Here is a 71,807-nt window from a genome sequence, read left to right as displayed (position 1 = left end):
CCAGCAAAAAGTGTAAAATCGCGCACTACAGCCAAAGTTTCTGTCCTGCACCGTACAAACCATCAAGCAAATGTAAACATCTTAAAGGCAAACCTTCGCACATTATTTTTATAATACAATGGAATTGTACAAGGGGATAATTATTTTTATTGAAAAGTTTCTGTAATCAAGATTCACAAAGTTTCCATGAGCATGAACAAAGTTCAATGCTAGCTCCCACTTCAACAATGCTTGTCTTTCTCACTTTCGCTTTCCTTTTTTGAAAAAGTTTTGGGTTCCCCTCTTTATGTTTGTTGTTTTTAAACTATATAAAAGCACTCAACAGAAATAAATGACTCTCTAAAACTTCTGGGTTGTCTCCCTGGCAGCGCTTTCTTTAAAGCCATTAAGCTAGGCATATAGTGTCAAGTAATGGATCCACCCGGATCCCAAGGTATATCAAAGCCAATTTTAATTAACAATGATTTGTAATTTAGTGGTGGGCACAAGGTAACATATATCATGTAATGACGAAGTCTTACTCTCTTCCTATGCATCGGCATGTCATAAAAGAACAATTCATGCACACATAGTAAAGGCCAATGCATAGTATAAACAGTTTCTTGCAATTTTATCGTGTTGGAAACATAAAGAGGCGGAGATGTAGTTCCTCTTTCATAATAATTGCAAGTAGGAGCAGCAAGCACGCGCATATTATATTCATCAAAATCATCATGTGCAATGGTATAAGGCAACCCATCAATATAATCCTTAATAAGGGTAAACTTCTCCGATATAGTGTAGTTGGGAGAATTCAAAAAGATAATAAGACTATCATGCGTGGGTGCAATAGCACCAATTTCATGTTTAACATAAGGAACTATAGCAAGTTCATCTCCATAAGCATAATTCATATTGGCATCTTGGCCACAAGCATAGCAAGCATCATCAAAAAGGGATATTTCAAAAGAATCAACGGGATCATAACAATCATCATAGCAATCATCCTCCGGTAAGCACGAAGGGAAATTAAACAATGTATGAGTTGAAGAGTTACTCTCATTAGAAGGTGGGCACGGGTAGCTAATCCGCTCTTCCTCCTTTTGTTCTTCGCTCTCCTCCTCATCTTTTTCATCCAATGAGCTCACAGTTTCATCAATTTCTTCTTCCATAGACTCCTGCAAAATAGTAGTCTCTTCTTGGACAGCGGAGACTTTCTCAATAAGCGCATTAATATAGGAATTATATTCATAATTGTCATGCAATATTTTAAGATAGCTAAATTTTCAGGCCTATAAACATCATCATCATAAGCTTCATGCTTTTCAAACAAAGATTCAATTTCATAAGCACCCTTGAAAGCAACAAATTCTTCTATTTGTTCCACATCATAGTAATCATATATACCATTAGCATAAGAAGCTAAGGTTTCATTATCATTAAATTCACATGAAAAGGGAAGGTGTGGAGCCTTCACCTTAGAGCAACAAGTATAATCATATCTCAAGCATAGTTGCCTAGCATACCAATTCAATATATGAATTTGATCCCATAATAGTTTCCCTTTTTGTGTCAAGCGGTAATCCCTAAAGTATTCACGTTGATCCAACGTTACTCCCATTACATAATTGAATGGGGTTTTCTCAGGATTATTAAAGTAGTACATAATATTATTCACATAACCACCATCGAGGGTTTTAGGAGGTTCCCCATCTCCATGAGTAGCAAGTACACCTAATTATTTTGGTATTTCGTGTTCCATATCCATAACTAAAGATAGAAAACAACTAAGAACAGCAAATAAAAATTACTTAGTGATAAAGCAAACAAGCACACACGAGAATATTCACCCCACGCTATTGCTCCCCGGCGACGGCGCCAGGAAAAGGTCTTGATAACCCACAAGTATAGGGGATCGCAACAGTTTTCGATAAGTAAGAGTGTCGAACCCAACGAGGAGCTAAATGTAGAGCAAATATTCCCTCAAGTTCTATCGACCACCGATACAACTCTACGCACGCTTGACGTTCGCTTTACCTAGAACAAGTATGAAACTAGAAGTACTTTGTAGGTGTTGTTTGATAGGTTTGCAAGATAATAAAGAGTACGTAAATAAAAAGTAGGGGCTGTTTAGATAAAGAAACAATAAAGTAAATATAGCGAGTGTGGAAAATTGGTGGTAGGAGTTGCGAAATTGCCCCTAAGCAATTGACTACTTTACTAGACCGATAGCAAGTATTATGTGGGAGAGGCCACTGCTAGCATGTCATCCCTGACTTGGAATTCTATGCACTTATGATTGGAACTATTAGCAAGCATCCGCAACTACTAATGTTCATTAAGGTAAAACCCAACCATAGCATTAAGGTATATTGGCCCCCCTTCAATCCCGTATGCATCAATTTCTATGCTAGGTTGAAGCTTCTGTAACTCTTGCCCTCCAATACATAGTCCTATCAACATACAACTAACCCTAGGGTGTGATCCACGCGTGCAATCCTATGATGGGCACCAAAGGACAGCAACATAACCACAAGCAAATTAAATCAATCATAGCAATTCATCAACCACCAATAGGACAACGAAAATCTACTCAAACATCATAGGATAGCAACACATCATTGGATAATAATATGAAGCATAAAGCACCATGTTCAAGTAGAGGGTACAGCAGGTTGCGAGAGAGTGGACCACTGTAGATAGAGGGGGAAGGTGATGGAGATGTTGGTCAAGATGGCGGAGGTGTTGGTGTAGATCGCGGTGATGATGATGGCCCCCGGTGGCACTCCGGTGCCACTAGAAGCGAGGGGGAGAGAGCCCCCCTCCTTCTTCTTCTTCCTTGACCTCCTCCTAGATGGGAGAAGGGTTTCCCATCTGGTCCATGGCCTCCATGGCACAGGATGGGCAAGAGCCCCTCCGAGATTGGATCTGTCTCTCTGTCTCTCTCTGTTTCTGCGTTCCCAGATTCTTCCCTTTCACTGTTTCTTATATTCCCGGATATCCGTAACTTCGATTGGGCTGAAATTTTAACATGACCTCTATCCGGAAATTAGCTTTCTTGCAGCGAAAGAAGGGCACCAACCGCCTTACGGGTGGCCCACGAGGGTCAGGGGCGCGCCCAGGGGGGCAGGCGCGCCCCCTGCCTCGTGGCCACCTTGGGCACCGTCTCGCGTGGATTTTTCTTCCCAAAAATCATATATATTCCAAAAAAATCTCCATCAATTTTTATCCCGTTTGTACTCCGTTTGATATGGATATTCTGCGAAACAAAAAACATGCAACAAACAGGAACTGGCACTGGGCACTGGATCAATATGTTAGTCCCAAAAATAGTATAAAAAGTTGCCAAAAGTATACGAAAGTTGTAGAATATTGGCATGGAACAATAAAAAGTTATAGATACGACGGAGACGTATCACTCGGTAGTAATTTGTTCACCCGCCGTAATATTTTCTATCTTGAGAGAACCCTCCAGTGAAACCTATGCCCCCGGGGTCTATTTTCCATCATATAAGTTTCCGATCTACAATTTTAGTTTCCGATTTACTTCCTTTGCAATCTTTTACTTGCCGATCTATAAACCAAAAATACCAAAAATATTTACTTTACCGTTTATCTATCTCTATCAGATCTCACTTTTGCAAGTAACCATGAAGGGATTGACAACCCCTTTATCGCGTTGGGTGCAAGATGTTGATTGTTTGTGCAGGTATTTGGTGACTTGTTCGTTGTCTCTTACTGGATTGATACCTTGGTTCTCAAACTGAGGAAAATACTTACTTTACTTTGCTACATCACCCTTTTCTCTTCAAGGGGAAAACCAACGCAAGCTCAAGAAGTAGCATGAAGAATTTCTGGTGCCGTTGCCGGGGAGATCTATGCCAAGTCAAGACATACCAACTACCCATCATAAACTCTCATCTCTTGCATTACATTATTTTCCATTCGCCTCTTGTTTTCCTCTCCCCCACTTCTAAAACAATTTTCGAAAAGATTTGCCTTTTCTTCGTCCCTCTTCCGTTCGTCTTCTTCGCTTGCTTTTTTGTGTGCTCGTGTGTTGGATTGCTTGCTTTGTCATGATGACTCAAGAGAATACCAAATTATGTGACTTCCACAAATGCATTGATAAGTGGTTTGCCTATCCTCAGCCTGGTAATCAAATCGGAGTGAGAGTTCCACCCATGGGTATATTTTAAATGCATATGTAGTAGGGGTCGTGAACCAGTTGGTACACAACTTGGTTTTGAAAGATATGTCACCAAAAGTAGTAGAGTTGGCCGTCTTTCATATCGAGCCATTGAAGATAGGCCATCTCCTAAAATGTGGAAGTTTGGTGCTTTAGAGACAGGGTCGGCACGCTTTGCTGGAAAGCAATAAGTGAACAAAACAAGGTAGGTCTACCCCTTAATAAACAAGAAGGCTTCCAGGAATTGGGAAGAACACGAGTTTGCAAAGCTGGTTGACAACATTGGAGGAGTGCTTTATCAACTTGACAAGAGGACAAGTGGAAGATTTTCTTACAAGGCAGCAAAGATGCGAATGTTTTTGAAATATTCATGGACATTGTAAGTTTCTCAAGAACCACCTACCAATTGAATGTTACACTATTTGTAGAAGTTTAGCCATGACATCATTAGGTGGATTTAAAAGAGAACATTTCAATCAATTTTTCATATTTTATTTCATAAAGTTAACCCACAATGGCATGTTAAAGGGGTAGAGCCAACTTGTTGGGATTAGGTTCAAGTCAACCAAATAAATTTTTGTATACCCCTTATAAAATTACAGTAGCTCAAGACTAAGCAAAGATTATAACCCATTGTCTATTAGAGTTGAACCGAGTAGTTGATATTCCTGGTTATGCACATGGTTAAAGTATGATGATATAATTGTTTTAACTAAAACTTTAGTGTTTATCATTAAAATATATCTTTCTAAAATAAACCCACACTTAATTTTGCTAATATTTCTTTTTTGGTTCATATGTTATGTGTGAGTATGTTTTATACTCATTTCACAGTAGAAGGGTCCCGGTCGCCTATCGCGCTATAGTTCTTGAAAGCATGCATATGAAAAAATCTTGATAAATATTTCTAGACTAGACTAATAGGTTATGTGTGACTTCAAAAGATCGAGCCCATCTGATGAGGACATCGCTACCGCAATTGCACCCACAATGATTGGCGCTACACATGTTCAAATCTTGAAAACCAGGGACCAATCACTAGAACTTGAGCATGCCAATTAAATTATCGGACACTTTTGTTTCTTAGAATTATTTCTAATCTTCATGAGAACATGGTGTTGCCTAAATTAGATATGCTTGTATTGCTCACAGCCTATCATGGACAAGATGAACGAGCTTTGGAGCATGATCAAACATGGGGATGAAGATGAGCGGACATCGAGCGACTATATTTTTGGTCAGGACCATGTAATTTCAAAATACAGGACCATGGATAGTTTTTAGAGTCCTTGTTAGTGGAGGAAACCAGCTTAGGGTAAATTTTGACCTCTCCCTCCAAGGGATGGATGAATTTCCACTTTGTCTCTCCATAAATACCGACTGAGTCCCAACTGCATTGTGGGGGCCTCAGCCATAACGGTAGCTAAATACTTACCTAAAAGCATATCCAACACGAGACCAATAATCTGGAGACCAAAAACTAGTTTTAGGGGTGGAAACAGAAGGTTTTTGGTCTCCAGGATTTTTTTTTGCTTTTTCCGGCAAACCAAACTAGAAGCCAAAAATTTGGACTTATTATTTTACCACACATTTTTGTGCATATGCTATGTTGTAAATAATGAAACTCATGCAAAATTAATCTGAAACAAATAAAACAGAAATAGTATGTAATTTTTACATATTTCATCAATCCACAACCCCAAATTCAACACAATTGTTCATCAAACATAACAGAAAGTGCATCAAACATAAAACAAAACATAGAAGTAGAATTAGTGGTCTAGTTGCCCATTTTAGATTCACCACTCCTTGATGAGGTCTTGTTGAAGTTCATGAGCATATTCATCTCGGTTTTCATGGTGAACTTGAAGAAAGTGTAGGATGAGGTATTCCATTCTACACGGATGCATCACCCTTCCCATGAAGTCATAGTAGGGTAATCCAAATCTTGGCCATGCTCATGCTCAAGAAAAATGTTTTGCAAGATCACGATGACAATCAAGATGTACCTAAGGATTTCTTCGTCCCAAAACTCTCCGATCCTCACACAAGAGCAAATTGGGCTTGCAAAATCCCAAACGCCCTCTTGACATCCTTCCTAGCAACTGCTCGAGGATTATGAAAACCAAGTTATTTCTTACCTTGGGATCTTGGAACTAGCTTCACAAAGGTTTCCCACTTTGGATATATCAATTTGCTAGGTAGTGACTCATGTTGTATGAGTGGCCATTTGCTTGAAACTCCACTAGTGGTGATTCCCCAATGGCTAACCATGCAACAAGTGGTGATCAGTGGAGCATATTGATGTCATTGCAAGCTCCAGGCATGTCAAAATCATGTCTCATGATTTGCCATAGCTTCAAGAATGATGGTGGCATCCTTCACATGGCCATTAAACTCTCCATGCCATGCTGCAGGGAAGTTCTTACTAGTAGAAAAAGGGCCATTTGTCCTGGTTCCTAGGGCCCATTTGTCCCAGTTGGGGAACCGGGACTAAAGGGTCGGTACTAAAGCCCTATACCTTTAGTCCCGGTTCTTACACCAACCGGGTCAAATGGGCCTCCACGTGGCCGCTGTGGCGAGCCCAGGCAGGAGGGCCTTTGGTCCCGGTTGGTAGCACCAACCGGGACCAAAAGGCATCCACATGTCAGCAGCTGGCAGGAGCTAAGGTTTTTGTTTTTTTGAAAGAGGGTGGTTTAGGGGTTTTTGGGGGGTTAATTTAGGGTGTTAGCTAGCTAATATATAGAAGTGTTCTCTCTTATCTCCGTGCTTGGTTTACCAACGCTATTGCTATGCCTAAACATGGCTTAGATTGAAGTGAAGGCAACATGTGTGGTGCATGTCGAAAGTAATACTAATATCCTAACTTGATCAAATTTGGATTAGTACTACTTTCGACATGCACCACATGTTTCCTTCACTTCAATCCAATCCATGTTCATTTCACCCAGTGATATATAAAAACTCTTCATGCTCGCATCATGCATCATCATAATAACAAGTCCTACTAATCATCATCATACAACTTCTACTCGTTATTAATAACAAGTCATACGATCATCATCCTCATAGTCATCGAACTAACCCAACTTAATTGTTCTTAGCACATGATCATCAGTATTAGGTAGGACCTAAATACCCTCTTTAAGGTAAAATAGCATAAAACAATATAGGCCCTGACTCTCTATTATGGAGAATGGAGATCATCCTGTCTCCAATTCTTGCGCTTCGCACAATGTTGCTTCCAAGTACCTCCTTACGACTGTCCATACATTTTTTCCATTCTGTGATTTTCATGTCTCCACTTCTTTTAGAAATCCGATATGGACAGGTGAGATTCATAGGATGACCTGGCCATATGTTCAAAACATCAAGGCGACCATTCTGATACATCAGATGAGGCACACAATCATTCAGGATTTTCTGTTGAAAAATATAGTAATAACTTCGTAGGTAGCAATGTAGTTAAGTTTTAAAAGAATTTATGCAAAAGATGCACGGATGTTGTAATAGTAAAAAAAATCTTACCATGGCATCTCCATGGATGTTACCGTAGTTCAACACGTGCACTAGTGGCACGTATTGACCATAATGCGGAGGAGTTTTATAGTAGATATTGTAATTCTCAAGATCAGTACAAAATGCGACCAGATGATTTTTCTCCTGATAAGTTAACTCAGAGCCATCAGTGTAGTAGGTTCTGTCTACCATGTTCCGCACATTGTTTGAACAATGAAAATAAGCTGTCAATGGAAATAAGCTGTCAACTATTTTGAAATGAACAATATAAATTAGTTAATAACTATGTTTGACAAACTCGCATAGCGGTAGAATTGGAAGTGTATCAACAAGGACCCAAATGTCCATATTGTCTTGGTCGATGTCAGGATCACCAAGATCCATGGTGACAAGCATACCCTCATAAAACCATACATCTTGCAAAGTGCTTCCCAATTTTTGCAACCAAAATGGGTTACGCTCTCAGAATTATATAGATTTACTTCAAAATCCACATCATGATGGGTCCTTAGGTGAATTTTCTGTGTTTCGAAATTTTCATGGTCTTCAAAATCCATCCTCTCCAAGGCATAGCATCTTTCATGGCATGAGATAAGCTACTCGAATTGTAAAAGATGAAAATTACACATTGAAATAGTTGAAGTCATGCTTAATTACGAAAAAACATTTTTCGTCATTGCGTACCATTTCAACATCGAAGGTCTCCTGGAGCTTAATGCTGAAGCGCTGATCTTCGTCCAGGTGAGGCCTGTCACACAGACCTCGGTCGTCGTTGCACTCCCCCGGGAGACTTTCGTTGTCTGATGATGACATTTCCTACATTCATAATTCAAAGATTAAACTTGTACAATTCAATATATGTACTATAAAAATTAAAATAGATCATTATTATTCATCACGGGTTGACTATCGGTCTGCTGAGTCTATATGGTGGAGACTCTCCCTCATTGATTCCTCTCTGACATTTGCGACCGTCGGTGATGGTCGTTACTCCTCCTTCCCCTAGTGCATAACAAAGGTCTAGCACAAGGAGAAGAAAAAGAAACGACCCCCACAACAACAGTCAGGATTCTTCGTCCTCTCATATATGGTGGAGCCTCGACAGACTTAAAGTCAACCCGAAATATCGTTTAATTATCTTTCTAAAAAAGGACATATCGAGCACCTGAAATTTGCCGGAACAGAAATATACATGTTTTTATCTACATCATATGAGCATTCAAACTTTGATGGCCATTGCATTTCAATGGTTGAACATATGAGCAAAAATATTTCAAAATATCTTATAGGACTCATATTGACATGGAGATTTGGCTAGTCTCACCTCGAGGTCGGAGGGGGGTCGGTGACAGGGACGACGACGGGGATGATGGAGGGGCTACTAGATTTTTGCAAAAACAAAAACCCTATAAGCTATCAACGAATCAAATGCATACGCCTTGCATAGTGCTCTCCAACTTTAGCACTCAAAGTAGGACTAGTTTTCCAATTTGAGCATTCAATAAGCAAAACCAAATCGTAAAATAAATTAGTATTCAAATTAGCAAGCATTCAATAAGCAAAACTACATCATCTCTTGCATCCGTACATCGTCGAATGTTATCACTAATACACCTAGAATAGTATCATACATATAGCATCGCTAATACAACTAGAACTGTAGCGCCCGACGGGTATCGGCGCGGGAGGTGGACACCCAAAGAGAAGGAACCATCACAGGATCATAGCTGCAATGAGATCCCTGAAGAACCTGCCAGATATTATCGAACCTGCCCTCCAACGCAACCATGTAGCAATAGACGTGCTCGTCCTCCTCGCTGACATGGTGACGTACCACCTTCGCGGTGTCCGAAAGCTTCGGCACCGTCACTGGCCCACGCGACCGCCACCAAACCCTGTTCGGGTCAACGACGGGTTGCCTCCTCACCAAGCTACGCCCCCCGGAAGATAGCACCTCCCAATACCAGCCCGGCGGAGCCCAGTCCCGGACATGGCCCCTCTGATCAAGCAGGCCTCCTCCGCCGAGTCGACGACGAGGATGCAGGATAGGCATCGTCGACGTTGATGCGGGAATAATTTCTTTAACTAAAAAATAAACTAGTTCTATTAATTTCCTTACTAAAAATAAGCTACTTATATAGTAAAATAAAGTAATTTTATTAAATCAACTAGTTCAACTAAGCACTTACTATAAATAAAATAAAGTACTACTTACTAAAAATAAACTAGTTTAACTAGTTCTATAACTAATTCTATTAAACACTTACTGAAAAACATCTAATTCAACTAATCTAAAGTGCACACTAACCTAACATCTAATGCACTAACTTAAATTAGAGAATGTTCAAATAAAGTAGTATTGCTTGGTTTTTTTAAGAAATGTTCAAATAGAAAATTTAGTAAAAAAGTAAGGTTTTGCCTAATGCATTCTTCATATAGAAAATTGTTACTCTGTAATTTAATAATTTAGTAATGTGACTATACATAATAATCTATAAAAATTACTAGTATATATATACATGGAAAAAATACATATATATATATATGAAAAAATGAAAAAAGAGAGCCGGGGTGGCGGCGGCTCACAGCGGGGCCGGCTGGCGAGGGTGACGACGGGGGCGGCGAGGGCGTCGGCGGGGGCGGGCGACGGCGAAGGCGTGCGGGGGCAGGGGCATGGGCGACGGCGACGGAGTGGGAGGCGGACGGCAACGTTGCGGGCGGCGGACGGCGTCGGCGTGGGCTCCGGGGCGGGGGCGACGACGTCCGGTAGCCTGGCGGCGTCGAGGAGGCGCGTGCGTTGTTGGGGGCAAACTGCAAGATGGAAACCAAAATTTTAACAAATGTTTCTTATATACATGATGCTTTAGTCCCGGTTCTTGGCACGAACCGGGACGAATGTACCCCTTTGGTCCCGGTTCGTAACATCAACCGGGACCAAAAACCTCTTTTCAGCAGCCCATATGACGGAAAACAGAGCCATTTGGTCCCGGTTGGTGGCACCAATGAAGGAAATATGCCCTAGAGGCAATAATAAAGTTATTATTTATTTCCTTATATCATGATAAATGTTTATTATTCATGCTAGAATTGTATTAACCGGAAACATAATACATGTGTGAATACATAGACAAAACTTAGTGTCACTAGTATGCCTCTACTTGACTAGCTCGTTAATCAAAGATGGTTATGTTTCCTAACCATGAATAGAGTGTTGTTATTTGATTAACGAGGTCACATCATTAGTTGAATGATCTGATTGACATGACCCATTCCATTAGCTTAGCACCCGATCGTTTAGTATGTTGCTATTGCTTTCTTCATGACTTATACATGTTCCTATGACTATGAGATTATGCAACTCCCGTTTGCCGGAGGAACACTTTGTGTGCTACCAAACGTCACAACGTAACTGGGTGATTATAAAGGAGCTCTACAGGTGTCTCCAATGGTACATGTTGGGTTGGTGTATTTCGAGAATAGCATTTGTCACTCCGATTGTCGGAGAGGTATCTCTGGGCCCTCTCGATAATGCACATCACATAAGCCTTGCAAGCATTGCAACTAATGAGTTAGTTGCGGGATGATGTATTACGGAACGAGTAAAGAGACTTGCCGGTCACGAGATTGAACTAGGTATTGGATACCGACGATCGAATCTCGGGCAAGTAACATACCGATGACAAAGGAAACAACGTATGTTGTTATGCGGTCTGACCGATAAAGATCTTCATAGAATATGTAGGAGCCAATATGGGCATCCAGGTCCCGCTATTGGTTATTGACCGGAGACGTGTCTCGGTCATGTCTACATTGTTCTCGAACCATAGGGTCCGCACGCTTAACGTTACGATGACAGTTATTATGAGTTTATGCATTTTGATGTAACGAAGATTGTTCGGAGTCCCGGATGTGATCATGGACATGACGAGGAGTCTCGAAATGGTCGAGACATAAAGATTGATATATTGGAAGCCTATGTTTGGATATCGGAAGTGTTTCTGGTGAAATCGGGATTTTACCGGAGTACCGGGAGGTTACCGGAACCCCCCGAGAGCTATATGGGCCTTAGTGGGCTTTAGTGGAAAGGAGAAAGGGGCAGCCCAAGGTGGGCCGCGCGCCTCCCCCCTCCCCTAGTCCTATTAGGACAAGCAGAGGTGGCCGGCCCTCTTTCTCTCTTTCCTCCCTCGAGGAATCCTATTCCAACTAGGATTGGGGGGGGGGGGGAATCCTACTCCCAGAGGGAGTAGGACTCCCTTGGTGTGCCCTCCTTGGCCGGCCGCCCCCTTCCCCTTGGCTCCTTTATATACGGAGGCAGGGGGGCACCCTAGGACACAAGTTGATCCTTGAGATCGTTCCTTAGCCGTGTGCGGTGCCCCCTGCCACCATATTCCACCTCGATCATATTGTAGCGGTGCTTAGGCGAAGCCCTGCGACGGTAGAACATCAAGATCGTCACCACGCCGTCGTGCTGACGGAACTCCTCCCCGACGCTTTGCTGGATCGGAGCCCGGGGATTGTCATCGAGCTGTATGTGTGCTAAGAACTCGGAGGTGCCGGAGTAACGGTGCTTGGATCGGTCGGATCGGGAAGACGTACAACTACTTCCTCTACGTTGTGTCAATGCTTCCGCAGTCGGTCTGCATGGGTACGTAGACAACACTCTCCCCTCTCGTTGTTGTGCATCATCATGATCTTGCGTGTGTGTAGGAATTTTTTTGAAATTACTACGTTCCCCAACAGTGGCATCCGAGCCAGGTTTTATATGTTGATGTTATATGCACGAGTAAAACACAAGTGAGTTGTGGGCGATATAAGTCATACTGCCTACCAGCATGTCATACTTTGGTTCAGCGGTATTGTTGGACGAGACGACCCAACATTACGCGTACGCTTACGCGAGACCGGTTTCCCCGACGTGCTTTGCACATAGGTGGCTTGCGGGCGACTGTCTCTCCAACTTTAGTTGAACCGAGTATGGCTACGCCCGGTCCTTGCGAAGGTTAAAACGGAGTCAAATTGACAAACTATCGTTGTGGTTTTGATGCGTAGGTGAGATTGGTTCTTGCTTAAGCCCGTAGCAGCCACGTAAAACTTGCAACAACAAAGTAGAGGACGTCTAACTTGTTTTTGCAGGGCATGTTGTGATGTGATATGGTCAAGGCATGATGATGAATTTTATTGTATGAGATGATCATGTTTCGTAACCGAGTTATTGGCAACTGGCAGGAGTCATATGGTTGTCGCTTTATTGTATGCAATGCAATCGCGATGTAATGCTTTACTTTATCACTAAGCGGTAGCGATAGTCGTGGAAGCATAAGATTGGCGAGATGACAACGATGCTATGATGGAGATCAAGGTGTCGCGCCGGTGACGATGGTGATCATGACGGTGCTTCGGAGATGGAGATCACAAGCACAAGATGATGATGGCCATATCATATCACTTATATTGATTGCATGTGATGTTTATCTTTTATGCATCTTATCTTGCTTTGATTGACGGTAGCATTATAAGATGATCTCTCACTAAATTATCAAGAAGTGTTCTCCCTGAGTATGCACCGTTGCCAAAGTTCATCGTGCCCACACACCACGTGATGATCGGGTGTGATAAGCTCTACGTCCATCTACAATGGGTGCAAGCCAGTTTTTGCACACGCAGAATACTCAGGTTAAACTTGACGAGCCTAGCATATACAGATATGGCCTCAGAACACGGAGACTGAAAGCTCGAGCGTGAATCATATAGTAGATATGATCAACATAACGATGTTCACCATTGAAAACTACTCCATCTCACATGATGATCGGTTATGGTTTAGTTGATTTGGATCACGTGATCACTTAGAGGATTAGAGGGATGTCTATCTAAGTGGGAGTTCTTAAGTAATTTGATTAATTGAACTTAAACTTATCATGAACTTAGTACCTGATAGTATCTTTCTTGTTTATGTTGATCGTAGATAGATGGCTCGTGCTATTGTTCCGTTGAATTTTAATGCATTCATTGAGAAAGCAAAGTTGAAAGATGATGGTAGCAATTACACGGACTGGGTCCGTAACTTGAGGATTATCCTCATTGCTGCTCAGAAGAATTACGTCCTGGAAGCACCGCTGGGTGCCAGGCCTGCTGCTGGAGCAACACCAGATGTTATGAATGTCTGGCAGAGCAAAGCTGATGACTACTCGATAGTTCAGTGTGCCATGCTTTATGGCTTAGAATCGGGACTTCAACGACGTTTTGAATGTCATGGAGCATATGAGATGTTCCAGGAGTTGAAGTTAATATTTCAAGCAAATGCCCGGATTGAGAGATATGAAGTCTCCAATAAGTTCTATAGCTGCAAGATGGAGGAGAACAGTTCTGTCAGTGAGCATATACTCAAAATGTCTGGGTATAATAATCAGTTGATTCAGATGGGAGTTAATCTTCCAGATGATTGCGTCATTGACAGAATTCTCCAATCACTGTCACCGAGCTACAAGAGCTTCGTGATGAACTATAATATGCAAGGGATGAACAAGACTATTCCCGAGCTCTTCGCAATGCTGAAAGCTGCGGAGGTAGAAATCAAGAAGGAGCATCAAGTGTTGATGGTTAACAAGACCACTAGTTTCAAGAAAAAGGGCAAAGGGAAGAAGAAGGGGAACTTCAAGAAGAACGGCAAGCAAGTTGCTGCTCAGGAGAAGAAACCCAAGTCTGGACCTAAGCCTGAAACTGAGTGCTTCTACTGCAAGTAGACTGGTCACTGGAAGCGGAACTGCCCCAAGTATTTGGCGGATAAGAAGGATGGCAAGGTGAACAAAGGTATATGTGATATACATGTTATTGATGTGTACCTTACTAGAGCTCGCAGTAGCACCTGGGTATTTGATACTAGTTCAGTTGCTAATATTTGCAACTCGAAACAGGGACTACGGATTAAGCGAACACTGGCAAAGGATGAGGTGACGATGCGCGTGGGAAACGGTTCCAAAGTCGATGTGATCGTGGTCGGCACGCTACCTCTACATCTACCTTCGGGATTAATATTAGACCTAAATAATTGTTATTTGGTGCCAGTGTTGAGCATGAACATTATATCTGGATCTTGTTTGATGCGAGACGGTTATTCATTTAAATCAGAGAATAATGGTTGTTCTATTTATATGAGTAATATCTTTTATGGTCATGCACCTTTGAAGAGTGGTCTATTTTTGATGAATCTCGATAGTAGTAACACACATATTCAAAATGTTGAAGCCAAAAGATGCAGAGTTGATAATGATAGTGCAACTTATTTGTGGCACTGCCATTTAGGTCATATCGGTATAAAGCGCATGAAACTCCATACTGATGGACTTTTGGAACCACTTGATTATGAATCACTTGGTACTTGCGAACCGTGCCTCATGGGCAAGATGACTAAAACGCCGTTCTCCGGTACTATGGAGAGAGCAACAGATTTATTGGAAATCATACATACCGATGTATGTGGTCCGATGAATATAGAGGCTCGTGGCGGATATCATTATTTTCTCACCTTCACAGATGACTTAAGCAGATATGGGTATATCTACTTAATGAAACACAAGTCTGAAATATTTGAAAAGTTCAAAGAATTTCAGAGTGAAGTTGAAAATCATCGTAACAAGAAAATAAAGTTTCTACGATCTGATCGTGGAGGAGAATATTTGAGTTACGAGTTTGGTGTACATTTGAAACAATGCGGAATAGTTTCGCAACTCACGCCACCCGGAACACCACAACGTAATGGTGTGTCCGAACGTCGTAATCGTACTTTACTAGATATGGTGCGATCTATGATGTCTCTTACTGATCTACCGCTATCGTTTTGGGGTTATGCTTTAGAGACGGCTGCATTCACGTTAAATAGGGCACCATCAAAATCCGTTAAGAGGACGCCTTATGAACTATGGTTTGGTAAGAAACCAAAGTTGTCATTTCTTAAAGTTTGGGGCTGCGATGCTTATGTGAAAAAGCTTCAACCTGATAAGCTCGAGCCCAAATCGGAGAAGTGTGTCTTCATAGGATACCCAAAGGAGACTGTTGGGTACACCTTCTATCACAGATCCGAAGGCAAGACATTCGTTGCTAAGAATGGATCCTTTCTAGAGAAGGAGTTTCTCTCGAAAGAAGTGAGTGGGAGGAAAGTAGAACTTGACGAGGTAACTGTACCTGCTCCCTTATTGGAAAGTAGTACATCACAGAAAACTGTTTCTGCGACACCTATACCAATTAGTGAGGAAGCTAATGATGATGATCATGAAACTTCAGGACAAGATACTACTGAACCTCGTAGATAAACCAGAGCGAGATCCGCACCAGAGTGGTACGGTAATCCTGTTCTGGAAATCATGCTGCTAGATCATGATGAACCTACGAACTATGAAGAAGCGATGGTTAGCCCAGATTCTGCAAAATGGCTTGAAGCCATGAAATATGAGATGGGATCCATATATGAGAACAAAGTATGGACTTTGGTTGACTTGCCCGATGATCGGCAAGCAATTGAGAATAAATGGATCTTCAAGAAGAAGACTGACGCTGATGGTAATGTTACTGTCTACAAAGCTCGACTTGTCGCAAAAGGTTTTCGACAAGTTCAAGGGGTTGACTACGATGAGACTTTCTCACCCGTAGCGATGCTTAAGTTTGTCCGAATCATGTTAGCGATTGCCGCATTTTATGATTATGAAATTTGGCAGATGGATGTCAAAACTGCATTCCTGGATGGATTCCTGGAAGAAGAGTTGTATATGATGCAACCGGAAGGTTTTGTCGATCCAAAGGGAGCTAACAAAGTATGCAAGCTCCAGCGATCCATTTATGGACTGGTGCAAGCCTCTCGGAGTTGGAATAAACGCTTTGATAGTGTGATCAAAGCATTTGGTTTTATACAGAGTTTTGGAGAAGCATGTATTTACAAGAAAGTGAGTGGGAGCTCTGTAGCATTTCTGATATTATATGTGGATGGCATATTACTGATTGGAAATGATACAGAATTTCTGGATAGCATAAAGGGATACTTGAATAAGAGTTTTTCAATGAAAGACCTCGGTGAAGCTGCTTACATAGTAGGCATAAAGATCTATAGAGATAGATCAAGGCGCTTAATTGGACTTTCACAAAGCACATACCTTGACAAGATTTTGAAGAAGTTCAAAATGAATCAAGCAAAGAAAGGGTTCTTACCTATGTTACAAGGTGTGAAGTTGAGTCAGACTCAATGCCCGACCACTTCAGAAGATAGAGAGAAAATGAAAGATGTTCCCTATGCTTCAGCAATAGGCTCTATCATGTATGCAATGCTGTGTACCAGACCTGATGTGTGCCTTGCTATAAGCTTAGCAGGGAGGTACCAAAGTAATCCAGGAGTGGATCACTGGACAGCGGTCAAGAACATCCTGAAATACCTGAAAAGGACTAAGGATATGTTTCTCGTATATGGAGGTGACAAAGAGCTCACCGTAAGAGGTTACGTTGATGCAAGCTTTGACACTGATCCGGACGATTCTAAATCGCAAACCGGATACATGTTTACATTAAACGGTGGAGCTGTCAGTTGGTGCAGTTCTAAACAAAGCGTCGTAGCGGGATCTACATGTGAAGCGGAGTACATAACTGCTTCGGAAGCAGCGAACGAAGGAGTCTGGATGAAGGAGTTCATATCCGATCTAGGTGTCATACCTAGTGCATCGGGTCCAATGAAAATCTTTTGTGACAATACTGGTGCAATTGCCTTGGCAAAGGAATCCAGATTTCACAAGAGGACCAAGCACATCAAGAGACGCTTCAATTCCATCCGGGATCTAGTCCAGGTGGGAGACATAGTGATTTGCAAGATACATACGGATCTGAATGTTGCAGACCCGTTGACTAAGCCTCTTCCACGAGCAAAACATGATCAGCACCAAGGCTCCATGGGTGTTAGAATCATTACTGTGTAATCTAGATTATTGACTCTAGTGCAAGTGGGAGACTGAAGGAAATATGCCCTAGAGGCAATAATAAAGTTATTATTTATTTCCTTATATCATGATAAATGTTTATTATTCATGCTAGAATTGTATTAACCGGAAACATAATACATGTGTGAATACATAGACAAAACTTAGTGTCACTAGTATGCCTCTACTTGACTAGCTCGTTAATCAAAGATGGTTATGTTTCCTAACCATGAACAAAGTGTTGTTATTTGATTAACGAGGTCACATCATTAGTTGAATGATCTGATTGACATGACCCACTCCATTAGCTTAGCACCCGATTGTTTAGTATGTTGCTATTGCTTTCTTCATGACTTATACATGTTCCTATGACTATGAGATTATGCAACTCCCGTTTGCCGGAGGAACACTTTGTGTGCTACCAAACGTCACAACATAACTGGGTGATTATAAAGGAGCTCTATAGGTGTCTCCAATGGTACATGTTGGGTTGGCGTATTTCGAGAATAGGATTTGTCACTCCGATTGTCGGAGAGGTATCTCTGGGCCCTCTCGGTAATGCACATCACATAAGCCTTGCAAGCATTGCAACTAATGAGTTAGTTGCGGGATGATGTATTACGGAACGAGTAAAGAGACTTGCCGGTCACGAGATTGAACTAGGTATTGGATACCGACGATCGAATCTCGGGCAAGTAACATACCGATGACAAAGGGAACAACGTAGGTTGTTATGTGGTCTGACCGATAAAGATCTTCATAGAATATGTAGGAGCCAACATGGGCATCCAGGTCCCGCTATTGGTTATTGACCGGAGACGTGTCTCGGTCATGTCTACATTGTTCTCGAACCGTAGGGTCCGTGTTGGAAATATGCCCTAGAGGCAATAATAAAAGCATTATTATTATATTTCCTTGTTCATGATAATTGTCTTTATTCATGCTATAATTGTATTATCCGGAAATCGTAATACATGTGTGAATAATAGACACCAACATGTCCCTAGTAAGCCTCTAGTTGACTAGCTCGTTGATCAACAGATAGTCATGGTTTCCTGACTATGGACATTGGATGTCATTGATAACGAGATCACATCATTAGGAAAATGATGTGATGGACAAGACCCAATCCTAAACATAGCATAAGATCGTATAGTTCGTTTGCTAGAGTTTTCCAATGTCAAGTATCTTTTCCTTAGACCATGAGATCGTGTAACTCCCAGATACCGTAGGAGTGCTTTGGGTGTGCCAAACATCACAACGTAACTGGGTGCCTATAAAGGTATACTACGGGTATCTCCGAAAGTGTCTGTTGGGTTGACACGGATCAAGACTGGGATTTGTCACTCCGTATGACGGAGAGGTATCACTGGGCCCACTCGGTAATGCATCATCATAATGAGCTCAAAGTGACCAAGTGTCTGGTCATGGGGTCATGCATTACGGTACGAGTAAAGTGACTTGCCGGTAACGAGATTGAACGAGGTATTGGGATACCGACGATCGAATCTCGGGCAAGTAACATACCGATTGACAAAGGGAATTGTATACGGGGTTGCTTGAATCCTCGACATCGTGGTTCATCCGATGAGATCATCGAGGAGCATGTGGGAGCCAACATGGGTATCCAGATCCCGATGTTGGTTATTGACTGGAGAGTGATCTCGGTCATGTCTACATGTCTCCCGAACCCGTAGGGTCTACACACTTAAGGTTCGGTGACGCTAGGGTTGTAGGGATATGTATATGCAGTAACCCGAATGTTGTTCGGAGTCCCGGATGAGATCCCGGACGTCACGAGGAGTCCCGGAATGGTCTGGAGGTAAAGATTTATATATGGGAAGTCCTGTTTCGGCCATCGGGACAAGTTTCGGGGTCATCGGTATTGTACCGGGACCACCGGAAGGGTCCCGGGGGGTCCATCGGGTGGGGCCACCTGTCCCGGGGGGCCACATGGGCTGTAGGGGGTGCGCCTTGGCCTACATGGGCCAAGGTCACCAGCCCCAAGAGGCCCATGCGCCTAGGGTTTTCAAAGGGGAAGAGTCCTAGGAGGGGAAGGCACCTCCTAGGTGCCTTGGGGGAGGAGGGATTCCTCCCCTTGGCCGCACCACCCTAGGAGATTAGATCTCCTAGGGCCGGCGCCCCCCCCTTGGCCCTCCTATATATAGTGGGGAGATGGAGGACTTCTTACTTTGATCTTTGGTGCCTCCCTCTCCCTCTCCAACACCTCCTCCTCCTCCATAGTGCTTGGCGAAGCCCTGCCGGAGTACTGCAGCTCCATCAACACCATGCCGTCGTGCTGCTGCTGGAGCCATCTCCCTCAACCTCTCCTTCCCCCTTGCTGGATCAAGAAGAAGGAGACGTTACGCTGACCGTACGTGTGTTGAACGCGGAGGTGCCGTCCGTTCGGCGCTAGGATCTTCGGTGATTTGGATCACGTCGAGTACGCCTTCCTCATCCCCGTTCTTTGAACGCTTCCGCGCATGATCTACAAAGGTATGTAGACGCAATTCGATCACTCGTTGCTAGATGAACTCTTAGATGGATCTTGGTGAAACCGTAGGAATTTTTTTGTTTTTTGCAACGTTCCCCAACAGTGGTATCAGAGCTAGGTCTATGCATAGTTCTCTTGCACGAGTAGAACACAATTTGTTGTGGGCGTTGATGTTGTCAATTTTCTTGCCGCTACTAGTCTTGTCTTGCTTCAACAGTATTGTGGGATGAAGCGGCCCAGACCAACCTTACACGTACGCTTACGTGAGACCGGTTCCACCGACTAACATGCACAAGTTGCATAAGGTGGCTGGCGGGTGTCTGTCTCTCCTACTTTAGTTGGAGCGGATTCGATGAAAAGGGTCCTTATGAAGGGTAAATAGAAGTTGACAAATCACGTTGTGGCTTTCACGTAGGTAAGAAAACGTTCTTGCTAGAACCCTACTTCAGCCACGTAAACTTGCAACAACAATTAGAGGACGTCTAACTTGTTTTTGCAGCAAGTGCTTTGTGATATGATATGGCCAAAGTTGTGATGAATGATGAATGATCTATATGTGATGTATGAGATGTTCATGCTATTGTAATAGGAATCACGACTTGCATGTCAATGAGTATGACAACCGGCAGGAGCCATAGGAGTTGTCTATATTTTTTTGTATGACCTGCGTGTCATTGAGAAACGCCATGTAAATTACTTTACTTTATTGCTAAACGTGTTAGCCATAGTAGTAGAAGTAATAGTTGGCAAGCAACTTCATGGAGACACGATGATGGAGATCATGATGATGGAGATCATGGTGTCATGCCGGTGACAAGATGATCATGGAGCCCCAAGATGGAGATCAAAGGAGCTATGTGATATTGGCCATATCATGTCACTATTATTATTTGATTGCATGTGATGTTTATCATGTTTTTCATCTTGTTTGCTTAGAACGACGGTAGTAAATAAGATGATCCCTCATAATAATTTCAAGAAAGTGTTCCCCCTAACTGTGCGCCGTTGCGACAGTTTGTTGTTTCGAAGCACCACGTGATGATCGGGTGTGATAGATTCTAACGTTCACATACAACGGGTGTAAGACAGATTTACACATGCAAAACACTTAGGTTGACTTGACGAGCCTAGCATGTGTACAGACATGGCCTCGGAACACAGAAGACCGAAAGGTCGAGCATGAGTCGTATAGAAGATACGATCAACATGAAGATGTTCACCGACGTTGACTAGTCCGTCTCACGTGATGATCGGACACGGCCTAGTTAAACTCGGATCATGTTATACTTAGATGACAGGAGGGATGTCTATCTAAGTGGGAGTTCATTGAATAATTTGATTAGATGAACTTAATTATCATGAACTTAGTCTAAAATATTTAAAATATGTCTTGTAGATCAAATGGCCAACGTAGTCCTCAACTTCAACGCGTTCCTAGAGAAAACCAAGCTGAAAGACGATTGCAGCAACTATACGGACTGGGTCCGGAACCTGAGGATCATCCTCATAGCTGCCAAGAAAGATTATGTCCTACAAGCACCGCTAGGTGATGCACCTGTTCTCCCTGCAGAACAAGACGTTATGAACGCTTGGCAGGCACATACCGATGACTACTCCCTCGTTCAGTGCGGCATGCTTTACAGCTTAGAGCCGGGGCTCCAAAAGCGTTTTGAGAGACATGGAGCATATGAGATGTTCGAAGAGCTGAAAATGGTTTTTCAAGCTCATGCCCGGGTCGAGAGATATGAAGTCTCCGACAAATTCTTCAGCTGTAAGATGGAGGAAAATAGTTCTGTCAGTGAGCACATACTCACTATGTCTGGGTTACATAACCGCTTGACTCAGCTGGGAGTTAATCTCCTGGATGACGCGGTCATTGACAGAATCCTTCAGTCGCTTCCACCGAGCTACAAAAGCTTTGTGATGAACTTCAATATGCAGGGGATGGAAAAGACCATTCCTGAAGTATTTGCTATGCTGAAATCAGCAGAGGTAGAAGTCAAGAAGGAACATCAAGTGTTGATGGTCAATAAAACCACTAAGTTCAAGAAGGGCAATGGTAAAAAGAACTTCAAGAAGGACGGCAAGGGAGTTGCCGCGCTCGGCAAGCAAGCTGCCGGGAAGAAGCCAAAGAATGGACCCAAGCCCGAGACTGAGTGCTTTTATTGCAAGGAAAGTGGTCACTGGAAGCGGAACTGCCCCAAATACTTAGCGGACAAGAAGGCCGGCAAAACGAAAGGTATATGTGATATACATGTAATTGATGTGTACCTTACCAGTACTCGTAGTAGCTCCTGGGTATTTGATACCGGTGCAGTTGCTCACATTTGTAACTCAAAGCAGGAGCTGCGAAATAAGCGGAGACTGGCGAAGGACGAGGTGACGATGCGCGTCGGGAATGGTTCCAAGGTCGATGTGATCGCCGTCGGCACGCTACCTCTACATTTACCTACGGGATTAGTTTTGAACCTCAATAATTGTTATTTAGTGCCAAGTTTGAGCATGAACATTGTATCAGGATCTCGTTTAATACGAGATGGCTACTCATTTAAATCCGAGAATAATGGTTGTTCTATTTATATGAGAGATATGTTTTATGGTCATGCTCCAATGGTGAATGGTTTATTCTTAATGAATCTCGAGCGTAATGCTACACATGTTCATAGTGTGAGTACCAAAAGATGTAAGATTGATAATGATAGTCCCACATACTTATGGCACTGCCGCCTTGGTCACATAGGTGTCAAACGCATGAAGAAGCTCCATGCTGATGGACTTTTAGAGTCTCTTGATTATGAATCATTTGACACGTGCGAACCATGCCTCATGGGTAAAATGACCAAGACTCCGTTCTCAGGAACAATGGAGCGAGCAACCAACTTATTGGAAATCATACATACTGATGTGTGCGGTCCAATGAGTGTTGAGGCTCGCGGTGGCTATCGTTATGTTCTCACCCTCACTGATGACTTGAGTAGATATGGGTATGTCTACTTAATGAAACACAAGTCTGAGACCTTTGAAAAGTTCAAGGAATTTCAGAGTGAGGTTGAGAATCAATGTGACAGGAAAATCAAGTTCCTGCGATCAGATCGTGGAGGAGAATACTTGAGTCACGAGTTTGGCACACACTTAAGAAAATGTGGAATAGTTTCACAACTCACGCCGCCTGGAACACCTCAGCGTAATGGTGTGTCCGAATGTCGTAATCGCACTCTATTAGATATGGTGCGATCTATGATGTCTCTTGCCGATTTACCGTTATCTTTTTGGGGGTATGCTTTAGAGACTGCCGCATTCACTTTAAATAGGGCTCCGTCGAAATCCGTTGAGACGACACCGTTTGAATTATGGTTTGGGAAGAAACCTAAGCTATCATTTCTAAAAGTTTGGGGATGCGATGCTTATGTCAGGAAACTTCAACCTGAAAAGCTCGAACCCAAGTCGGAAAAATGTGTCTTCATAGGATACCCTAAAGAAACTATTGGGTATACCTTCTACCTCAGATCCGAAGGCAAGATCTTTGTTGCCAAGAATGGGTCCTTTCTAGAGAAAGAGTTTCTGTCGAAAGAAGTAAGTGGGAGGAAAGTAGAACTTGATGAAGTATTACCTCTTGAACCGGAAAATGGCGCAACTCAAGAAAATGTTCCTGAGGTGCCTGCACCTGCTAGAGAGGAAGTTAATGATGATGATCAAGATACTTCTGATCAAGCTCCTACTGAAATTCGAAGGTCCACAAGGACACGTTCCGCACCAGAGTGGTACGGCAACCCTGTCTTGGAAATCATGTTGTTAGATAACGGTGAACCTTCGAACTATGAAGAAGCGATGGTGGGCCCGGATTCCGACAAATGGCTAGAAGCCATGAAATCCGAGATAGGATCCATGTATGAAAACGAAGTATGGACTTTGACTGACTTGCCCGTTGAGCGGCGAGCCATAGAAAATAAATGGATCTTTAAGAAGAAGACAGACGCGGATGGTAATGTGACCATCTATAAAGCTCGGCTTGTCGCTAAGGGTTATCGACAAGTTCAAGGGGTTGACTACGATGAGACTTTCTCACCGGTAGCGAAGCTGAAGTCCGTCCGAATCATGTTAGCGATTGCCGCATTCTATGATTATGAGATATGGCAAATGGACGTCAAAACGGCATTCCTTAATGGTTTCCTTAAGGAAGAATTGTATATGATGCAGCCGGAAGGTTTTGTCGATCCTAAGAATGCTGACAAGGTGTGCAAGCTCCAACGCTCGATTTATGGGCTGGTGCAAGCATCTCGGAGTTGGAACATTCGCTTTGATGAGATGATCAAAGCGTTTGGGTTTACACAGACTTATGGAGAAGCCTGTGTTTACAAGAAAGTGAGTGGGAGCTCTGTAGCATTTCTCATATTATATGTAGATGACATACTTTTGATGGGAAATGATATAGAACTCTTGGACAACATTAAGGCCTACTTCAATAAAAGTTTTTCAATGAAGGACCTTGGAGAAGCTGCTTATATATTAGGCATCAAGATCTACAGAGATAGATCAAGACGCCTCATAGGCCTTTCACAAAGCACATACCTTGATAAGATATTGAAGAAGTTCAATATGGATCAGTCTAAGAAGGGGTTCTTGCCTGTGTTGCAAGGTGTGAAATTGAGCTCGGCTCAATGTCCGACCACGGCAGAAGATATAGAAGAGATGAGTGTCATCCCCTATGCCTCAGCCATAGGTTCTATTATGTATGCCATGCTGTGTACCAGACCTGACGTAAACCTTGTCGTAAGTTTGGTAGGAAGGTACCAAAGTAATCCCGACAAGGAACACTGGACAGCGGTCAAGAATATCCTGAAGTACCTGAAAAGGACTAAGGAAATGTTTCTCGTTTATGGAGGTGACGAAGAGCTCGTCGTAAAGGGTTACGTCGACGCTAGCTTCGACACAGATCTGGATGACTCTAAGTCACAAACCGGATACGTGTATATTTTGAATGGTGGGGCAGTAAGCTGGTGCAGTTGCAAGCAGAGCGTCGTGGCGGGATCTACATGTGAAGCGGAGTACATGGCAGCCTCGGAGGCAGCGCATGAAGCAATTTGGGTGAAGGAGTTCATCACCGACCTAGGAGTCATACCCAATGCGTCGGGGCCGATCAAGCTCTTCTGTGACAACACTAGAGCTATTGCTCTTGCCAAGGAGCCCAGGTTTCACAAGAAGACAAGGCACATCAAGCGTCGCTTCAACTCCATTCGTGAAAATGTTCAAGATGGAGACATAGATATTTGTAAAGTACACACGGACCTTAATGTAGCAGATCCGTTGACTAAACCTCTCCCTAGAGCAAAACATGATCAACACCAGAATTCCATGGGTGTTCGATTCATCACAATGTAACTAGATTATTGACTCTAGTGCAAGTGGGAGACTGTTGGAAATATGCCCTAGAGGCAATAATAAAAGCATTATTATTATATTTCCTTGTTCATGATAATTGTCTTTATTCATGCTATAATTGTATTATCTGGAAATCGTAATACATGTGTGAATAATAGACACCAACATGTCCCTAGTAAGCCTCTAGTTGACTAGCTCGTTGATCAACAGATAGTCATGGTTTCCTGACTATGGACATTGGATGTCATTGATAACGAGATCACATCATTAGGAGAATGATGTGATGGACAAGACCCAATCCTAAACATAGCATAAGATCGTATAGTTCGTTTGCTAGAGTTTTCCAATGTCAAGTATCTTTTCCTTAGACCATGAGATCGTGTAACTCCCGGATACCGTAGGAGTGCTTTGGGTGTGCCAAACGTCACAACGTAACTAGGTGGCTATAAAGGTATACTACGGGTATCTCCGGAAGTGTCTGTTGGGTTGACACGGATCAAGACTGGGATTTGTCACTTCGTATGACGGAGAGGTATCACTGGGCCCACTCGGTAATGCATCATCATAATGAGCTCAAAGTGACCAAGTGTCTGGTCACGGGATCATGCATTATGGTACGAGTAAAGTGACTTGCCGGTAACGAGATTGAACGAGGTATTGGGATACCGACGATCGAATCTCGGGCAAGTAACATACCGATTGACAAAGGGAATTGTATACGGGGTTGCTTGAATCCTCGACATCGTGGTTCATCCGATGAGATCATCGAGGAGCATGTGGGAGCCAACATGGGTATCCAGATCCCGCTGTTGGTTATTGACTGGAGAGCGATCTCGGTCATGTCTACATGTCTCCTGAACCCGTAGGGTCTACACACTTAAGGTTCGGTGATGCTAGGGTTGTAGGGATATGTATATGCAGTAACCCAAATGTTGTTCGGAGTCCCGGATGAGATCCCGGACGTCACGAGGAGTCCCGGAATGGTCCGGAGGTAAAGATTTATATATGGGAAGTCCTGTTTCGGCCATCGGGACAAGTTTCGGGGTCATCGGTATTGTACCGGGACCACCGGAAGGGTCCCGGGGGGGAACATGGGATGTAGGGGATGCGCCTTGGCCTACATGGGCCAAGGGCACCAGCCCCAAGAGGCCCATGCGCCTAGGGTTTTCAAAGGGGAAGAGTCCTAGGAGGGGAAGGCACCTCCTAGGTGCCTTGGGGAGGAGGGATTCCTCCCCTTGGCCGCACCACCCTAGGAGATTAGATCTCCTAGGGCCGGCGCCCCCCCCCTTGGCCCTCCTATATATAGTGGGGAGATGGAGGACTTCTTACTTTGATCTTTGGTGCCTCCCTCTCCCTCTCCAACACCTCCTCCTCCTCCATAGTGCTTGGCGAAGCCCTGCCGGAGTACTGCAGCTCCATCAACACCACGCCGTCGTGCTGCTGCTGGAGCCATCTCCCTCAACCTCTCCTTCCCCCTTGCTGGATCAAGAAGAAGGAGACGTTACGCTGACCGTACGTGTGTTGAACGCGGAGGTGCCGTCCGTTCGGCGCTAGGATCTCCGGTGATTTGGATCACGTCGAGTACGCCTTCCTCATCCCCGTTCTTTGAACTCTTCCGCGCGTGATCTACAAAGGTATGTAGATGCAATCCAATCACTCGTTGCTAGATGAACTCCTAGATGGATCTTGGTGAAACCGTAGGAATTTTTTTGTTTTCTGCAACGTTCCCCAACAGTCCGCACGCTTAACGTTACGATGACAGTTATTATGAGTTTATGCATTTTGATGTAACGAAGATTGTTCGGAGTCCCGGATGTGATCATGGACATGACGAGGAGTCTAGAAATGGTCGAGACATAAAGATTGATATATTGGAAGCCTATGTTTGGATATCGGAAGTGTTCCGGGTGAAATCAGGATTTTACCGGAGTACCGGGAGGTTACCGGAACCCCCCGGGAGCTATATGGGCCTTAGTGGGCTTTAGTGGAAAGGAGAAAGGGGCAACCCAAGGTGGGCCACGCGCCTCCCCCTCCCCTAGTCCTATTAGGACAAGGAGAGGTGGCCGGCCCCCTCTTCTCTTTCCCCCCTCGAGGAATCCTATTCCAACTAGGATTGGGGGGGGGGGGGGAATCCTACTCCCAGAGGGAGTAGGACTCCCTTGGCGCGCCCTCCTTGGCCGGCCGCCCCCTTCCCCTTGGCTCCTTTATATACGGAGGCAGGGGGCACCCTAGGACACAAGTTGATCCTTGAGATCGTTCCTTAGCCGTGTGCGGTGCCCCCTGCCACCATATTCCACCTCGATCATATTGTAGCGGTGCTTAGGCGAAGCCCTGCGACGGTAGAACATCAAGATTGTCACCACGCCGTCGTGCTGACGGAACTCCTCCCCGACGCTTTGCTGGATCGGAGCCCGGGGATTGTCATCGAGCTGTACGTGTGCTAAGAACTCGGAGGTGCCGGAGTAACGGTGCTTGGATCGGTTGGATCGGGAAGACGTACGACTACTTCCTCTACGTTGTGTCAACGCTTCCGCAGTCGGTCTGCGTGGGTACGTAGACAACACTCTCCCCTCTTGTTGCTGTGCATCATCATGATCTTGCGTGTGCGTAGGATTTTTTTTGAAATTACTACGTTCCCCAACAACCAACCGGGACTAAAAAGGGCGCATTGGTCCCAGTTGGTACCGGGACCAAAGGGGGGCATTGGTCTCGGTTCATGGCACCAACCGGGACCAATGGCCTTGCACAGCGACGTGGTGGGAGTTTAGTCCCACCTCACTAGTTGAGAGAGTGCTGCACCTGTTTATAAGGCGCGGTGTGCCTGAGCCTTCGAGCTCTTCTCCAAAGCAGGCTTACGGGCCTAACCACTCTGTATCTGTCTATGGGCCTGCTGGGCCTTCTGCGGGCCTAAATCCTGACCCAACAGGCTGGTTGGGTTTCTGGTCGTATTCAGGCCGTGGTTGCCCAATAGGCGGCATTTTTTTATTTTTTCCAGTATTTTTGTTTTGTTTTTCTCATTATTTATTTTCTTTTTTTGCTTTATTTTTTTAATTCCTTTTGCTTCTAGGTCAGAAAAATTATAAACTTTCTGTTAGTGCCATTACTTTTCAAATTTGAATAGTTTAAATTTGAATTCTTTGAAATTTGTGTTAATCACTAGTTTGTGATTAACTTTACTATAAAAATATTTTTTAGAGTGATTGTTTTTTCTGCTACTTAATATTACTGTGTTTTATTATTATATTCAAAAACAGTTTTTGTTATTCTAGTGTCTAACAAAAAAATCTTTATGATAATTCTTTTTGCTATTAAAGTTTCTAACAAAAAAAGATCTTTATGAAAATTCTTTTTGCTTATAATGTTTTGAACAGAAAATACTTTGATAATTTTAGTTGCATAAATTTTATATAATTTTAGTTTCAATAATACTACAAATGATTCTTTTTAGTTGCATAAATTTTTATCTAATTTAAGTTGCATAAATTTTATTTTTATTGATTCTTTTTAATTGAATCTTTTTCCTATTAGAGTTTTATTAAAGCTTTTTAGTTGATTCTTTTTGCTATTGTAGAATATTTTAGTTTTGTTTGGATTAAAAAAAACGCCTTTGGTTCCGGTTCCAGACACCAACCGGGACTAGATGCATTTGGTTGGCGGGATAGATTTGAGGGATATGGGTATCCCCAACCACCTGGTTAGGGATAGCTTCTTTTTCTGTTTGGTTGGGCAGGATGAAGAGTGGTTGAAGATAATCATATATGTGTTTGGTTTGTGGGATGGGTAGTGGATAGAAATTGTGACGAACACGCACATTGCATCAAACTGTGACCAGGAACTCTTTACAGAAGTAGCATCAATCTCGTGGGGACACGCTACGAAATATTGTAATCACCATGTACACACGGATGGCTCGGTCAGAAAATCGGCGGACGGAGTCTTCCCGGAGGCAACTCCACACGCTGCCATCCTCACGGCAGACGGTGCGACCCTGCTTTGCGGAGAGGAAAACGGCGCGATGGCACTGCTCCTTCCCTGACCCCGATGCCAGCGTTGACTTCCCCGACTCTCCGAGACCGGCCATGGCACTGCTTCGTCCCGGGCGTCGTCTTCCTCGTGGCGGTGGCCAAGATGCCACGCCAAGCTAACCTGTCGTACCTGGTCGCGGCCGGCCTAGTTCCGGCCGCCGCTCCTAGATCCCCCGCCGCTGCCGCACTCAACGAGAGGAAAAGTGAGGGGAGGTAACGGGCGAGAAGAAAGGCTATCGCACAGAACGAACGGGATGCCCATATCCGCGAGTTTTTGGCGGACGAGCGGAGCCTGAGTTTCATGGAATATTCCAAGAATCTGGTTGCTGATATCCCTCCTCGTCCATAAACCAAACAGCTGGTATCCCCTCAAAAACGGCTGTCCCTGTCCAGTCGCGGGATATCCTTCAAACCAAACACATCCTAAAGATGATGGGCCAGGAGTAAGGTCCATTGGTCCCGGTTTGTGTCTGGAACCGGGACCAATGGCCTCCGAGGCCCGGTCCGTGTCCTGGCCTTATGAACCGGGACCTATGCCTTCATTGGTCCCGGTTCATGGGTGAACCGGGATTAATGGGCTTTCCCTGCCTGGACCAAAGCCCTATTTTTTACTAGTGTCTTCTACCTCAGTGCATGCATTCAACAGAGTTGAGCATCCCGGGAAACCCTCGTGCTTTGTTCATCTCCAAAGGTGTAAGAGTGTCCTGAGCATTGGATGCTCTCAAATACGGTGGCCCAAACACTTCAAACACTGCTAGGGAATTTCTTTACACACTTGATGTAAGTGCTCTCTCCCATCGCCACGTGATGATCAATCAAATCTGTAGGAATACCATATGCCATCATGCATAGTGCTGAAGTCACCCTCTAGATAGTGTTGCATCCAAGATCTCCTGCGCAATTCCTCTTCTGCATGAAGAATCGATCATTCCCTTTGACGATGTTGACAATGTGGAGGAACAAATCCGAGTCATTCTGAATTGGCATTGAAAGTATCGCTCTGAATACACCGGATTTGCACAAAAATAATCAAGCATCAGCCTATTGTACCCATATTACCTGCTCCTACGAATCACCTCACGGGCAACGGAACCGCCTTGCTTTGGCTGCTTGTTTTTTCCATGTCGAGCAACATGACCATGGCAATGTCCTCATCTTCGGAGGAGGAATCATCATACACGGGTAACGAGGAGGATTTGCAACAATTCATCTACACCACACAAATCTACCATTGCGAACAAGTCCTAGGACGCAACAAATGACAGAAAATGAAAGGTAATTACCTTAGAGGAATTCCGCCGAACACCTTGTGGGCACCAAGCTCAGCTTTTGCCGGTGTAGCTCGCCTAGGCCAACACAGTAGGGGTTCGAATGGAGCCTCGGCTTTGCGGTGGTCACACCGATCGAGTGGGAGTCGCCTGGCCTCCAATCTACCTCAGTGGGCGACATTGGTGTGGCGGCGAGAATTTTGATCGACAAAAGGGCAAGGGAGGGTTCGGAATCGGCGGGAACAGGCGCAACATTCCGAGCTTCCACGACAGATGCGGGGTCGTGGCGGACTGTCCCGACTGACGGGAACGAGCGAAGGGGTGGCGGCGGTCAAGGGGGTGGCGTCGACAGCAGCGAGAATCGACCGGTGCCGAGGTGAGGTAGGAAGGTCGGTGGTGGGAAAGTTTCAGACCAGATATTTGGGGCTTCCATGGTTGTGGTTTTGATTTTTTGTCGGCTGCTAGTGGTGACCCAAATATACCATTTCTATACCATTTTTTTGGTTAGGAAAAAAAATTGGTTGGTATGCATGTATTGGTCTTCTTTTGTAGCCTTTGTTTTTTGCTCCAAAAGAATAAAAAGCTAATCTCTCCGTCCTAAAATAAGCGTATTAAGGGAATAGCTTTTTTTCTCATGTGAGATTTCTGTCTCCTGTTGGTGATGTTCTAATAGTGCTCTCAAAAAATATAGTGCTACCTTGAGTAAGCAGAGAAAATGTGTGCTCTTGAAAAACAGATACTCTTTCCGTAAGGAAATATAAAAGCGTTTAGATCACTAAGGAGTACTTTCTTCGTTTAGTTATCTAAACACTCTTATATTAATTTAGTGAGGGAGTATACGAGAACCACAATTTGCATTTTGGCATGATGTTGTGATTTCACTCGGCGCAACTGCTAGTACCTAAACTACACCTAGGGGTAGGACACAAGAAAATTTGTATCTCACGAAAAACATGCGAATTTTTAGATTGGAGGCAAACTCATGCCTCTTCTGTTGCTGTATCACATTACAAGATCACACACAGTCAGACATGGCCACGGGCGAAATGGTTGCAGCAGCTTCACCAATCTGCATTTTCTTCGCCATCAAGATTTTCAGTCTCTCCGTGCAGCACTCCGGTGGCCATGGTCGGGGCCTGCCGCTGGACGAAGTCCTCCTTGCCGACATGCCGTGCCCACCACGGCACCACCGGCGATCTTACTCCGCTTGCTCAGGTTACAAGATCTGGACCGGAGCAGTCGAGCAGAACGCGTCCGGCGGCCCGCCGGCGGCGACACGGAAGTGCCAGAGGCGCCCCTTGGCGGCGACGAGGTTGTCCTCGCACAGGTACTCCCTGGCGTACCACCGCTCCACCGTCCGGTTCATGTCGTGCACCGCCACGTCCACCGCGCCGCCCCCCGCCGCGCGCGCGAGCGCGGCCGCGGTGTATATGGCGCCCATCCGCCCCGGCTCCCCGGGCCCGGCCCCGCTCGGCCCGTCGACGACGACCACGTCCCACCGCGCGTCGAGCACCTCCCGCGGCAGCGAGGTCAGCGCCAGCCGGCAGCCGGACTTGCGCACCGTCCCCGTCGGCCGCCCGCACACCGGGCTCGCCCGCGCGCGCCGCAGCAGCGCCCACGCCTCCCCGGCCGGGTCGGGGTAGCTGGCCCGGTGGACGGCCGCCGAGCCGGGGCCGGGGCCGCGCCCCGCGAGCACGCGCCGCGCGCTGGCCGCGTCCTCGGCGCTGTCGGTGACGAAGGCGGTGGCGGCGCCCTGCCCGGAGTTGACCGCGGCGAGCGCGAGGAGCTGCGGCGAGAGGCCGAACACGAGCAGCCCGCACGGCGCGCGCGCGGCCACGACGGAGCGGAGCAGCGCGAACTCCTTGGCGTTCAGGCCGTCCCTGGCGGCCGTGCCGTTGCCGTTGCCGGACCCGCCGGCGTCCCAGGCGGAGCGGCCGGGGCGCGCGGGCGACGACGATGCGGAGTGGGTGAGGAGCAGCAGCTTGATGAAGGAGAGCGTGGAGAAGACGATGAGGATGGTGGTCAGCAGCTGCTTCGGCGACATCATCGCCATGTTTCTTGCTGCTGCTGCTGCTGCTCAATCTCTTCTCGATCTGGTCTTCCTCCTTCAAGTAGATCTCATCTGCATCTGCAGCTCTGAATTCTCCTTCTTTTCTGAAAAATATTTGCTCCCAAATCTGAATCTGGTGCGTGGCTTTGGTCTAACCTCTGCTGATCGCTGTCCGGCTGGTGGGGATTGACTTTATTTCGCGCTGGCTGTTTGCCTCGCTGCTGACTCCGTGTCACTTTCCGCAAGGTGGTTGTGCTGCTGTTGAGTTCTTCAGTGAAACTATGATAATACTCCCTTACTTCTACTATTTGTTTTAAGTTAAAGTTTGAAATTTTTGACTAAATTTATCCAAAAGAGCAGTAGTATATACGACATCAAATTGGTATATTATGAAACTACATTTCAAAACAAATCCAGTTATAGTAATTTAGTGCCATAAATGCTGCTACTTTTTCCTATAAATTTGATCAAAATTTTAAAACTTTAACTTTGGACAAAAGCTAGATGTATACTTATTGGTGGATGCAGGAAGTATACTGTTGTGTTACCTTTGGTAGGACAAGTGGACAACTCGTGGATATTATCATATTGTTGTCCTGTCTTGGAAATTATGCTTGGCTTTGAAGGCATGTTCATTTATATCTCAAACAAAAAATGATTTATTTCATGAATCCACACACACTGCATACAAGCTCGCACTACAAGATCAAATTCTAGGAACAGGTTCACCAATCAGCAGCATCTTCTTCGTCTTGAGCGTCTCCGGCGGTCGGGGCTTGCAGCTGCACGAAGTCCTCCTTGCCGAGGCACGACTCCGGGAGGACGTCCCCGACGTGCTTCCCGAACGCCTGGTGGCAGAACGCGGACGTGCTGCCCCCGCCGGCCGTCGTCAGGTTCACCCCGTCCAGATACAGGCGCCTGCACGGCATGACGTCGCTGCACGCGAACGTCACCGCCTGCTCCGTCGCCGACGTGCCGGTGATGTCGATGTAGTTGATGTTCTCCACCGCCACCGCGCTCCCGTTCTGCACCACAATACCAAACAAGTTCAGAGATGTGCACGGCGTTCTGCTGCTAGGCAGTGAAACGCGTCATCGGATTCAGTCAAGACGGCCGGCGAGCTCAGCCGTACCGGGGCGCCGCAGCGAGTTCCCCGGTTGGAGGCGGAGTAGTGCTGGTCGATGACGATGGGGTTGGCCACGTTCCTCATCATGATCTGCGCGAACTTCACCTTGCGCGCGAACCCGCAGCCGTCCTGAATGACGACCAAGAACATCACACAAAAATGTCACCATGTCACACGGCCATTCTTGGTTCGGATGAGAATTTTGGCTATTGGTTTGTGCTTTGTACTACCTCGTAGGTCTTGACGCGGACGCCGTTCTTGGTGTTGGAGATGAACATGGTGTCCGTCTTGATCTTCTCTATCTTGTGATTACTCTGGTTCTCGCCCAAGCCCCCAATGCTGACATGACGAAGAAGAAGATGACACATTCAGCTTAAGATTAGGTGAAAATTCTAGTATTTGCAAAGAGATGACACATTACCTGATGCCGAGGCCAGGCCCGCAGGAGATGGCTCTGAGCCGGACATCCGAGCAATTGCCCACAATCGACACGCAGTCGCCACCTGAAAATGACACTCAAAATATAAACACCAGCAGAGTTCGCCTGTCAGAGAAAATTTCAGTTCAGATACAGAACCAGAGCGACGTACCGACGGAGAAGAGATCATCCTTGATGTGGACGTTGGTGGAGCTGACGACGAGGACGCCGGCGGTGCCGGGGCTGTACTCCGGCGAGGTGACCCGGAGGTAGTTGGCCTCGACGTTGTAGCAGCGGGTGAAGACGAGGTGCTGCCGCTGGCTGTTCTGCAGCGTGAGGCCCTTGACGCTCACGTCCTGGCAGTCCTCGAAGTGGAGCGCCATGGGGGCGACCTGGTGCTGGCGGTACGAGGTGCTTTCTCGTCCTCGCAAGCCCCCGCCCACCACTGCTGGCCCCGGCCGTCGACGATGCCGCCGCCGCTGAGCGACAGGTCCCCCACGCCGGAGAAGTGGAGCCACCGGCCCTGGTCCCCGTCCGCCCACTCCTCCGGGCTCTCCGGCGCGATGATGTTCCCGGAAATCTGACGAGGCGCGAATTAGCTAGAGTGTACTGTGACAGTGACAGAGGAAGTGGGGACAAAAGTGTACCATGAGGTTGATCTCGCCGCGGCAGGGGCCGGCGAGCGTGACGGGCCAGATCTGGTAGGACTTGCCGGCGGGGACGTTGAGGTAGGTGTTGCCGCCGGTGGCGCACGCCGCCTCCCACGCGTCGACGAATGCCTGGCGAAAACAAAGGGAGAGTCAACGGAATGCGGCCGTGCCGCCGGAGATGGCTCTGGCGACATTGCTGCGCACCTGCGTGTCGTTGGCAATGCCGTCCCCGACGGCGCCGAAGTCGTCGAGCGAGAGCAGGACGCGGGCCTCGGCGGCGCCCGGCAGCAGGAGGGCGACGGCGCCGGCGATTGCCGCGAGCAGGAGCCGCGCCCTTGGCCTTGCAGGGAGCGCCATGCTGCACGCGCGCACTCACGAGCTCAGTCACGCTGCTGCTGCTCAGTGACGGAAGCTGATTTGGCGCGAGTTGAGTTGGGTGAGTGGGGGGCAACGGCAGGGCGCGCGGGAGAACGAACGGACACGTGGGCGCCAAGGCCAGGCCAAGCACGGCGCTGCACGATCGAGTCGAGTGCAGAACGAAACAAGATCCGGATCTGCGGGAGGGGTCGTCCCTCGCCGCTGCACCTGCGATCGCCGGACGATCAGCCCGGGCCTGAATCACGTGCTGGTACACTACACGGTCAGCCGGGGCTTCTTCTCCCCGGCGATCTGTTTGACTTTGTGCATCGACGATCTTGGCATTCATTTTTTGCAGCTGGATACTCAACTTGGGCATCATGATCCACGAATCATGCAATGTGCTCTTTATTTTTAGAGTAAATTCTATTGTTTTTTACCCCAAAAACTGATCTTTGTGACATATATTACCCATTTTTCAAAAAATTCTTGCCACATTTTACACCGATACCGCAACTTTCCCCATTTTGTGTTGTTTTCGACCTGTTTTTTTGGAGTCGAACTGGTTAATGGCCGACCCGAACAAAACCAGTTGCCGCACTAGCTGCGCACCTGGTCTAGCCGTACCATGCGGCAGTAGCGGAGCTACATCAGAATGACTGGGCGAGCCAGTTTGAAAAAAGCCCAAGGTTTTTTTTCCTCTATGGCCCATTTCTGCCTAAAGGCCCATTGGTTTGCAGCAAAATTGGGCGGGCCCCCGCCCAGTTTTGCTTGCACTAAACTCCGCCAGTGACCATGCCCCCGCCCGCGTCACGTCCACCAGCTCTCTTTGCGCCCTTTTCCCTCTTCAACTCATTGCTCCACTCGCACCCCCCGGGCTTTCTTTCCTTTCACGATGGTGTTTTGCAACCAAGGAGATCAAGTCAACGGAGCACTCGCTGGAGGAGTCAACGGGGCCACCGTCCAGATGGTATGCTATGCTCCTTCTTCTCCATCTCCTCTGTCAGAAGATATATGCAGTGCTCTATTATGGAGGACAAAAACGATGGCAGTGCTCGTTGATCCATCTTCTTTACTCTCTTACTTCTTGGTTTGTTTGCTTCTCCGGTCTGCTGTTGTGGATAGGGCAGTGTTGGTTAGAAGGGTTTTCTGCGGATGTACTACTCTTCCTTAGATATGTGTTTTTTCTAAAGATGTTAAATCTTCGAAAAAGATAGGTCTTTGATGATTTATTCTTGTGTTTTCTATTGGATTAGATATGTGTTTAATGCATCTTTGCATAAAAGAGAAGTATTTAAGAGAGGTCAAAGTTAGGGTTTATGGTTTTAGCATAGAAGAGGCTCGGTGAAGAGATGAAGATAGGGTTTTGATGGATTTATGTGAGTCTAGTGACGATTGGGCTAAACGAGAAGAATTTAGAAGAGATCAAAGAGAATATAGGGTTTTAGCAGTAAAAGTTCTTATTCGGGTCAAAGTTCAGTTATAGGTGTCATAATAAATCAGTTCTATGTGTCAAAGTTCAGTTACAAGTGTCATAAAAATTTAGTAATATGTGTCAAAGTTCAGTTATAGATAAAAATCAGTTACATTTGCACTAAATTGTTCTTGATTTTGTCTGTTTCGGATTGAAAGCATGTGGCTGCTTAGGTTCACTGTGCACGGAAAAAGTGCTTCTCAACATTACAACCCGAGGCATGGCTTAGGGACTCAATTACCTATGATAGCTTGAAGGAACAATTGTTGGAGTGGGGGTTATGCAGAAATACATTTTTTTCTCAAAGGTTTGGTCAAGTGGGAGGATGACCATGGTTGAACTAACAAATGATGCTACGATCCAAAAGATTCTTAAAGAAGACCAACCATTGCATATGATTGCTTTGCATTGTTATAGGAGACCTGTTTGGTATGTAGAGCCACCTCCAATGTTTTTCCTGCTCCTGGTCCAATTGTTGATGTTACTGCTCCTGCTCCTGCTCCAATTGCTCTTGTTCCGAAGGAGGTTGCTGATTGGCGGGGTGGGGCTACGAGTGGCAACAAAGTTCATGGTGACCGACAGAGTGGCGGCGGCAGTGACCGATGGTCGGAATCGGGCGGCGCAGAGGCGGGTGAGGCGGTGCGGTGACGTGGAAGTTCACACAAACGGTTGGGTTCCTGATACAACCGTTTTTCTTTTTGGCAGTTGTCAGTGCTGCTACAAATGTACCCCTCCCTTTCGATTTATAGGGCTCAATTGAGAAATCTCACCAACCAACATAGATGGTGAGTGGTAGCATAAGAGGGTGCTTGGATACGTTTTAGTCCCATGACTAAAAGTAGTGGGACTAAAACTTGCTAGCCTCACCCATGCTTGGATCCAAATACTAAAGAGACTAAAATCAAGTTATTGAGCATTTATTATCCACTAAACCCTCTAATCCAGAACTCGCATGTGTTAAAGGAGAGACATTAAATGAGGAGAGAGAGGGCTAATACATATTTTAGTAGGTTTCCTATGACTAAATTTTTTTAGCCTCAAGACTAGTCCTAGCCTCTCTTTAGTCAGGGGTGCTTGGAACTTTAGCCTCTAAAAGAGACTATTTTTAGTCAGACTAAAAATAGTCCCTTGGATCCAAGCATGCGGTAATTTTGTAGCTTGTAAAAGTACTCAATTAATGCGGTTGTTTTCCTAAAAAAATTGTATTAACCAATGCATTAATTGCAATGCATGCATGTGTGACTAATAAATGGCTAAGAGCTTTTACGTGCATCGTGAGTTTTCTTTTTAATCTTACATGCAACGATTTAATGCACCTCAAAAATCTGAATATGTGATGAGACACAATAAAATTGTGACTTATAAAATGAGAAAACAATTCTTTTGAGATAAGCCCTATAAACCGAAAGGAAGGTACATCACTTCGCAAAATTTAGGGCATTTGCAAAAAGATATTAAATTAGGCATTATAGGGCATCTGTTGAAGTTTTTTTTTTCAAAAGGCCCAGAAGCAGTTTTTTTGGCATGGCCAATGGTCTTAGAACATCTACAACCGGATATACCAAATTCATCCTATTATACATCCATGGAAAGGCCCGGCCATATCCATGGATAATGACTGGTCACCCTCATATGGCCACGTCCACAACATGATTCTTCGAAGGCTGCGGACAGTGACCGGTCATCCCTCTAAGCTATCCATGCAATGTTCGTAAGAAACTGTCTCTATTCATCATCATACGGCTACAGATGAACTGATGAACAACACAGTTAAAACGAAATAACATACGAACATATAAACACAGTCCATCGGACCCAAAGTCCCAGTTCATCGTCGTTAACATAGTTATTAAAAACTAAACTAAACTAACTTTCCCAGTTCATCATCATCACCACTTCCGTGCCGGTTCCTTGCCTTTGCGGTCGCCGGTGCGGCTGTAGCTTTCCATGTAGGCGTCGGCGACGAGAGAGGCGGAGTCGTCGGAGTCGGAGCTGTCGTCAAAGGAGATGATGCCGGCCGGTGGACGGACCACACGCTGCTGCTCCTTCGCCATCCGGGTTGCCTTGGCTTTGACCGCCGCATCCGCGGGTCAGTCAGCAACATTCTACGACGAGGTATGTGCCGATCGGTGCGGACGAAAATTGCTACGAGCACATTTTTTGTACGTACAGGAAAATACAACACGCCTGAATACGTACGGCGGTACGGGAGTACAGTACATCACAATATAATACTGGCACAATACATGGCGGGATTATTCGTAGAACTGCCGGCTACTCTACTAGGTACTACCATATCATGGCACTACTGCCGCCACTCTCTGCATGCCGGAGCATCACAGCCGAGACCAAGAACCCGGCCGAGACCTCACGGCTCACTCCTCCTCGTCGCCAGCGGCCCCCCTGGTTCCGTCGAGGCAGGACTCCGGGACGACGACGCCGGCGGCCTTCCCGGACGCGCTGCGGCAGTAGGCGGAGGCGCCGCGGCCGCTGAGGCGCTTCAGGTTCACGTCCTTGAGCGACACCTGCCTGCACGGCACGACGTCGCTGCACGAGAAGGTCACCGCCCGCTTCGACGCCGACGTGCCGGCGATGTTCACGTAGTCGATCTTCTCCACCGCCACCGTCCTCGTCGCCTGCATGCATGCGCCCAAGAACAAGAAGCAGACCAGAGTTTCAGGCATCGATCGGCGTGTTTGTTAGTCCGGCAAGCGGAGATCGTACCGCGGTCGATCCGCAGGGTGTGGGGTGCTCGGAGCGGTACTGGTCGATGATGATGGGGTCGGAGACGTTCTTCATCACCACGTTGGCGAACTTCACCTTGCGCGCGTAGCCGCAGCCATCCTGATGGAGACAACACAAGTTCATGATGAGCTCCTTGCAGTAGTTCATGATGAGCTACTGCTAGATCGATCTTACTACCTGCCAGGTCTTGATGAGGAGGCCGTTGGAGGTGTTGGCGATGAACATGGTGTCCACCTCGATCTTTTCGAGCCTGTCAGCCACCGGGGTCTCGCCTATGCTCCCAATACTGACAGATCCAACACATGAGCAATGAGCAGACAAGCATTTACCAATGGAGTAGCTGATGAGGCAGCTAAGAAGCTACCTGATGCCATTGCCAGGTCCGCAGGAGACGTATCTGAGGCGGACGTCGGTGCAATTGCCGACCATGGACACGCAAGCGCCGCCTGAAAATAAGAGATTCAGTTAGCCAGGAGCACTGTAACTGAGGAAGGAAACCCCTTTCTTCTTCAGATGCAGACTGCCATTGACGGATCGAACACACACCTGTGGCGATGTGGACATCGTTGACGTGGACGCTGATGGAGTTGACGAGGTGGATGCCGTCGGTGCCCGGGCTGCTCTCCGGCGAGGCCACCCTGAGGAAGCTGGCCCTGGCGTTGGAGCAGCGGGTGAAGGTCAGGTGGTGCTGCTGCCCGTTCTGCAGCGTCACGCCCTGCACCCGCACCCCGTGACACTCCTCGAAGTGAAGCGCCTGCGTGCATGCAGAGAACACGAGCCATTTTTCTTCAAACATGAAACGAGGTAGATGGAAAAATGGCAGGGAAATGATGAGCAAACATCAAAGTGAAGGTGACAGAGGAGTTCACCTTGGGAGCATCCGGGGCTGTGCAATGCTGCAGAGAAACAATCGGAGTAAAACAAATCAGTCCTCAGTTGTGTGATAGTGATGCGCACAATCATACAGTGATGAAACAAATCATACCTTGTCGTTGCGGTGCCTCCCCTTGCAGGCCTGCGCCCACCACTCCTGCCCGCGGCCGTCGATGACGCCGCCGCCGCTCACCGTCAGGTCCTGCACCTGGAAGAAGTGCAGCCACTTGCCGCCGTCGCGCCGCTCCCAGTCCTCCGGGCTGTCCGGCGCGATGATGTTCCCGGAGACCTGTCCCGCCGGGCAGGGGCACAAACCAAGACTCGATGAGCGAAGACGCGCAGGTGCGTGCATGCCGGACGAGAGAAGCGCACGCGGCGGCAGGCAGGCAGGAAGGAAGGAGCGTACGAAGATCATGATCTCGTCCCTGCAGGGCCCGGCGAGCGTCACCGGCCAGATCTGGTACGACCTGCCGGCGGGCACGTGGATGACCACGTGGCCGTTGGTGCTGGCGCAGGCCGCCGTCCATGCGTCCACCAGGGCCTGGACAGCAGAGCCAAACAGACAGTGTCATGTTTGAGGAGCAAGGTGGAGGCATACTGTCGCATGCACGCACGTACGTACCTGCGTGTCGTCGGCGATGCCGTCGCCGACGGCGCCGAAGTCGTCGAGCGAGAGGAGGATGCGGGCCTCGGCGACGGCCGGCAGGAGGAGCGCGACGGCGCCGGCGAGGACCGCGAGGCGGAGCAGAGCCATCGCCGTCGCCATGTACCCTGCGCGTTGTAGCCCGCGCTAGTGGTTGCTGCTGCTGCTGCGAGTCACGGACCGGAGGAGCATTTGACGAGGCGCGGCGCGGCGAGAGGACGGGCGGCGGGGGCCATGCCGAGGACGGGGGCGCAGGCGCTCGCTGCCCGCTTTTCAGGTGCCTGGCCGGGGACGGGGTGACACGGAGCATCAAGCATCGGCACAGCGGGTTCACGTGGGCGGATGGACGTGACCTGACCAGCCGCGTCTGTACGTGCCAAACTGTGGCGTTGCGCTTGCGTCGGAGGGAGCTGTACGAGAGCTGCAGGAGGCGCGTGCGTACGACTGGGTTATTCTCGTGGCAAACGATCGGATATTTCCGATATGGCGTGGCTTTCCGATATTCTCGACTGAGATTTAACAAAGTTTCAATCAACTGACATACTTCTTTCATCCGAAAATATTTATTATCAAAATGGATAAAGAGAAATGTATCTATAATTAAAATATATCTAAATACATCTCTTTTTATTCATTTTGATTGATGACAAGTATTTTCAGACGAAGGGAGTATCATATAAAAAAAATCTGAAAAGAAAATTTTGCACGGATCTCAATGCATGATCTAACGAATATAGCATCGACTGAGATATAACGAAGTTTGGATCAGCAGTGCGCTCAACACGCCGACTCATTTCATATCCGCACTCAACTTAAAAAAGGACCCGCGACCGATCATGCCAGCGGCCATGACTCATGCCGGCACCATACCAGCGCCAACATACAATGCCGGCTTCAAAAAATATCACCATAGTTCGTGTTGGCGCACTCGCCAGCCGGCCGACACACATGTCATGTTGGCGCACTCGCCAGCCGGCCGACACACATGCCAGTACACAAAAAGGGTGGGACATGGGTTCGACCACGCCATCGCGGCCCCGTGGTTATGCCAGCACACAAGCCGGCATACAAAAAGGAAGGCACTCGTGACCACGGGATCACTCGTCGGTGAACTTGAGCGTGTCGGCCTGCATCTTCTTGAACCATGGCCTCTTCCTTGGTGACACGGTGTTGAGATCCACCTTCATGATCTCCACCCCGGTCACCATCCGAGAAAACGCCGATGAGCCAGTGCTGGCCGCGGCGACGGCGGCGTTGACGAGGCCATGCTGGCCAGGGTTTAACCCTAGCATGTAGAGCGCCTCCGAGGGAGTCCTGGATTAGGGGGTCTCCGGACAGCCGGACTATATCCTTTGGCCGGACTGTTGGACTATGAAGATACGAGATTGAAGACTTCGACCCGTGTCCGGATGTGACTCTAATTGGCGTGGAAGGCAAGCTAGGCACTATGGATATGTATATCTCCTCCTTTGTAACCGACCTTGTGTAACCCTAACCCCCTCCGGTGTCTATATAAACCGGAGGGTTTTAGTCCGTAGGACAACATATAATCATACCATAGGCTAGCTTTTAGGGTTTAGCCTCTCCAATCTTGTGGTAGATCAACTCTTGTACTACTCATATTATCAAGAATAAATCAAGCAGGACGTAGGGTTTTACCTCCATCAAGAGGGCCCGAAACTGAGTAAAACATCGTGTCCCCTGCCTCTTGTTACCATCCGCCTTAGACGCACAGTTCGGGACCCCCTACCTGAGATCCGCCAGTTTTGACACCGACATTGGTGCTTTCATTGAGAGTTCCTCTGTGTCGTCATCATTAGGCTTGATGGCTCCTTCAATCATCGATAGCGATGCAGTTCAGGGTGAGACTTTTCTCCCCGGACAGATCTTTGTATTCGGCGGCTTCGCACTGTGGCCCAACTCGCTTGGCCATCTGGAGCAGATCGAAAGTTACGCCCTGGCTACCAGGTCAGGTTTGGAAGCTTAAACTACACAGCCGATATCCGCGGAGACTTGATCTTTAACGGATTCGAGCCCCTGCTGAATACGCCACACAGTCACGATGAGCACGATCTAGCTCTACCATCGGACAGTGTTCAGGAGATCGCACCGGCAACCGCTCCGACCCTCAATTCGGAGCCAATTACGCCATCCATGGACGGGTGGATAGACCCCGCCACGGAGGCCGTATTCTCAGCGGCGATCGAGCCGAGTATCGACCTTACCCTTCACGAGAGCCGTGATGCCAAGCTGTCGGATCCTTCCCCGGCCATGGACTCCGAACTGCCTGCGCCCATGCCTATCGAATCCGACTGGGCGCCGATCATGGAGTTTACCTCCATGGATATTTTTCAGCACTCGCCCTTTGACGACATACTGAACTCATTAAGGTCTCTTTCCTTGTCAGGAGAGTCCTGGCCAAACTATGTCCGACAGGATTGGGATGCGGATGACGAAGAAATTCGCCGCCCACCCACCAGCCACTTAGTAGCCACTGTCGACGACTTGACCGACATGCTCGACTTTGATTCCGAAGACATCGACGACATGGACGACGATGCAGGAGACGAACAAGAACCACTGCCCATAGGGCACTGGACAGCCACCTCATCATATGACATATATATGGTGGACACACCCAAAGAAGGTAATGACGACGAGACAGCGGAGGATGACCCCTCCAAGAAGCAACCTAAGCGCCGGCGTCAGCGGCGCTGCTCTAAGTCCCGCCAAGGCAAAATCGGTGATACCGGCACAGGAGATAATAGCACTCCGGACAGTGCCGAAGATAACAACAATCCCCTCCAGCAAGATATAGAGCAGGAGGATGGAGAAGCTAGTCCTCCCGAGAGAGCGGCAGATGGAGAGGCGGAGGATGATAATTACATGCCTCCCTCCGAAGACGAGGCAAGCCTAGACGACGACGAATTCGTCGTGCCTGAGTATCCCGTCGAACAAGAGTGCTTTAAGCGCCGGCTTATAGCCACGGTAAATAGCCTTAAGAAAAAGCAACATCAGCTTCAATCTGATCAAGATTTGCTAGCTGACAGATGGACTGAAGTCCTTGCAGCCGAGGAATATAAACTCGAATACCCCTCCAAGAGTTACCCAAAGTGCAGGTTGCTACCCCGACTGGAGGAGGAAGCACAAAAACCTACATCTCCAGCGTATGACGCGGCTGATCGGCCACCCCGTGGCCGCGACAGAGAGGCATTTCAGCCAAAAGCTCAGCCCGCACCCCGACGCCATTCAAATAAAAATGTGAAGGCATGGGGGAATGCGCGAGACCTGCGAGACGTATTGGAGGACAAAGCAAAACACGCAATATCGATCTACGGATCACGAGGGCGCGCCACCTTGCGAGACGATAACCGTCACGCCGGATACAGTAAAAGTAAATTCGGCCGGGCCGAACACAGCGGACAAGACTCATTTGAGCTGCGTCGCGACATAGCCCAGTACAGAGGCGCCGCACACCCTCTATGCTTCACAGACGAAGTAATGGATCACCAGATCCCAGAGGGTTTCAAACCCGTAAATATCGAATCATACGACGACACAACAGATCCTGCGGTATGGATCGAGGACTTGCTCCTGCACATCCACATGGCCCACGGTGACGATCTACACACCATCAAATACCTCCCACTTAAACTCAAAGGACCAGCTCGGCATTGACTCAACAACCTGCCAGCAGAATCCATTGGCTGTTGGGAAGATCTGGAAGCCGCATTCCTCGACAAATTTCAGGGTACTTATGTGTGACCACCAGATGCCGATGACTTGAGCCACATAATTCAGCAGTCAGAGGAATTGGCCAGGCAATTCTGGACACGGTTCCTGACAAAGAAAAATCAAATCGTCGACTGTTCGGATGCAGAGGCCCTAGCAACTTTTAAGCACAACATCCGCGACGAGTGGCTCGCGCGACACCTTGGCCAGGAAAAGCCAAAATCTATGGCAGCCCTCACGACACTCATGACCCGCTTTTGCGCGGGAGAAGACAGCTGGCTGGCTCGCAGCAATAATATATCAAAGAACCATGGTACTTCGGATATTAAGGATGGCAATGGCAGGTCACGTCGCAACAAACACAAGCGCCGCATCAACAGCGACAATACCGAGAATACGACAGTCAATGCCGGATTCAAAGGCTCTAAACCCGGTCAGCAGAAAAAGCCATTCAAAAGAAGCACTCCGGGCCCGTCCAGTTTGGACCGTATACTCGATCGCTCGTGTCAAATACACGGCACCCCCGACAAGCCAGCCAACCACACCAACAGGGATTGTTGGGTATTCAAGCAGGCCGGCAATTTAAATGCCGAAAACAAAGATAAGGGGTCACATAGCGATGACGAGGGGGAGCCCCGGCAGCCGAACACCGGAGGACAGAAGAGGTTCCCCCCACAAGTGCAGACGGTGAACATGATATACGCAACCCACATCCCCAAGAGGGAGCGGAAGCGTGCGCTAAGGGACGTATACGCGTTGGAGCCAGTCGCCCCAAAGTTCAACCCATGGTCCTCCTGTCCGATCACCTTCGATCGCAGGGACCACCCCACTAGTATCCGTCATGGCGGATTCGCCGCACTGGTCCTAGACCCAATCATTGACGGATTTCACCTCACTCGAGTCCTTATGGACGGTGGCAGCAGCCTAAACCCGCTTTATCAGGACACGGTGTGCAAAATGGGCATAGATCCCTCAAGGATCAAACCCACAAAAACGACCTTCAAAGGCATCATACCAGGTGTAGAGGCCCATTGCACACGCTCAGTCACACTGGAAGTGGTCTTCGGATCCTCGGATAACTTCCGAAGCGAGGAGTTAATCTTCGATATAGTCCCGTTCCGCAGTGGCTACCATGCACTGCTCGGGCGAACCGCATTTGCTTGCGAGATTCAATGCGGTACCGCACTATGCATATATCAAGCTCAAGATGCCAGGACCTCGAGGGGTCATCACAGTCATTGGAAACACAGAGTGCTCTCTCCGCACGGAGGAGCACACTGCGGCCCTCGCAGCAGAAACCCAAAGCAGCCTCTTAAGGCAAACCAGTTCGGCGATTAAAGACCCGGACACCTTCAAGCGCGCCCGGAGTAATCGGCAACAAGACCGTCTGGCACGTTTCGAGCTCACATAGCAATGCGGCCTCCACCCCATCCCCAGCCAAACGGCAAAACTCGTGCCACGCGTACATAATTACGCATTGAAAATACCATGGGCACAGGTGGGGAGGGGGGCACTACTACGGCACGCCCCAAGACGCGGCTCAACCGCACTAGGGGCTTCCCGCCTTATTATTTTTCCTCTCTTTCAGGACTTTACTCTCTGGAAACCTTGCCTGGCAGTATGTTCGCCGGACACACGATACAACAACCAAGGAGGCAGAAAGCTACGTCGCATTATGGAATTCCCAGGTGGTCTTTGATAACGAGTAAAATACCTGCTTTCAATACCATTCCTTTGTTGGGGAACGTAGCAGAAATTCAAAAATTTTCCTACGTAACACCAAGATCTATCTATGGAGAGACCAGCAACGAGTAGAAAGGGGAGTGCATCTACATACCCTTGTAGATCGCTAAGCGGAAGCGTTCAAGTGAACGGGGTTGATGGAGTCGTACTCGTCGTGATTCAGATCACCGATGATCAAGTGCCGAACGGACGGCACCTCCGCGTTCAACACACGTACAGCCCGGTGACGTCTCCCACGCCTTAATCCAGCAAGGAGAGAGGGAGAGTTTGAGGAAGACTCCATCCAGCAGCAGCACAACGGCGTGGTGGTGGTGGAGGAGCGTGGCAATCCCGCAGGGCTTCGCCAAGCACCACGGGAGAGGAGAAGAACTTGGGAGAGAGGGAGGGGCTGCACCAAAGGCATAAGGTGTGTTTGGGAGGCCCTCCTACCCCACTATATATAGGGATCCCAAGGGGGGGGTGCGCCAGCCCCTAGGAGATCCAATCTCCAAGGGGGCGGCGGCCAGGGGAGGAGTCCTCCCCCCCCAAGGCACCTAGGAGGTGCCTTCCCCTGCTGGGACTCTTCCTTTAGGGTTTCCCCAGGCGCATGGGCCTCTTGGGGCTGGTGCCCTTGGCCCATGTAGGCCAAGGCGCACCCCCTACAGCCCATGTGGCCCCCCAGGGCAGGTGGCCCCACCCGGTGGGCCCCCGGGACCCTTCCGGTGGTCCCGGTACAATACCGATGACCCCGAAACTTGTCCCGATGGCCGAAACAGGACTTCCTATATATAAATCTTTACCTCCGGACCATTCCGGAACTCCTCGTGACGTCCGGGATCTCATCCGGGACTCCGAACAACATTCGGTAACCACATACAAGCTTCCTTTATAACCCTAGCGTCATCGAACCTTAAGTGTGTAGACCCTACGGGTTCGGGAGACATGCAGACATGACCGAGACGTTCTCCGATCAATAACCAACAGCGGGATCTGGATACCCATGTTGGCTCCCACATGTTCCACGATGATCTCATCGGATGAACCACGATGTCAAGGACTCAATCGATCCCGTATTCAATTCCCTTTGTCTAGCGGTATTTTACTTGCCCGAGATTCGATCGTCGGTATCCAATACCTTGTTCAATCTCGTTACCGGCAAGTCACTTTACTCATTCCGTAACACATCATCCCGTGATCAACTCCTTGGTCACATTGCGCATATGATGATGTCCTACCGAGTGGGCCCAGAGATACCTCTCCGTTTACACGGAGTGACAAATCCCATTCTCGATCCGCATAAAACAATAGATACTTTCGGAGATACCTGTAGTGCACCTTTATAGTCACCCAGTTACGTTGTGACGTTTGATACACCCAAAGCACTCCTACGGTATCCAGGAGTTACACGATCTCATGGTCAAAGGAAGAGATACTTGACATTGGCAAAGCTCTAGCAAACGAACTACACGATCTTTGTGCTAGTCTTAGGATTGGGTCTTGTCCATCACATCATTCTCCTAATGATGTGATCCCGTTATCAACGACATCCAATGTCCATAGCCAGGAAACCATGACTATCTGTTGATCACAACGAGCTAGTCAACTAGAGGCTCACTAGGGACATATTGTGGTCTATGTATTCACACGTGTATTACGATTTCCGGATAATACAGTTATAGCATGAATAAAAGACTATTATCATGAACAAAGAAATATAATAATAACACTTTTATTATTGCCTCTAGGGCATATTTCCAACAGTCTCCCACTTGCACTAGAGTCAATAATCTAGTTCACATCGCCATGTGATTATCACTCACAGGTCACATCGCCATGTGACTGATACCCAAGAGTTTACTAGAGTGAGTAGTCTAGTTCACATCACTATGTGATTAACACTCAATGAGTTTTATGTTTGATCATGTTGCTTGTGAGAGAGGTTTTAGTCAACGGGTCTGAACCTTTCAGATCCGTGTGTGTTTTACAAATCTCTATGTCATCTCCTAGATGTAGCTACCACGCTCTATTTGGAGCTATTCCAAACAACTGTTCTACTTGGAGCTATCCTAAATTATTGCTCCATTATATGTATCCGGTCTCTCTACTCAGAGCTATCCGGATAGGTGTCAAGCTTGCATCGTCGTAACCTTTACGACGAACTCTTTTACCACCTCCATAATCGAGAAAATTCCTTAGTCCACTAGTTACTAAGGATAACTTTGACCGCTGTCTGTGAGCCATTCTTGGATCACTCTTGTACCCCTTGACTGACTCATGGCAAGGCACACTTCAGGTGCGGTACACAGCACAGCATACTGAAGAGCCTACGTTTAAAGCATAGGGGACGACCTTCGTCCTTTCTCTCTATTCTGCCGTGGTCGAGCTTTAAGTCTTAACTTCGTACCTTACAACTCAGGCAAGAACTTCTTCTTTGACTGATCCATCTTGAACACCTTCAAGATCATGTCAAGGTATGTGCTCATTTGAAAGTACCATTAAGCGTTTTGATCTATCCTTATAGATCTTGATGCTCAATGCTCAGGCAGCTTAATCCAGGCTTTCCAGAAATTCTACGTCATTTCTGATCAACAATATGTCAACAACATATACTCATCAGAAATTCTATAGTGCTCCCACTCACTTCTTTGGAAATACAAGTTTCTCATAAACTTTGTATAGACCCAAAATCTTTGATCATCTTATCAAAGCGTACATTCCAACTCCGAGATGCCTACTCCAGTCCTTAGAAGGATCGCTGGAGCCAGCATACCTTTTAGCATCCTTAGGATCGACAAAAAACTTTCTGATTGTGTTACATACAACCTTTCCTCACGAAAACCGGTAAGGAAACTCGTTTTGACATCCTATCTGCAAGATTTCATAAATAATGCAGTAATCGCTAATATAATTCCAACAGACTCTCAGCATCGCTACGAGTGAGAAAATCTCATCGTAGTCAACTCCTTGAACTTGTCGGAAAACATCTTAACGACAAGTCGAGCTTTCTTAATGGTGACATTTACCATCATTGTCCGTCTTCCTTTTGAAATCCATCTGTACTCATACATGGATCCTCTCTTGGATTTTATGGCCTCAAGCCATTTATCGGAATCCGGGCCCACCATCGCTTCTCCATAGCTCGTAGGTTCATTGTTGTCTAGCAACATGACTTCCAAGACAGGATTACCGTACCACTCTGAAGTAGCACGTATCCTTGTCACCCTACGAGGCACGGCAGTGATTTGATCCGAAACTTCATGATCAATATCATAAGCTTCCACTTCAATTGGTGTAGGTGCCATGGGAACAACTTCCTGTGCCCTGCTACACACTGGTTGAAGTGATGGTTCAATAACCTCATCAAGTCTCCACCATCCTCCCACTCAACTCTTTCGAGAGAAACCTTTCCTCGAGAAAGGACCCGATTGTATAAACAACTCATATTGCTTTCGGATCTGAATTAGGAGGTATACCCAACTGTTTTGGGTTTCCTATGAAGATGCATTTTATCCGCTTTGGGTTCGAGCTTATCAACCTGAAACTTTTTCATATAAGCGTCGCAGCCCCAAACTTTTAAGAAACGACAACTTAGGTTTCTCTAAACCATAATTCATACGGTGTCATCTCATCGGAATTACGTGGTGCCCTATTTAAAGTGAATGTGGTCGTCTCTAATGCCTAACCCATGAACGATAGTGGTAATACGATAAGAGACATCATGGTACGCACCATATCCAATAGGGTGCAACTATGATGTTCGGACACACCATCACATTATGGTGTTCCAGGCGGTATTAATTGCGAAACAATTTCCACAATGTCTTAATTGTGTGCCAAAACTCGTAACTCAGATATTCATCTCTATGATCATATCATAGACATTTTATCCTCTTGTCACAATGATCTTCTACTTCACTCTGAAATTACTTGAACCATTCAATAATTCAGACTTGTGTTTCATCAAAAAAATATTCTCAACATTTACTCGAATCATCTGTGAAGTAAGAACATAATGATATTCACTGCATGCCTCAGCACTCATTCGACTGCACACATCAAAATGTGTTACTTCCAACAAGTTGCTATCTTGTTCCATCTTACTGAAAATGAGGTTTTTCAGTCATCTTGCCCATGTGGTATGATTTGCATATCTCAAGTGATTCAAAATCAAGTGAGTCCGAACGATCCATTTGCATGGAGTTTCTTCATGCATATACACCAATAGACATGGTTCGCATGTCTCAAACTTTTCAAAAACGAGTGAGTCCAAAGATCCATCAACATGGAGCTTCTTCATGCGTTTTATACCATTATGACTTACATGGCAGTGCCACAAGTAAGTGGTACTATCATTACTATCTTATATCTTTTGGCATGAAAATGTGTATCACTACGATCGAGATTCAATAAACCATTCAGGTTTAATACTAATCTTGATGGTAGAGGGAGCGTGCGATGTTTGATTATATCAAACTTGGAAACACTTCCAACACATATCGTCAGCTCTCCTTTAGCTAGTCTCCGTTTATTCCGTAGCCTTTTATTTCGAGTTACTAACACTTAGCAACCGAACCGGTATCTAATACCCTGGTGCTACTAGGAGTACTAGTAAAGTACACATTAACATAATGTATATCCAATATACTTCTATCGACTTTGCCAGCCTTCTCATATACCAAGTATCTAGGGTAATTCTGCTCCAGTGGCTGTTCCCCTTATTACAGAAGCACTTAGTCTCGGGTTTGGGTTCAACCTTGGGTCTCTTCACTAGAGCAGCAGCTGAATTGCCGTTTCATGAAGTATCCCTTTGTTCCCTTGCCCTTCTTGAAACTAGTGGTTTCACCAACCATCAACAATTGATGCTCCTTCTTGATTTCTACTTTCGCGGTGTCAAACATCGCGAATACCTCAAGGATCATCATATCTATCCTGATATGTTATAGTTCATCACGAAGCTCTTGCAGCTTGGTGGCAATGACTTTGGAGAAACATCACTATCTCATCTGGAAGATTAACTCCCACTCAATTCAAGTGATTGTTGCACTCAGACAATCTGAGCACAAGCTCAACGATTGAGCTTTTCTCCCTTAGTTTGTAGGCTAAGAAAATTGTCGGAGGTCTTATACCTCTTGACGTGGGCACGAGCCTGAAATCCCAATTTCAGCCCTCGAAACATCTCATATGTTCCGCGACGTTTCGAAAACGTCTTTGGTGCCTCTACTTAAACCATTTAACTGAACTATCACGTAGTTATCAAAAACGTGTATGTTCGATGTTCGCAACATCGACAAACGACGTTGGGGTTCAGCACACTAAGCGGTGCATTAAGGACATAAGCTTTCTACTGTCCGCATAATTGCTACTTTCAACTTTCAACTATATTTTCTCTAGGATCATATCTAAAAAGTAGAACTATAGCGCGAGCTACGACATAATTTGCAAAAGGTCTTTTGACTATGTTCAGGATAATTAAGTTCATCTTATGAACTCCCACTCAGATAGACATCCCTCTGGTCATCTAAGTGATTAGATGATCCGAGTCAACTAGGCCGTGTCCGATCATCACGTGAGACGGACTAGCCAACGTCGGTGAACATCTTCATGTTGATCGTATCTACTATACGACTCATGCTCGACCTTTCGGTCTCCGTGTTCCGAGGCCATGTCTGTACATGCTAGGCTCGTCAAGTTAACCCTAAGTGTTTTCGCTGTGTAAAACTGTCTTACACCCGTTGTATGTGAACGTAAGAATCCATCACACCCGATCATCACGTGGTGCTTAGAAGCGACGAACTGTAGCAACGGTGCACAGTTAGGGGAGAGCACTTCTTGAAATTTTGTAAGGGATCATCTTATTTACTACCGTCGTCCTAAGTAAACAAGATGCATAAACATGATAAACATCACATGCAATCAAATAGAGTAGTGACATGATATGGCCAATATCATATAGCTCCTTTGATCTTCATCTTCGGGGCTCCATGATCATCTTGTCACCGGCATGACACCATGATCTCCATCATCATGATCTCCATCATCGTGTCTTCATGAAGTTGTCACGCCAACGACTACTTCTACTTCTATGACTAACGCGTTTAGCAATAAAGTAAAGTAGTTTACATGGCGTTCTTCAATGACACGCAGGTCATACAAAAAATAAAGACAACTCCTATGGCTCCTGCCGGTTGTCATACTCATCGACATGCAAGTCGTGAATCCTATTACAAGAACATGATCAATCTCATACATCACATATCATTCATCACATTCTTCTGGCCATATCACATCACATAGCATACCCTGCAAAAACAAGTTAGACGTCCTCTAATTGTTGTTTGCATGTTTTACGTGGCTGCTATGGGTTTCTAGCAAGAACGTTTCTTACCTACGCAAAACCACAACGTGATATGCCAATTGCTATTTACCCTTCATAAGGACCCTTTTCATCGAATCCGTTCCGACTAAAGTGGGAGAGACTGGCACCCGCTAGCCACCTTATGCACCAAGTGCATGTCAATCGGTGGAACCTGTCTCACGTAAGAGTACGTGTAAGGTCGGTCCGGGCCGCTTCATCCCACGATACCGTCGAAACAAGATTGGACTAGTAACGGTAAGCATATTGAACAACATCAACGCCCACAACTACTTTGTGTTCTACTCGTGCAAAGAATCTACGCAATAGACCTAGCTCATGATGCCACTGTTGGGGAACGTAGCAGAAATTCAAAAATTTTCCTACGTAACACCAAGATCTATCTATGGAGAGACCAGCAACGAGTAGAAAGGGGAGTGCATCTACATACCCTTGTAGATCTCTAAGCGGAAGCGTTCAAGTGAACGGGGTTGATGGAGTCGTACTCGTCGTGATTCAGATCACCGATGATCAAGTGCCGAACGGACGGCACCTCCGCGTTCAACACACGTACAGCCCGGTGACGTCTCCCACGCCTTGATCCAGCAAGGAAAGAGGGAGAGTTTGAGGAAGACTCCATCCAGCAGCAGCACAACGGCGTGGTGGTGGTGGAGGAGCGTGGCAATCCCGCAGGGCTTCGCCAAGCACCACGGGAGAGGAGAAGAACTTGGGAGAGAGGGAGGGGCTGCACCAAAGGCATAAGGTGTGTTTGGGAGGCCCTCCTACCCCACTATATATAGGGATCCCAAGGGGGGGGTGCGCCAGCCCCTAGGAGATCCAATCTCCAAGGGGGCGGCGGCCAGGGGAGGAGTCCTCCCCCCCCTAAGGCACCTAGGAGGTGCCTTCCCCTGCTGGGACTCTTCCTTTAGGGTTTCCCCAGGCGCATGGGCCTCTTGGGGCTGGTGCCCTTGGCCCATGTAGGCCAAGGCACACCCCCTACAGCCCATGTGGCCCCCCGGGGCAGGTGGCCCCACCCGGTGGGCCCCCGGGACCCTTCCGGTGGTCCCGGTACAATACCGATGACCCCGAAACTTGTCCCGATGGCCGAAACAGGACTTCCTATATATAAATCTTTACCTCCGGACCATTCCGGAACTCCTCGTGACGTCCGGGATCTCATCCGGGACTCCGAACAACATTCGGTAACCACATACAAGCTTCCTTTATAACCCTAGCGTCATCGAACCTTAAGTGTGTAGACCCTACGGGTTCGGGAGACATGCAGACATGACCGAGACGTTCTCCGGTCAATAACCAACAGCGGGATCTGGATACCCATGTTGGCTCCCACATGTTCCACGATGATCTCATCGGATGAACCACGATGTCAAGGACTCAATCGATCCCGTATTCAATTCCCTTTGTCTAGCGGTATTTTACTTGCCCGAGATTCGATCGTCGGTATCCAATACCTTGTTCAATCTCGTTACCCGGCAAGTCACTTTACTCGTTCCGTAACACATCATCCCGTGATCAACTCCTTGGTCACATTGCGCATATGATGATGTCCTGCCGAGTGGGCCCAGAGATACCTCTCCGTTTACACGGAGTGACAAATCCCAGTCTCGATCCGCATAAAACAATAGATACTTTCGGAGATACCTGTAGTGCACCTTTATAGTCACCCAGTTACGTTGTGACGTTTGATACACCCAAAGCACTCCTACGGTATCCAGGAGTTACACGATCTCATGGTCAAAGGAAGAGATACTTGACATTGGCAAAGCTCTAGCAAACGAACTACACGATCTTTGTGCTAGTCTTAGGATTGGGTCTTGTCCATCACATCATTCTCCTAATGATGTGATCCCGTTATCAACGACATCCAATGTCCATAGCCAGGAAACCATGACTATCTGTTGATCACAACGAGCTAGTCAACTAGAGGCTCACTAGGGACATATTGTGGTCTATGTATTCACACGTGTATTACGATTTCCGGATAATACAGTTATAGCATGAATAAAAGACTATTATCATGAACAAAGAAATATAATAATAACACTTTTATTATTGCCTCTAGGGCATATTTCCAACATCCTTAGCTTGCCCTTGGAGGGGACATGTCAAATAGTCCTACTTTTTGCTTATCGCACTACTTGTATCATTCTGCTTCGACGCACCTTTTTGAATAAACAATGCATAGCACTAGACTATTATCGCATTCTCCATTCTTTCTTTTTTATATATGTCCATCCATGACATTCAGCATCCGTACACTCTGGTACGGCCAATACGCCAGGGGCTTAAGCGTACCCCATAATACGGCGTGAGAAGTCCGAACACTTTCAACAGTGTGGCACCCCGAACTTATAGCATTATATGCATCAACTCCGAATCATGTTTTGGGTCAATAGTTGGGTTTGCCCAGCTCCCATGTTTTGGTACCTTACGTTCCGCTATATCGGCTAAGGTAGCACTGGGAGAACTACTGCGATTGTGCCCCGGTTCACCTGGGCTAAGCACCTCAGTAGAGAAAGCTAAAACTGACTATCATGATAAGGCGAGAGCTGGTCGCTGTTTGAGAGGTCTCGAGTCCCTAAAGACTTATGCCGCTTAGAGCGAGAAGTCGGCTTTGTCCGGCTTAAGGCGTGTATAGCGCCCCGAATTCGGCCTTCCGAATACTAGGGGCTTCATCAAAATTTAAAATTATAGAATTCTATGGCTAAGTGAGAGTGATAAAGCATTATAGTCCGATTTCCTTGTTCGTTGTGTTGAGCACCTCCCTTGAAGGACCCAACAATGGGAAAAAGAGTGCTCAGGTTTATCCCGTACACCCCAGCACTCGTGGCATGGGGACAGAAGTCGACGACTGGCCATCTCTCCGATTTTATAAAACAGCCGCACAGAAGGTAATATTTTAAATTCAAACAGGCGTTGCATAGCGCGTATGAACAAGTTTTCATAATACAGGATCACACGAGCAAGTTTATTCAAAAATTACATCTTTCGCACACTCGTCCGCCAGAAGACAGGCACCCTTCAGGACACCCTCATAATACATCTCGGGGTGGCGATGCTCCTTGCCCTGCGGCAGCCCCTCCTTCACCAGCTTCTCGGCGTCCATCTTGGCCCAGTGCACCTTGGCACAGGCAAAAGCCCGGCGGGCACCTTCGATACAGACGGACCGCTTGATGACTTCTAGCCGTGGGCAGGTATCTACAAGCCGCCGCACCAGGCCGAAGTAACTGTTGGGGAGGGAGTCGCTAGGCCACATCCGGACTATAAAGCCCTTCATGGCCTGTTCGGCCGCCTTGTGCAGCTCGACCAGTTGCTTCAGCTGGTCACTCATAGGCATCGGGTGTTCGGTCCCAGTATACTGAGACCAGAACAACTTCTTCGTCGAGCTTCCCTCCTCGGCCTGGTAATATTTCGTGGCATCCGACACGCTGCGGGGAAAATCTGCGAATGCTTCTGGAGAGCTCCGGACTCGGGTAAGTAACAAGTAATTTACTTTCACATGCTTGCTTTGCATATTGAATGCCTTACTCGCCGCTATCTTGCTCATCGCCTCAATCTCCTGAAGGGCCTTTTAGGCTTCAGCCTTGACATTCTTTGCGCTCTCGAGGGCCGCGGCAAGCTCGGACTCTTGCGTCTTCGAGTCAAGCTCCAAAGCCTCGTGCTTCGTCAGGAGAGCCTGGAGCTCTTGCTGCACCTCGCCCACCCGTACCTCTTATTTTTCCCGCTCGGTGCGCTCCCGGGCTGCTTTGTTTTCGGCCTCGGACAGCGCTTGCTTCAGGGTCACCACCTCGGTCGTGGCCCCTGGCACATTCATGATGATCCTGTCATTTCGCAACCACATTTTCTTTTATATATATAGACAAGGTATTACTTACCTTTGTTCTCCTCGAGCTGCCTCTTGGCAAGGTCGAGCTCTTTCTCGGACCCCTCGAGATCCTGCTTCAATGCGGCGACCTCCGCAGTCAGTGCGGCAGAGGTCAGCAGCGAAGCCTGCATACTCATATAGACATATTTATATTAGACTTCTGCAGATATTATTTGATCCTCTATTCGGCTTTTCTTTGTGAACACCAAACAGAGCATCAAGGGCTACTGTCTATGCGGTAATATTTTTCCTATATTTTAAATACTTACCTCAAAGCTTGTTAGAAGGCTGGCACAGGCTTCAGTCAGTTCGCTCTTGGCGGACTGAACCTTCTTGATCACCGCACTCATAATAGTGCGGTGCTCTTCGTGTATGGAAGCACCGCGAAGCGCTCCCAGCAGGTTGTTCGGTGCCTCTAGATGGACAGAGGTCACCGGCATGGGCGTCTTGCCCCTTTTGGAAGGGGGCCGCCTGCCCGAGTCCGGAACCACTGGAGGTTCCGGCACGGTGTTCGGCCGAGGGCCGAACTTGGAGCCCCCGGGAGCCTTACTCCCTTTGCTCCCGGAGTCTGGAAGGTCGCCTTGAGGCACCTCCGAGACTGTCTCCCCTCGGCCCGGTGCCTCTTGAGACAATACCTCGGCATTGTCCGTAGGGCAAGGGGAGGAGGCAGTCGGAAGTGGATCGCTATTCATATCCAACGAGTCCAAGGAACCGTCCGACGAGGATACGTCAATACGGGCTTGGGGCGGTCTGCATAATCATATTCGGCGTTAGGAGAAGTAGTGCAACAAAGGTATGCTATGAGTTACTCTGGTATCCGAATACTTACGACTTCGCCAGGGGCTTGGCCCTGAGCAGCCACTCATCTTCGCCTTCGGCGGCGGTGGTGGAGCAGTCCGAAAGAAGAGTCCTTCCCTTCTTGGACCCTTCGGCCTTCTCGGTTGGGGCGGCCTTCCTTTTCTTGTCTCCCCCGGCTGGAGGGGGAGCATCTTCATCTTCCTCCTCGTTTTCATGGGAGGAGTGCATCGCGGAGTTATCGGACGATGAGTCCGATACCACCTGGCGCCGGGAACTTTTTCGGGTTCCCTTGGCCTTCTTCTTGGTCTTCTCCGGCACCTCATAAGGAGCCGGAGTCAGCATCTTCGTCAGGAGAGCGTCCGCAGTGTCTTCGGGCAGAGGGGCCGGACAGTTAATCTGCTCCGATGTCTCCACCCAGTCCTGTCAAAGGCATGGGAGCTCAGATCCCGCACATGGTTAAGCTATGGGAAATAAATATCCTACCGGATGTACATAACTTACCGATTCGCAGGGCGCTTCGCGCTTAACCCACGGTCCTTGGTAAGAGAAGGAGGGACCTCGGCACCCTTGAATAGCACCCTCCAGACATCCTTGTGCGTCGTGTCGAAGAGCTCGTGTAGAGTCTGGTGCTGGGCCGGGTCGAACTCCCATAAGTTGAAATCCCGTTGTTGACACGGGAGGATCCGGCGGAAGAGCATGACCTGGACTATGTTGACAAGCTTAAGTTTCTTGCTTATCATATTTCGGATACACTTCTGGAGTCCGTCCAGCTCCACCGATGAACCCCAGGACAGGCCCTTCTCCTTCCAGGAAGTGAGCCGCGTGGAGAATCCGGATCGAAACTCGGGGACCGCCACCCTGTTGGTGTCGCGCAGCTCGGTTATGTAGAACCACCCCGATTGCCACCCTTTTATGGTCTCCACGAAGGAGCCCTCAAGCCATATAACGTTGGGCATTTTGCCCACCATGGCTCTGCCGCATTCCGCTTATTGGCCGCCCACCACCTTCGGCTTGATATTTAAGGTCTTCAGCCACAGGCTGAAGTGGGGCTGGATGCGGAGGAAAGCCTCGCACACGACGATGAACGCCGACATGTTGAGGATGAAATTTGGGGCCAAATCATGAAAGTCCAACCCATAATAGAACATGAGGCTGCGGACGAATGGATGAAGGGGAAACCCCAGTCTGCGGACGAAGTGGGGGAGGAAAACCACCCTTTCGTGAGGTTCCGAGGTAGGGACGACCTGCCCCGCGGCTGGCAGCCGGTGCGCGATATCCGCGGCTAAGTATCCGGCTCCACGTAGCTTTTTGATATGTCCCTCCGTAATGGAGGAGGCCATCCACTTGCCTCCCGCTCCGGACATGTTTGGAGAGAGTTGAGGAGAAGGATGTGGACTTGGGCGTTGGAGCTCGAGTGCGCAAGAATGGATAAGCAAGGAGGAAGAAGGCGTGGGTAGAAAAAGGTGAGACCTTATCCCTTTATAAGGGCGGATGAAACCATGCGCCCCCACTAGCCTGGTAAAACTCACTTATCCCTTAAGCGCCGTAATTGGTGGCGCGGTTGGGTTACCCACGTCCGTATTGATGAGAATCCCGTAATAAGGGGAACACGATCCCTGCTTTGACAAGACGTGTCAACAAACCGCCTCGCGTTATGTGCGGGGCTGGTTAAAGAAAAACGGTTCGAATAATTACCGGGCCATGGCGTGATGTCATGCTGCCAAAACGGTCAGCAGATTAGATTTGTGGAAATATTATTCTCTCTACGGTGGTATGTGGAACTTATTTTGCAGGGTCGGACACTATCCTTGTATTCAAACTCTTCTGTGGTGTATTCGGAGGAGGAACCCGCCTTGCAATGCCGAAGACAACACTGCACGCCGGACTCATCGTCATTGAAGCCTGGTTTAGGGGCTACTTAGGGAGTCCTGGATTAAGGGGTCTCTAGACAGCCGGACTATATCCTTTGGCCGGACTGTTGGACTATGAAGATACGAGATTGAAGACTTCGTCCCGTGTTCAGATGGGACTCTACTTGGCGTGGAAGGCAAGCTAGGCTATACGGATATGTATATCTCCTCCTTTGTAACCGACCTTATGTAACCCTAGCCCCCTCCGGTGTCTATATAAACCGGAGGGTTTTAGTCCACAGGAGAACATACAATCATACCATAGGCTAGCTTTTAGGGTTTTAGCCTCTCCGATCTCGTGGTAGATCAACTCTTGTACTACTCATATTATCAAGAATAAATCAAGCATGACGTAGGGTTTTACCTCCATCAAGAGGGCCCGAACCTGGGTAAAATATCGTGTCCCCTGCCTCCTGTTACCATCCTCCTTAGACGCACAGTTCGGGACCCCCTACCCGAGATCCGCCGGTTTTGACACCGACAGCCTCCCTCATTGCCGTTGCGACGCGGGTGTTGGTGACCTCCTGCCGCGCAGCAGCGATGATGGGGGCCTGCGCGGCGGCCTCATCCCCCGCGTCCACGGTGTGCCTTCGGTCCTTCCTCTTGGCCGACTCCATTGCCCGCTGTGTGGGAGTCAGCGGCTTCTTTGGCTTGGCCGCGGCGGCGGTCTTGCGCGGGGCACGAGGCTTGCCTTTCCCGGACGGGGCGGCGGCCGGACGAGGTGGGGTCGGCGGCGGCGTCAAGGTCGATGGCGTCGTCGATGGCGGGTGTGGGGCAGGGGCGGGAGGGTTTTGAGGGAAAATGGTAGTGGCTGCCACCGACCGGCGGGCCTGGGAAGAGGAGTAGGCGCGCGCGTTCATCTCGTGTCCGCGCCGATGCAAATCCGGCTCAAAATTGGGCCAGGAATGGGTCGACATGCGGACGGCAAGCGGACGTGCGTCCGTTTGGGTCGGCGCGTTGGGCCGCTTTTTCTGTCCGTGCTGACCCAAACGAACGCCAGCAGACGAAATGGGCCGCCCCATTGAAGTTGCCCTTAGGGTTTGTTGCACCAAGACACCGCATATTGATGCAACCCTTTGCATCTAACTCTAATCCATCGCTTAACTCTGTTTACACGAAGAACTCTCATCTAGAGTTTCTCTACTTCTTGTCGCCACCGCGGCCGGTCCGCCTCGTCTCCGATGGTCCTTAGACCATGGAGGCGCGGTGGATGCCGGCCTTTGCCGGCGGGAGAGCTCCGGTTTTAGGTGTTTTTCTGAGTTTTGTTAGGATCTGTGTTATGATAAGAAGACAAGGTATCGGCGGTTTCTTTTTGATGGGTTTAGGTCCTCGCAGCCTAGCTCCCGTCCTGGCGATGCTTCTACCGTCGCCGGAGGGCGTGTGGCAGCGAATCTCGTGGGATGCGGTCGGCATTTGTTTTCGGTGGATCTGTCTGGATCCAGTCTTCGTTCGTCTACATATGTGTGTCTGCAGGTTGGATCTTTCTGATCTACACTTCTATTTATTGGTGACGGTTGATGTTCTAGTGTGCTAGTCCTGTGGGGCATTATCATGACAACTTTTCAACTGTCTACTATAACAATATTTGCCCTGCTCCGATGAGGAAGGGGCGATGGACAGCAACACGCCTTCGCCTCGCTTCAGTGTTTGTACTCATCGATAGGTGGTCTACAGACCTGGATGTAATTTTTACTTCTGATGTTTTTTGTACTACCTTAATAATTGATGAATAGATTGAAAGATTTCTTGAAAAAAAAACTATGTTTACACGATTCCTAATGGGCGAGTCCCGCTTGTAAGTGCACACATGGCAAAATCGACGGCCACATCATCTTGCTAGTTAAAACCATTAATATTTGTAGTTTTAGTTGCTCATTCAATTTTTTGGTTCAAAATATGTTTAAAAAAATCCAATCATATTTCTACCTAGTATTGGTACGAAAAAGCTTAACTTATTTGGATCATAGCTTTGGGCAACTAACATCATACTACTTGAAGAACATAACTAACAATTCTCACGGCTCGTCCTTAACAACATCCAAGATACTATAAAATTGCCATTTTACCTGTCCAGGCTACCCCAGAAACCACTAGCAACTATACATACTTGCACAACCAAATTCATATTGTGAGGTTATCATGGATGAGTGTAAAGGGGACAGAGCCACAAATGTTCCCGCCCATGTCTGGGAATGTCGTGCATCCTGGCAAGGGTTTCACCTTGCCTTCACGGTCAACACTTACAGGGTACTTCAAGAGGTGCCCTCTCATCTCAGTCACCTCATTGGCAACGAACTGATCCCAGTTATGTTCCCCGAGATGTCGAACCCGCCTCATGCACTCTATGCTCTCTGGATGGTTGAAGTCTTCCTCGATAGCTCCGATATGCTCAGCCCAGAGCGACATTCTGTACCCGTAAACCTACACAAATTTTATTTAGAGAACAATTCAAGATATATCAGTTGCGTCATAACTCACTAAATTATTTAGCTTTAATGCATCAAAAGCTGTACTAGTAGAGTTGGCATCAGAAGTGCTAGTGTCATTCTTGCTATTCCAATCCAATAAATAAAAGAAAATGTAAATATCAAACGGGTGCATCTGAGGTCATGTAATGGCAAAAACGACAGGTGAAAAACAGAGCCAATCAGCCAATGAAGACATGTCAGTCCTACAAGTACCAATAAATGTTAGAGTGAATTCCACTTTTTACCCCATATTTATTCATTTGTGACACTAATTACCCCTTCGAGTGAAAATTCGTCTAGAATACCCCTTTTGAAATCTTTGGACCCTTGTTTTTTGACGCGTGTCCATCAGGTAAGGTGTGAGGTGACGCCCTGTATCCAAAAACATGTGGACGGCCACAAGGAGTGGAACAGATAGACAAGAGAAGCTTGGACAAGATCGCCAATGATGCCCTCCGATCCTTACAGTTTTTTTTACAAATCAATGACGCAACATGCCAATCCTATCGACCATAAACAGACAAAATGTAAAACTGGGGTAAAACCGTGTTAAAAGTCTCCAAAATCTGACATTTCGATAAAAGTTCCGCTAAATAGGGTAATATGTGTCACAAATGTACAACTACAAGGTAAAAAATGGAATTCACTCTAAATGTTATGCAGAAGCAAGAGCTTGAAAAATGAGGCATAACAGGATTACCTGTCCACGAGGGGCAGAAATTTTATTTGCCCAGGTGTACTGTGGTTGATACGCTCCCATAGCAATCTCAGTATCTCTGGTTCCTTCCATGGACCTCTGGTTGATATTAGCTGATCCAATTATCACATATTCATCGTCCACAATCATGCCCTTTGAATGTACATACAGCATGAACCTCCTATTTTTCCTAGCTTGTTCCTAAACAGTAAAGTGTAAATGAGTACTATGTCCAAGGTCAAAGAAAATATGACAAAAATCACAAGACCTTATACCAATCTCCTTTCAGAACTAATGTCACACGGCTATTCAAAATAAAACCCATATGCTATAAGGATGCAGGTGGGCATCCTGCAAAACCCGCATATAGACCTATCAAAAGTCGATCCTATGTTTGTATGTTTGGATGGGGGTATTCGCGAGCCTCCTGCTTGCATCCTTCTGAAGCAAGAGACAAAAAAGGATCTGAACCTTTGGCATTGTGGTGCATCATGGATCATAGAGGCTAACATAACCATGTCAATACTTTTCCGAGACAAACACAGAACTGTCAAGTTCTGTCCAGGTGAAGGGCATTAAGTTTGACGCATCTAACTTCTCTACTATTATATTGCAACTGAAAACTCAAACATTTCAACCTTCCTGGGATGAATCAAAACAGCCAGGGATTGTTAGAATACATTGTAACATGTATATATGGTATAAGTATAAACCGTATATACGCCCGGTACGCCCGGTAGGCTAGCGTGTTGCGTGGTGTTGTAACCGGTAGTTGTGGTTGGTTAGGATTCATCCTCATCTTGTGTTTCTTTCTTGAGGATCAATCCAACATAACCTAACTACCAAATCTTGTAAACCTCTTTGCCTATATAACATGCAACGCGTCCCTGCTAGAGGCATACGCTTCATCCAATCTTTCATGGTATTCAGAGCCAACTTCCTCTCCAACATCCAAACCTAGTCATGGCTAGCTCCAGCTCCGCCGCCACCGCCGCCTTTGCCCTCATTCCCATCGCTGACAAGCTGCACCGGGGCAACTACCTGGTCTGGCGCGCGCAAGCCCTAGCCACCATCCGTGGAGCACAGCTGGTCGATCTCCTCAACCCTGATCACCCGTTCCCGGAGCCCAAGCTCGCCGATAAAGACGGCAAGCCGACAGATGCACCAAACCCGGAGTATCTTGTCACCGTGGCGCAAGACTCACAGGTACTCAACTTCATCTTCAACTCGATCTCACCACCTGTGATGATCCAAGTCGCCCACTGCACCAAGGCCGCCGCGGCATGGACCGCCATCAGGGAGATGTTCCTCTCCCAGACACAGGCCAACATTGTCAACACGTGGATCGCCCTCTCCACCACCAAAAAGGGCACCGCGACCATCGCCGACTACATCGGGCGCATGAAAGCGCTGGGCGACGAGATGGCTTCAGCAGGCAAGCCGCTCGACGATGATGACATGGTCTCCTACATCCTTGCCGGACTAGACTACGACTACATCTCGTTTGTCTCGTCCATCTGCGCCGCGAGGACTGAACCAATCAAGGTAGATGAACTTTACTCTCAGTTGAGCGGTTTTGAAAAGCGTCTTGCCATGTTCGAAGGTGGAAACCACTCCTCCCAGTCCTCCGCCAACACTATCTCTCGTGGCCGCGGTGGCTTTGGCCGCGGTAATGGTGGCCGCGGCAATGGAGGAGGTGGCCGTGGCAACAGAGGCCGTGGCAATGGAGGCGGTGGTCGTGGCAATGGAGGCCGCGGCAACGCAACGGCAACGGAGGAGCCGATGATCTTCCTGAGGTTGTCTGCCAGATCTGCAAGAGAACGAATCACACCGCCCTCGAATGCTACCGGCGCTTCGACATCTCCTACACCAAGAACGAGAAGAGCACCGAATCTGCCACAACCTCGTCCTATGGAGTAGATACCAACTGGTATCTGGACACTGGCGCCACCGATCACATCACCAGCGAACTCGACAAGTTGACCGTCCACAACAAGTACCACGGCAACGATCAAGTCCACACTGCGAACGGAGAAGGTATGGAAATTAGTCATATTGGTCACACTACCGTTCGTACCCCTACTCGTGATCTTCATCTTAAGAATATCTTGCATGTACCCGATGCCGCCAAAAACCTTATCTCCGCCCATCGCTTATCCACTGATAATCATACTTTCCTTGAAGTTCACCCAACTTTTTTTCTCGTAAAGGAACAGGGAACGAGGAAAACTCTTCTGCGCGGCAGGTGTAGACAAGGTCTCTACCCCGTATCATCGGCTCCCTTTAGCTCAAGCAAGCAAGCGTTTGGTGCCAATAAACTGCCTGTTGAAAGGTGGCACAGTCGGCTAGGGCATCCGTCATCTACCATAGTGCGTCATGTTCTTAGCCAAAATAATATTCCCTTTTCTAGTAGCGATTTGAATAAAGAAGGAGTGTGTGATGCATGCCAAATGGGCAAAAGTCACCAACTTCCTTATCCTAGTTCAAACAGTGTGTCTAAAGCTCCTTTAGAGCAAATTTTCTCCGATGTATGGGGGCCTGCCCGTAATTCTATCAATAAGAAAAACTATTATGTGTCTTTCATTGATGATTACAGCAAATTCACGTGGATATATCTCCTTAAGCACCGATCCGAAGTGTTTAGAGTCTTTCATGAATTTCAAACCCTTGTTGAAAGGTTGTTCAATAAGGAAATAATCACTATGCAAACAGACTGGGGTGGCGAGTATGAACGTCTAAATTCCTTTTTTCGTTAGTTAGAATCACTCACCATGTTTCATGTCCCCATGCTCATCAGCAAAACGGATCAGCAGAAAGAAAACATCGACATATTGTTGATGTAGGGCTCTCTCTCTTAGCCCATGCCTCCATGCCCTTGAAGTTTTGGGATGAGGCTTTCCTCTCTTCTACATATCTGATAAATCGCACCCCTAGCAAAGTGATTAATTTTGAAACTCCTCTGACACGTTTATTTCAAGAACAACCCAATTATCATTCTCTTCGGGTCTTTGGATGTGCATGTTGGCCGAATCTTCGCCCTTATAATTCTAAAAAGTTAGAATTTCGTTCCAAACAGTGCGTGTTTCTTGGCTACATCAATCTTCACAAAGGTTTTAAATGTCTAGATGTTGCTGCTGGACGAGTATACATATCCCGTGATGTTATTTTCGATGAGACAGTTTTTCCCTTTGCAAATCTAAATCCTAATGCATGCACCCCTCTCCGGTCAGAAGTCCTTTTACTTCCTGAGTCTACACCTTTTGATCATGGGGACGAACCTGTAGTTGATCAACAGGCTAATTTTTGCCCTAATCCTGTTGCTAACAGTGGAGAAAATCCAGTTTTTGTGCATGATTTTATGCAGCCAGAACAAGACGAAACTGTTGCAGAACACGAGGAGGATTCAGGTGCTGCGGGCAGCGATCCCGAGCCTGCAGCGTCAGCAGGCGCAGGCGACGCAGGTGGACCAGGGGGCGAATCTGCATCGACTGCGCAGACGCCGCCGCGGGAACGACGCGTGGCGCGCGCTGGGCCGCCCGCTGAATCTCCCGACAGCGCGTCGTCAGGTGGGCCAATCGGCTCCCCTCTCACGGGCCGCCAGGTGGGCCAACCAAGCGAGGGAGACGTGCGCACGGGCTCCCACGTCGATCTGCCCCGACAGGATGAGATATCCTTTGTCGCTGGCGACAGATCCGCTACGGGATCGCGCGCTGACATGGGATCGCATGCGGATCCTCCCTCCTCGGGCGGATTTTCTGTGCCGCATGCACCTGCAGCTCCTGATGTGCCAACCCGGCGAACACGGTCACAACATGGCATTTTAAAACCTCAAATTCGTACAGATGGCACAATTAGGTATGACAAGCTCAAACCTCATTTTGGTGGTCTGACAACTACTGGTGAACCTCATAACTTGCAAGAAGCTTTGAATGATACAAATTGGAAGAGGGCCATGAATGATGAGTATGATGCTCTTATTAAAAATAAGACTTGGCACTTAGTCCCACCAATAAAAAATAAAAATATCATTGATTGTAGGTGGGTCTATAGGATTAAAAGAAAGGCAGATGATCAAATTGACAGATACAAGGCAAGGCTAGTAGCAAAAGGTTTCAAACAGAGATACGGTATAGATTATGAAGATACCTTTAGTCCTGTTGTTAAAGCAGCTACTATCAGACTTGTTCTTTCTGTTGCAGTATCCAGTAACTGGAGCCTCAGGCAATTGAATGTTCAGAATGCGTTCCTCCATGGCGTTCTAGAGGAAGAAGTCTATATGAGACAACCACCTGGCTATGAAATTAGAGGCAAGGAAAATCATCTCTGCAAACTTGACAAAGCGTTGTATGGTCTAAAACAGGCATCTCGGGCATGGTACTCCAGGTTGTGTGACAAACTTCAAGCACTTGGTTTTAAACCATCAAGAGGGGATACCTCTCTGTTCTTTTTTAGAAGAGGAAAGACTATTATGTTTATGTTAGTCTATGTTGATGATATAATTGTTGCTAGCTCATCACAAGATGCAATTGTAGCTTTGTTGGCAGATTTGAGAAGAGATTTTGCCTTGAAGGATCTAGGAGATCTACATTATTTCTTGGAAATTGAAGTTAAGAAGGTAAAAGATGGCATCCTTCTGACCCAAGAAAAATATGTCATGGATATATTGAAACGTGCAGGTATGACAAACTGCAATATTTCAAACATGCCTCTCTCAACTTCTGAAAAGCTGTCAAAGGAACAAGGAGAACCTTTGGGGGCCGAAGAATCAACAAGGTATAGAAGTATGGTAGGTGCTTTGCAATATTTGACATTGACAAGACCGGATATTTGTTTCCCAGTGAACAAAGTTTGTCAGTATTTGCATTCTCCCACCTCTCAACACATGACAGCAGTTAAAACGATTTTGAGATATCTCAAAGGTAATATGAGTACAGGCCTAAAATTCACAAAGTCAGCTTGCAGCATTGTTAGTGCCTTCTCAGATGCTGATTGGGCAGGATGTCCTGATGACAGAAGATCAACAGGAGGTTTCTGTGTGTTCTTTGGTCCCAACCTGATTTCTTGGAGTGCACGTAAGCAAGCTACTGTTTCAAGGTCAAGTACTGAGGCAGAGTATAAATCATTAGCCAATGCAACTGCTGAGATTATCTGGGTCCAAACTCTTCTGCGTGAACTTGGAGTTGCTCATTCGCCAGTTGCTCGTCTTTGGTATGACAACATTGGTGCCACATATTTGTCAGCAAATCCAGTGTTTCACGCAAGAACTAAACATATAGAAGTTGACTATCATTTTGTTCGAGAGAGAGTAGCTAGCAAGCTACTGGACATTCGGTTTATACCCACAGGTGATCAAGTTGCTGATGGGTTTACCAAGGCCTTGTCATGGCGAAAATTGGAAGATTTTAAGAGCAATCTCAACTTGGTGAAGTTATGATTGAGGGGGCGTGTTAGAATACATTGTAACATGTATATACGGTATAAGTATAAACCGTATATACGCCCGGTACGCCCGGTAGGCTAGCGTGTTGCGTGGTGTTGTAACCGGTAGTTGTGGTTGGTTAGGATTCATCCTCATCTTGTGTTTCTTTCTTGAGGATCAATCCAACATAACCTAACTACCAAATCTTGTAAACCTCTTTGCCTATATAACATGCAACGCGTCCCTGCCAGAGGCATACGCTTTATCCAATCTTTCAGGGATCACAAGCACAATGTGTTCAGACTTAAAAGGAAAACAAGACATCATTCTCACCTGAGGACTATCTGCTGTGCTTGAAGCGCTGGGACTGTCAGAAGCTTCACGATTGCCAAGACAAAAGAAGACCAAATAATCCTGAGGCTCATATACATCATCCAAACCTGCCTCTTTCAAGGCTCTATATATTATCTTGTACATCATTTGCATTGTTTTGTTCTACAATGCCAGAGGAAGAGCAAAAATTAGCGATTCCACAATATAAATGAACCGAGATGCTCCATAATGAATAAACAAGTAACATGGCACAAATAAAGGTGCCCAATCTAACCTGCCAGTAAAGAATTCTTTGTGCTATGTGACCAGTTGGTTTACCCTCAGGCCACATAGGAAGCACTATGTATGCAGAGAACCTCTGGTTCACCTTAATTTTGGTTGCGATTTTGAGAGCAATTTCAATTGGTACTAGATTGTTAGCCCCTGAAAGAAAACACATTGCAATCTTGAGTAGTCAATCAAGGTATTTGGTGTATTCTGTACTTCCATGAGAAGAATACTGTACCAATATCTTTGTTTGAATCCCAATCGAATGAAGAACCTATGAAGTACTGATTCTCAATATAAATAAAGTGTTGGGCTGCCCGGATGGCATTCACATAAGCTGTGTGTATGCTCATATCAATTAGTACATTCTTTCCACAAACAAGATTCTGTTAGCCAAAACAGGAGTGTTAGTTAGAAGCACGCAAGCTGCAGAACATAATGTTAGCGGGTGGTGCTGCTTTAATTGATTCAGTGACCTTTCTGGTTGCTTCTCGTGGATCCTTTGGAAATCCTTTGGCAGAGTTGGAATCAATAGATCGAAACACCTGAATATCAAAGTACAAGAGAGCTAAATGCCCAAAAATTGAAACGAGAAGCAAGGAAAACCCTTGATTCCTGAGTTTCGTTTTTGAAAAGAGAGATCTCTCCAGTTACAGAATTTTGCAATTACCTGAACATGCCATGCCTCAGGATCGTTATCGCTAAAATATAATGTGTCGCTAATGTTTATGATATCAGGTATTCTTTCAATCCTGAGAAGTGCTTCATCATATGATTTTCCAAACTTCTTAATACCATGGCGTTTCGATGCCTTCAACCAACGCTCCTCAAAATTCTTTAGAACGTCATAAGCTGCTGGACCGTCGATTTTTGAATGCAAGTCATGCCATGGTTCCCTTGGGCCACGAGCATCAACCACCTGTAAACAGATGACAAGGATAATTACTTTCAGAACAGAGATTTGAATAAACACTGAGCAGAAGACATGATGCAATTATTCTTCCTGACCTAAGATGATCTCCTTTCAATGATTAAAAGGTAAACAGCACATAAGGCTCCTACTCTTTTAAAAAAAAGAAGACTCCGGTAACACACAACACAAGTAGTACATGACAAAGGAATCAAACACTTAGAGCAAAGTTTGGATTGTGATAATCCTCCTTGTGCAAAGTTTGAAGAGTCCGAAACAGAGGGTGCCCAGGTATATCGTAGCGTCCACCACACAAATCAAGGCCTCCAATAAAAGCAATTATTTTTCTCCTATTACCACCAGCATCAGCATCCACGATAACTGTTTTCTGATGATGACTATATGTTGTTCCTGTTTCCTAGTTTTCAAAATCTTCATATGATAAATAAATGGCACTGAAGAATTGATACAATACAAGATTACTTCAGAAAATAAATACAAAAACAATTTAAATTGTGTGCAGCTATATATTTTAGTTTCCTGGTTAAATAATACTTCCTCTGTTCCAAATTATAAGATGTTTCGGTAGGCTAAAATATAGCCTACCAAAACATCTTATAATTTGGGACGGAGGTAGTAAATAGTAAGAACTGATATTATGAAGTAATATAAGGCAGCAGCATAATATAACTTTATGGTTGCAAAAATAATGGATGGCAAACAAACTAAAATCACACACATTAGCTAGGTGCACTGAACATAATACTTTCAGTCTCCAACAAAAGATGATCTACAATAACAGATAAGCAAAATGGTTATATGACATAATAATAAGAATAACCTTCTGTTTCACCCAGCTGTGACGTTTCCCAGCAGATCTTGGGCAGAGCAATATTTGAACCGGCACCTCCTTGGCCCCGTCCCTCACGAGCCGAATGGTGTGGAACACCGACCAGCCGGCGATGTAAATCAGCCGCCGTGCCTGGATTATGGCGGTGTACATGTCGCGCCAACATTGCCCATGTTGGTATTGGAGCCCATTGTCAAGCCGGATGTCCGGGAGACAGCCCTCCGGCACATGTGCATCCTGGTAGAGGGTCACCCTCATGCCACGGCGCAGAGGAAAGTATGCATTTGGCACTCCATGGCTGTCCGGCCCAGCAGCGACACCACGGTGGTACGCTGTGAGGCGAGCCACCGGGGTGTACTGTATGGAGAGCCGCAGCACCGCGCCGGGAGCGCACGGCTTGCCATTGGGATCCAGCAGAGGATAGGCGCCCTCGATCCTGTCCCCGCAGAGGAGCTGCTCGGCGGGGATGGCCGCCGCGCCGATGACCTGGCCGCCGAAGACGTCGTTGTCCTTGACGGCGAAGTGGACCTCGGCCGCCTCGTGGCCGACGGGCACCACGAAGTTCTGCGCCCACACGGGGTCCTCGCTGTTGGGCACGACGTAGGTGCGGGCGACGGTGGCGGCGGAGACCTGGACGGTGACGTAGGGGTCGCTGGTCATCGAGGCGCTGGGCACCTTGCCGGCGACGGAGCCGACGATGCGCAGGCCGAGGAGGTCGCCGAACTTCTTGTAGAGCACGCCCTTGTCGGGGAGGCCCCCCGCGTCGCGCACCCAGATGTCGAGGCTGCCGTGGAGCAGCACCACCTTGAGCGACGCCCTCGCGCTGCCGGCGCGGCGGCTGCTTCCCTCCATCGCCGGCCGCCTCCGCCAGTACCTCCGGGCTTTGGGGTCGTCTGGTCCTGTACGGCTTCATCTCGCTCCCCGTCGACCAGTCGGCCTGAAATGGACCGGGACCTGCGGCAGCCGTGGGGTCTTCGGCGAGATGGGGACGAGGCGAGGAGCGGCAGCCGCACGGTGGTGTGGAAGGGAAGAGTCGTCGGCGCCGACAACGACGGCGGAAATGCGACGGAAGTTAAATCGGGAACACGACGGCGGTCCGTCAATTGGACTCCCCGACGGATTTTCCTAGTGTTATTATTTTTCAACAAGAAAATTCCACGACTTAATGTCTGTTTTGAGACACTGTAATAAATTTCAAACTATAGCCAAATTCCACGTGTTCACGCAGAACATACTAGCACCACTTGTATCTAGACAAATCTAAAACAAAAATTTTGAGACGGAGGAAGTACTTTGAAACCTTTGACAAACCCCTTGACAGTTG

General features: G+C 47.2%; 3 protein-coding genes, 1 non-coding gene and 1 pseudogene across 7 annotated transcripts; 1 reads left to right on the top strand and 4 right to left on the bottom strand.

Moving 5' to 3' along the window:
• Positions 1-31,743: 31,743 nt before the first annotated feature.
• Positions 31,744-33,196, bottom strand: LOC119289324 (probable methyltransferase At1g27930). Its single transcript, XM_037568681.1, has one exon. It carries the CDS (start codon positions 32,854-32,856, stop codon positions 32,020-32,022), a length of 837 nt encoding a protein of 278 aa, XP_037424578.1. The 5' UTR covers positions 32,857-33,196; the 3' UTR covers positions 31,744-32,019.
• Positions 33,197-33,431: 235 nt separating this feature from the next.
• Positions 33,432-35,439, bottom strand: LOC119329363 (annotated as a pseudogene).
• A 3,581-nt stretch (positions 35,440-39,020) lies between these two features.
• On the bottom strand, positions 39,021-41,365 carry LOC119289305 (probable polygalacturonase At1g80170). 2 transcript variants are annotated; one of them, XM_037568674.1, is made up of 9 exons: positions 41,119-41,363; positions 40,903-41,037; positions 40,609-40,785; positions 40,493-40,519; positions 40,170-40,377; positions 39,988-40,069; positions 39,801-39,909; positions 39,603-39,722; positions 39,021-39,514 (listed from the first exon to the last, which is right to left on the bottom strand). In XM_037568674.1, exons 1-9 carry the CDS (start codon positions 41,260-41,262, stop codon positions 39,254-39,256), a joined length of 1,263 nt encoding a protein of 420 aa, XP_037424571.1. In that variant the 5' UTR covers positions 41,263-41,363; the 3' UTR covers positions 39,021-39,253. The 2 variants fall into 2 exon arrangements, with proteins under 2 accessions (XP_037424571.1, XP_037424568.1); XM_037568671.1 differs by having other exon boundaries at positions 40,609-41,037; positions 41,119-41,365.
• A 20,142-nt stretch (positions 41,366-61,507) lies between these two features.
• Positions 61,508-71,395, bottom strand: LOC119289283 (phospholipase D beta 1-like). Of its 3 annotated transcripts, XM_037568660.1 has the most exons (9): positions 70,475-71,395; positions 69,851-70,051; positions 69,394-69,642; positions 69,200-69,268; positions 68,962-69,109; positions 68,731-68,879; positions 68,457-68,618; positions 62,708-62,905; positions 61,508-61,960 (listed from the first exon to the last, which is right to left on the bottom strand). In XM_037568660.1, the coding sequence occupies exons 1-9, from the start codon at positions 71,333-71,335 to the stop codon at positions 61,661-61,663; spliced, it is 2,337 nt and encodes a 778-aa protein (XP_037424557.1). In that variant the 5' UTR covers positions 71,336-71,395; the 3' UTR covers positions 61,508-61,660. The 3 variants fall into 3 exon arrangements, with proteins under 3 accessions (XP_037424557.1, XP_037424543.1, XP_037424549.1); XM_037568646.1 differs by lacking the exon at positions 69,851-70,051 and having other exon boundaries at positions 70,475-71,394; XM_037568652.1 differs by lacking the exons at positions 61,508-61,960; positions 69,851-70,051 and adding an exon at positions 66,851-66,962 and having other exon boundaries at positions 62,767-62,905.
• Positions 64,145-64,276, top strand: LOC119296252. The gene has a single exon (XR_005145043.1). It is a non-coding gene; the product is annotated as a small nucleolar RNA Z247 (small nucleolar RNA).
• Positions 71,396-71,807: the final 412 nt, after the last annotated feature.

The sequence above is a fragment of the Triticum dicoccoides genome, chromosome 1A, assembly GCF_002162155.2.
Source record: "Triticum dicoccoides isolate Atlit2015 ecotype Zavitan chromosome 1A, WEW_v2.0, whole genome shotgun sequence".
Taxonomy (NCBI): domain Eukaryota; kingdom Viridiplantae; phylum Streptophyta; class Magnoliopsida; order Poales; family Poaceae; genus Triticum; species Triticum dicoccoides.
This window is presented reverse-complemented; position numbering and strand designations above follow the sequence as displayed.

Excerpts from the sequence above, each read along its gene's own strand:
- LOC119289324 (XM_037568681.1), bottom strand. The coding sequence starts at position 32,856 with ATGGCGATGATGTCGCCGAAGCAGCTGCTGACCACCATCCTCATCGTC.
- LOC119289305 (XM_037568671.1), bottom strand. The coding sequence starts at position 41,262 with ATGGCGACGGCGATGGCTCTGCTCCGCCTCGCGGTCCTCGCCGGCGCC. Across the intron at positions 40,378-40,492 it reads CAGCCCCGGATGCTCCCAAG|GCGCTTCACTTCGAGGAGTG; the intron begins GTGAACTCCTCT and ends GCATGCACGCAG. Across the intron at positions 39,910-39,987 it reads GGACCTGGCAATGGCATCAG|TATTGGGAGCATAGGCGAGA; the intron begins GTAGCTTCTTAG and ends TGGATCTGTCAG.
- LOC119289283 (XM_037568660.1), bottom strand. The coding sequence starts at position 71,335 with ATGGAGGGAAGCAGCCGCCGCGCCGGCAGCGCGAGGGCGTCGCTCAAG. Across the intron at positions 69,269-69,393 it reads CTGAGGCATGGCATGTTCAG|GTGTTTCGATCTATTGATTC; the intron begins GTAATTGCAAAA and ends TTTGATATTCAG. Across the intron at positions 61,961-62,707 it reads TTTCTGCCCCTCGTGGACAG|GTTTACGGGTACAGAATGTC; the intron begins GTAATCCTGTTA and ends AAATTTGTGTAG.